Source organism: Uloborus diversus, unplaced genomic scaffold (genome assembly GCF_026930045.1).
Source record: "Uloborus diversus isolate 005 unplaced genomic scaffold, Udiv.v.3.1 scaffold_237, whole genome shotgun sequence".
Classification (NCBI taxonomy): Eukaryota; Metazoa; Arthropoda; class Arachnida; order Araneae; family Uloboridae; genus Uloborus; species Uloborus diversus.
In genome coordinates, this window is record NW_026558392.1 from 76,478 (window position 1) to 148,566 (window position 72,089).

At 40.1% G+C, this 72,089-nt stretch overlaps 1 protein-coding gene across 1 annotated transcript; it reads right to left on the bottom strand.

The window, feature by feature from the left end:
* Positions 1 to 22,873: 22,873 nt before the first annotated feature.
* LOC129233186 (translation initiation factor IF-2-like) lies at positions 22,874 to 36,669 on the bottom strand. Its single transcript, XM_054867250.1, has 2 exons — positions 36,546 to 36,669; positions 22,874 to 23,622 (listed from the first exon to the last, which is right to left on the bottom strand). Exons 1-2 carry the CDS (start codon positions 36,667 to 36,669, stop codon positions 22,874 to 22,876), a joined length of 873 nt encoding a protein of 290 aa, XP_054723225.1.
* Between the last annotated feature and the right edge of the window lie 35,420 nt (positions 36,670 to 72,089).

Genomic DNA, 72,089 nt, shown 5'->3' on the forward strand with positions numbered 1-72,089 from the left:
TAACTACTATATAACGTAACTGACAATCTACCGAACTACTTATTTCTTTTGAATACAATGTAAGTACTTCATAATCCTTACTTTAAAATCAGCAGGTTTTTGAACATCGTCTGCCCTCTTTCAATTCCAAATGAATTCCGCTTCATTTCTACTGTTACTATATCACCTTTCATAGCAACAGAAAATCTGAAATTATGAACTGTTGTAATAATAGAAAGTGCAGAAAGTAACCATTTTTAAAAGTACATCATGAGTGTGAAAGTTTTTTTCACATCTTACCTCTCTTCATTTATCAGTTCTGTAAAACACTAAATACTAAATCAGCAAGTTTCCGTAGGGAGTTTTACCATGCTTGGGAACACGAAGAGCTATTTTTCAATGTGCGAAAACCTAAAAATGTATGCAGTGTTCAGAGATCAATTTAAAATTAACTGAACAAATGAAAACAAACATGTTACAAAACAGTAAACAAACAAAATACATTTATTGAACATGAAATGTATACACTTGGCTGTCTGTAAGGAAAAGGATTGCATCACAAAATAAATATGTAACAGCAACTTCTCTTGCAATCCCTCAATTCTAAGGGTTTGAAAACTAGGTAGGGAACAGATTTTTTTATTTAAAAAAATTAGTTCAACAACTTAACTGTAGTCCTAAAGAACTGTCTTCAGTTTGCAAGAAAAGTATGCAGAATTTTGCCCATTAAATGTTCAATTATGTAGAAAAAACTTTACAATCTACATATGCTTTTCTTAAACTGCTGGTCATTTTGGGATGCTGAAAAAAAATATCTTTTCTATGCTCAGCACATCCAACTAAGAATTTGTTTCCTTGTGAGCGAGAATCGCTAATCTAGATTTTGCTTTGCAATATATTTTCAAATTCGATCAAAAGTGGGATATCTCACGGTTTCCAAACTTGCTCTGAGGCTAAGATATGGAAAAATATCTGCATAGTTTAAATACATTATTCAAAGTTACCTTGCTTTAACAGCAGAAGCATATGATTCCTGTGCTTTGAATCATTTAAGCCCTTAAAAAAAGCGAATTTTCTGTTCAAAGCTCATTTTAAGAAATATTATTGGTACATGTCAACAAGTCCATGTCAGTCATTCCAAACTTATCGCTCGTAATCAAATTCTTTAGTTTTTAATAAAAATTAAGATTTAGTATGAATGTAAATATTGTCTCCTGATGCAAGACCCCTTAACAGATCATCTACAGTGGTAATTGCAATTTTGGACCTATTATTCTTGCTACGAGGTTTGATTGCATCAAAAAGCATTTATTCACAATCTGAAGATTACCTATAAAAAACTTTGAAAGGTAAAGCTTTAATTAATGATGCAAATATGCAAGCATCCTGACACTTTTTACAGGGATTTTTTTATTTTAGCATGTCCAGAATCACATCCTAAAATTATAGAATAGAACTAGAAAGTGTTGCTCCATGCTCGAAAGGGAGGGATGAGCAGTCAGTCTTATTAAATGGTGGTCAAAAGAGATGAGTTCCTTGACTCTAAAATACCCTTTCTAGAAAGTAGTATAGTTTAAACTGTCGCTTAAAAAGTGAACAAACCCTAACTGGAAAGAATCTTAGAATGAAATAGAAAAGCGTGAATGATGAGTATGCTTTGCTTTTATGAATTTAAATTAGTCTGCTCAAAACATTTTTGCGTTATTTGCATGTAATTCATAGCATGAAATCATTCCATGTCAAGTGACCTAGAGATACCCGCATAACCATCACCGAATTGTATAACATTTCATATAGGTATAGAGATGCTTTTGAAACTAACCTATGCAAATTTTCTGCCTTCGAGATCCGCATCCTAATGATCTAACAAGGCACATCTCAAAACACATCTCTCAAAAAAGTGATTCAAAATGGCGGTCTAGCTATTTTGTGCAGAAGATTGCGGAAAAATTTATCGCAAAGACTTCTAATATTTCGGAAGTTTGAAGTACGTTTGGTTATCAACACATTCAAGTATTTTTGCGAGCTTGAGCTCACTAGATTTTATGTTGCACTCAGGGAAACTCGTATAAAATCACGGTGGGGAAATTTCTTTGATTTTAAGTTGTCATAAAATCTAAACAAAAATAATTCAAAAGCTTTTACTTCGTGATACTATTGTCAAAGTATTTTAATGGGTTGCAATTGCAGAACTTAGTTCTATTTACTAAAAAATTTTTCATCCAATGTGACTATCAAAATATTTCAAGTAAAAATATATATATCCTAATATTTTCCTAACCAAATGATCAAAAAGTTCAGTATAACAACATTTGACCCCGGCTCAGATCCATCTGAGTTGACGCGTCTCTGGCAATATAACGAAGGATTATCAAACAAAATAGTACATTCTTAAAGGAAAAGATTGAATTCCTAGAAGAATCGTGCTTTATTTCCACCCAGATAAATCACAGCAGAGTAGTTCTGTACACAAAAGATGAGTAGTGGAAGATTTTGATCTTTGGCGGAAAAAACTTATCATGCACTATATGAAGAAAATTCAAGTGCACCAGAAAAGATAGGGAAACAAATACTTAGAGAGTGTAGGGTTATTATTTAACAGATTTCAATCAAAAAGTTGGCTCACTAAACGATCGGAGTTCACTTCGCTCGCTAACCGACTGGATTACAGTATCGTGGTCACTTGACGATTAAGAATAGAGTTGCGAGATTTACATTTTAAAAATAGTGTTACTTTAATCTCTTTATCAATCGGCGAATTATTTAAAATTGCAAAATTTGTTTTTTAGGTTTATTTAAGAGTGTTTACGCATTTTAGTTGAAGATTATGCTTATTTTACATCAGGGGAGAGTGTATGAGGGATTTTCGTTTATATAGTTTTTTTTTTTTTTTTTTTACTTTTATTCTTGTTTTACAAACGATAACTTTTCGACACTTAAATTTTTTCATACGGGGGAGCTGGATTTTCCATTTGTTCTGGATGTACTAGTTAGTTTTTACACTAAATATCAGAGGATGATTTTTATCCTTTGAGTGTGGCTTAAGGAAAAACCATGCAATATATGAAGGTCTTTTAAGTATGTGAGGTCATATAGTTGATGAAACTGCTCAGTGGGCATTAATTGAGCTACACGCATTAAATAAATCAAGCTGTAATAAATGGACGTGTTGTGACACTAAGTATCTTAAGGGCATTTCCTATTTACATATTTTCCTCCAAAAACTTTATAGTTTATTACATTTAATAATTTCAGTTTTCAAATTTTGAACAGAAGAACTTATGTCGGGTTCGCCAGTAGCTATAAAAAAAACTTATTGAGGATGGTCGAGCGGGGATGATTTAAAAAAAAAAATAGTTCAGTTGACGTGGAATGACTATATTTGTTACTTATTAAGTGAGCAATTTTATTACTAAAGTTGCTTAACTATATATTTTGAACTATTTCTTTTGAGACATAGCTCCGACTGTGACAACACTCTTTGGACAGTTCCTAGGGTGTCGTGATAATGAGTTTCGCAATGAGAAACTTTTCAACTGTAACTTCAAAGAGTTAAAGAGAAAAAAATGTTTTGAAAAAGATTTAAAGATGCTAAAGTGTGAACTCACAGCACGGACGGGTGCAGGTAAGCAAGGGTACTTGAATCTGATGTTTTAACAATGATGACCTTCCATCTTCATCAAAAGGTTGCCCATCACTTCGAACCTCAGTTTCTGCATTTATACAAAATATGAAACAAATTTTATAACTCACAGAATTTTTTTGCATTCAAAAACTTTTTAGACAATTTCAAAGATTTAAAGAGAAAAAAATGTTTTGAAAAAGATTTAAAGATGCTAAAATGTGAACTCACAGCAAGGACGGGTGCACATAAGCAAGGATACTTGAATCTGATGCTTCAACAATGATGACCTTCCATCTTCAAAAGGTTGCCCATCATTTCAAACCCAAGTTTTTGCAACTATACAAAATATGAAAGGAAGCATTTTACACTCTAGCAATTACCTTGCAGAAAAGAATATCCTTAAGATGAAAAGATGCTCCTTTTATGTATATTTGACAGGAAGAAATTAATATGTAATTATCTTTTGTTTACTAAATAAAATGTAATTAGTTAAATTTATAAAATCCCAATAAAATTAAACAGTTATCTTCGTAAAAGTAGGTATGTTCATGAAATTGTACAATAACAAATATACTAGCATGTGAAACTAATCACATTTTTCTGCAAAAGATGAAAAAGTTCAGAAAAATATCTGGTATTAATTGCCTCAGGTAGAGGGTGTTAGTTGCTAGCCAACTGAGCAATGAAAATAAATGCTGATGGTAAAGGAGAAAGCCTGGAGGTATTATATCAAAAAAAGTTGGCCAACAAATTGATAATCCTACAAAAAAAATTACTGCTTGAGGGACCACAAAAAATCCCTAATGTCATTCTGGGAGAACATTTTTGGTCAAAATATATGCTTAGTTATCTGTGATTCTCCTTCAGCGAACCACAGCGAACCTTCGGCTTTTTACAATGAAATGGCCGTTTTCTTTTTTTAGCTGAATTGGCTACTTGAAGAAATTAATACCAAAAAAAAAATGTTCTGCATGCAGAAACTGAAACGTATTGCACCTATTAGTATTATTAAATTAAAAATGGTAAAGATCTATCTCAGACACCTTGTATAGTTATACCTGATTGTATTTTGGGATCTAAAACAAAGTCTTCAAGTAACTCCTAAGATTAAATAAATATTTTCCCAATTACATTATTTTTCCCCATCCCATACATTTCGCCCAGTTTGTAATATATAAGACAATGATTAACATTTTTAAGTTTATAAATGAAAATTAAAAAAACATACAATAAAAGTGTAAATGCGTCCCGCAAGAAATGATCGATCAGTTACGTACAAAAGAGTTATGTACAACCAAGCAGAATATAAACTAGAAGGGGAAAGCAGTCTTCTGCGTCGAGTGTGCAGTCAGCCCAAAAGAAAAAGTCGGGAACGAGCGAACTTCTAAGCTATAAATTACCATCTGTCCATGCGATTTACCCAGCTCATACTGCTAAAAGACCGTCACTTGGCTTCCTCTTGGACATTAGAAAGCAAGAATTATCAGCAGATCGGTATCTTTTAAGGGCTCCGGGATACAAGAATCTTCAAATTTTCAGCTTTTTTTTACCATTTATAAATCTTGTCCGTTTTTTTTCCACTTCAAAGGATGTTTGAATCTTGTTTATATCTTAATTAGAACGAAAAATATTTTTTTGTTGCGTGCATATAACTACATTACTAATATTACATTTAACTTGAAAACTTTAAACTTTTTTCTCCATGATGTAATTTTTCCCGATTTTTTGCATTTAAACTCATAAGGCAAGAACTGATAAAGATCAAGTAATGAAACTTGGAGCCTATCTTTTTCAAAGAATTTAATTTTCAATTGGCAATTTTCTGAAAAAAAAAAGTTTGCAGCAAAAAATGATTTAAAAAAAAACATCTTCTAATTTTTTTTCTTCAAATAATCAATTTTTCATTGAATTAATGTTTTTTAAATCTCAGAATAAGAGCTTAGATATTTTTGCATAATTTTTTGAAAAAATATTGAAAAATTACCGAGAATATTTAGAGTTCTAGCAATTTAAAGCGTTAACAATGAATAATTTACGTTTAAATTTACATCAGGGCCAGTAACACTTTACACTGACAACATAGGACTGAAAATAGAAATTAAGAATTTAACATTAGATGGGGAAAATATTTTGTTCAATTTTAAACCGACATTTTTCATTCTATTAAGCAAAGCAATATCATTTAAATTATAAAAAAATTTCTGTAATGATTGAAAATCTTGTGTTTACAAAATACAAAAACTAAATCCTAGGTTCTGGACACATTTTTCACTTTCCCGCATTTGAATTGAAGAGAGACCCGTTAAACATGTCCGAGATTTTTAGAGATCTGCTATATGCCTGCCCTTCCCTTCGTCTTTCCCTCGAGACAACTCTGGAAGTACCCCCCCCCCCTCAAAAACAATTGTCTAGCAGAGGGGAGAGACGGTGGGATACACTATCTCTCTTTAATATAATTCAATGATAAAGGCATAGGCATATCTTCCCTTAAAATTTTCAAATGTTCAAACTCAAAAAATATGAGTAAAAAACACACAGAAAAGCTCTAAAATCTTTTCCTTAGTTAATTTAACAGAATTTTTTTGTTAACATCTAACACATAATCAAAAAGTCTTGAATAGAAGATATTTATAAGAACTTACCGATGCCAGATCTGAAGTCAGTTTCTTGAGAAAACAGCAGATGGGGAAAATTTCTGGTCCAGTTGGATCGGCAGTGAACATTTGTCTTTCATTTGCACTTTGGGATCTTTGAATGCTCAAAGGCAGATACTTCCTTTGTATTTGAGTTGGTGCACTTTTCTTGACCGTCTTGAAGATGCTACATCCTTCTTTGAAATCATAGTTTGAGAAACTGAAATTACCGCATAACTCACTAATCTTAGTCTCTTTACGTAGCAAAGATTCTTCAGATATTTGATCAGAATGACTTGTTTATTGATACAGACAAATCATCACTTTAACTTGTCTACTGAATCTGCCATTGTCCTGCTTTTTCCAACTGCCTTCTAGTGTGCCAATTTCAGGTTTCTCAATTTCCGTCTTATTTACAGTACATATTTTTTCCAACAGTCACGTTTGCAGTTTTATCCTTGTTTGCTCAGTAGTTGCAGAAAAGGACTCGCAGATAAAACTTTTAAAGGAGAAACAGACATTGCAGTTGTAACAGGAGAATCGTCCAGAACATCAATTTTCTCATCAACTAATCTAATTTTTAACAGGCGAGATAATCACCCTTTCATTACATATCCAATATGTTCTAAAAGGAAAATGTTAGTCCAATCTTCACCCTCCATTTGAAGGTCAACAGGAAACAGGGGAGGTCCATGCAAACCAGCCACAGCTCGCAGCAAGCCCGTTTAAACGCTCAAATTTTTGAAATATTCTATATACCAGATCAGGAAAATCTTTCAGTTTCAAATAATTCGTATTTAGAAACGAAATCGGGATTTTTAGCCATGGCAAGCATTTATTTTTTCCACATTTCTTCCGCCAGTGCTTTACCTCCTCGAATGTGTAATCCGCTATCTATGTGACAAGATGCCTAACAAGAAGTAAGACACAGAACAATTTTTCTTCGCTTATCCAGCGCTTTGTTGCTTTTACGATGAAACTGCCAAGAGAAAAAACACTAACACTACAAAAAAAAAATGAACACTTTCTTTCATAATGCCAGTCATATTTCTCCAAACTTCTTCATTCAACAATAGGAGGTCAACATAAACGATAGACCATTCAAACGAGCCACAGCCGGCAACAGGCCCGTTACATCGCTTTAAGCTTTGAAGTCTTCTTAATACCAGAACAAGATATGTAATTTAATAAAAGTGACCGCCACCTTCAGCCTGATGGGAAGCAATAATATTTCTAGCAGATAAATAAATGAAACTTGCACTAGATACTTCACAGAAAAAAATTACCTCCTTTTCGTTCCCGAGCCACATTTATCGAGCACTGCCTGTTCTCCCTTTAATTGTGGATATGTATTCAAGATTATAAACAGTAAATTTTAAAAGACAATATATTTACAACATATTTCCAGTGAGAGCAGGGTTTCACAGTCCTATCTGCTATTAGCTGCCCTCAACTGGAGTAGAATTTCCGAGAACTGAAGTTCTTAAGCACACTGCTGGCACTTCTGATCCATTCCAGTAACAATGAGAAAAGGAGCCACAGATAACCCACCTGAAACAAAAAATGCGGTATGAACTACAAAATAACACAAAAAAAAACGAGAAAAAACCCAGAAATAATGTCCATAAATACGGTGTTTTTTTCGGCATTTTGACTCTTCCCCCGTCAGATTTCACCACGCCCCACTTTTCACATGTAACATTATGTTTCAGATGCATATTCTTATAAAAAGGCGTGCTACCCCCTCCCTTCCCCTAGTCACAAATGGTCATTATTGCAAAAATTACATTCATTCCTCAAAGCGCGACTTATTTTGTGAACAGCCCGTGTTAATAAATTAACATTGTGTTAATTTTACATTTTCAAACGGAGTTTTGATTTTACCCTCTGCTCTTTTTTACTTTGAAATGATTACTAATATATTCTAAACTACTGGGCTTTTAAATTTTTCTTTAGTTTTTTTTTTTTTTTTGGTGTTTACGCAGTGTGTTTTTTTTATTTAATTGAAACATTTCTATTCGTATATTCATTTTCTTTTAAAAAGCATTTATAGTATTTTTGATTAATGAATTTTAAAAATTTGAGATAATGAGAAGCGTAATACAAAGTTTCTAACCGAGATTTGACATCCGAGGCGCTAGCGGTCCCAATTAGTTTGGATAATCGTGATTCTACGTAGATGAAAATTAGAACAGAACCAGTTTTCATTAGTATTCAGTTGGTATGAAAGAAAACTTGGGGTAAGTGGAAACAAACTATTACCATATTCGGGGTTGTTTTTAGAAGTAAAATGATAGAGAGTGAAGTTCAGGTAACACAGAAGATTTCCGCGCGTTTCCTAACAATTGCGCATGAGTCGTCATAACGACTTGAAACAACGTTTGAAAATGACAACGTGAGAAAAGTCGCTTTTTAAATTTGATGATCTCATTTTCCAGCAGGTCTACAAATGAGAAATAACTCGTTTCGACCAGATTTGCTTGTCACGGGGATTGTTGTTAAATATATATCTTTATAAATTTCACCTTTTCAGAAATTATGCGCAGTTGAGAGATACCAGTTACCTCATAAATGCTGTAATCCGAGGTATATGGACACTTCTTAGTATTTATACTCCTATTGTTTTTAAACTTTAAACCTCGATGTCAGTTACACATGCTTGTATTTTGCGTAGGTTCAAGGCATGATGAATTTGCTTTAAAGACTTTTCTTCTTAAATGAATTTAGAGTGTACATAGAGGGTTCAGGGGATAACAAGTGACCTAAGAGTCAAAGATGGAATGTTGTTGGTGTCAGGTCCCTAACTAGAATTTTTGGGATGGCGAACGTTCTCAATTTATCGAATTGAATTCGAAATTTTCTTGAACAAAACACGTAACTTCACCGAATAGAACTTCAAATTTTACTGAATGATGATAATTTTTCCGATTCTTCGGACAAAACTTGACGAATAAAGAAATGCTTGAAGGACACAGTGATTAACCGAAACCTTTCATTGGGGACCCCCCTCGTAAAAGTAAATGATTGATATTTAGATCAGAGGTGGTATAAATCGCATGTTTTCTTAGAAAGCGTAAAACTACAAACAAAATATGTTTTTAAGTTCTAAAAAATGCAATGCTAAAAAAAAAAGCAGCTGTTTCACACTTATACAACCACTTACATTCCCTTCAACTCTAAGATTGCTTATTTTCAGATAAATAACTGGTATATTTCTTATTGTGCTTTATTTGTACCTTATTAATTTTTCTTACATATCATTTGTCTATTTTTTAGCAAAAGTCAATAAGTTCAAAGAAAAGAGATTTGATAAAACACTGCAACTTGTTAGACTTAAACAATTAGTTACTTCAAGAAGTAAACCAATTATACAGATACAATTTAATATTAAAGTGAACGAAATCTTTTAAATCCGCTTTTTTTTTTGTTCATTTTTTTACGGCGATGTCGAGTATAAATTAATAATGCTTCATAACTGGAGTTTTGGAATTAGTGATTTTACATTCACTTCAATAAATTCATGTTTAAAATGTTCCTTTCGTACCTAATATTACCCAGTAATTAAAGAAAAAGTGAAAACACTACATTCATCTCCTTTGGGAATATTTGTGTTCATCCAAACTGCGTTTTCTTTCAATTACGCAAAGTTCTATTTCATGCAGTCAGAAGCAAAGAAATGCAAGTGCCAAAATTTTAAAAATGGAAACATCCGGTACAAAAGAGTAGTTAAACATGTGTTTTGAGACAAGAGAGTACTAGTAGTCCTTGGTAGGTACTGGTACGCAGCAAGATTTTTAAAAAAGATTTTCAATGCAAACCTCGTTAGGAACGCAACTTTAAACTAATTGTACTCAAAACTTAAAAAATGTACAGTTAGATCCCTTTGCTTCTACCTGCCTCATTTGCGCATTAATTAGAATCCGAGTAAAAATACATTTACTACATTTATAAAAATGAGAATAACAATCATTGTTACCTACTTAATCGGATGAAGTGAAAAAGCCACGATCGTCAAGGATTTCAGGGCCTGGCGATCTGTTCGGCGCCTACACGTCACTAGAATCCACTGTAATGAGAACAAGACACATTAAGTGCTTGAAAGTAAAATGTATCTAACATGAAAGTAATTATTTCCCTGTATGAATGCTCGGAACTAAATGAGAAGGAGTTTTTTGCAGATAAAGAAGCCCATGCTTATAACCCTACAGTGGACAAATTGTGCATCTCATTATATACCGCCAAAATTGAAAGATTGACCTCATGGCGCTATTGTAGTGTTGGACTTAATACAAAAAGAGTTAAGTGATTAATTTCAACCCAAATAGCTATTAATTTTAATTGCATTTCATTTCCAAGCCCAGCACGTTAGCTCTTCAATAAGGGGCGGAGTAGCCCCACGGTCAATAGGTACTCAGGTTCGAGCGCTGTTACGCATTGACACACGTGCCCGTACGAATTCTTGCACTCTTTGCAATTCAGAAAAGATTAGCTAAAGTAGTTTTTATATTAAATCATTCAGGCAAATTAAGTAAAAATTGATGAACATTGTATTCACCATGAAATGATTTAAACATTTTGTATAAATATATCTTTAAGTTACACCGTTGAGCTTTGATAGTAAAATAAACCATTTCTGACCAATTATTTCTTTATACGGGAGGTGAGGAATAATGAGCTCAATCTTTTCTAAAATAACGACTATCTTAAGACAAATATGTAACTTCAAATCCAAATTAACTTTCATAAATATTTCAAACGATGACTGTATTTTAAAACTGAGACCATATTCATCTGCATTAAAATAACATTCTTCCTAATAACATCCAGAATTTTTTTAATCGCCGAAATAGAGGCTCCTCGCAAATCATTTCAAAGACTTGCTCTGTAAAAACGAAGTCTACGCGACCTGTAGCACAAGGAAATTTATTAATCGATTACTGACCTAGCAGAAATGTGTTTGATCGCATAGAGCAAGAGACAACTGCTTAGTAAGCAATCAATTTAAGCACCAACTCGTTTCCATAAGAATCACTCAGGGCTATTCATTAGAGAGGAGACGAGCTGTTGAACTTAACATCGGATTTAGGGTAGGAATCTTAGTAAAATATTCAATTCGTAATCTGCATGCAAATACTTATGCATTTAAAATATAAGAAATGAAATTCTTTTTCCATGATACAGAACCAAAATTAATCTATTTCTGTGAAAATTTAACTTCAAAACCACGAACTAGTTGAATATCATTAAACAAAAGTAACGGAGAGATTTCAAAATAATATTGTCATTACTAGATGGCGAGATGGATTTCATTTTTTTGTGCTTTTGTAGACCAAGTTTTTGTTACTTCTATTTCCCTGCTCGCACACTGCAGAATGAGATTTTTCAAATTGTTACAGGTTTAACTTTTGTGCTTTTTGACTCATTTTTATTTTTGCATCAAACTTTCAATATCTTAAATCGGCATCTGAATTTGAAAATTTTCGCAATTGAAAATATGCATCTAGGACTAACGGTCGCGAAAATCCAGGTCTTGCAGGTTAAACCAGAACACCCTCTAGTGCCTTGAAAATTTGCATGGAAGCAAAGCATGCTGAATTGAAACATATTTTTAGATATGTTCATTATTATAATTGCAAAGGTATTTGAAAAGAAATCGAAAACTAATACGTAAACTTTCAAGATCAAATTTAGTCAAGATTATCGTAAATGTGAAACCAAAGGGCTAATAAAGAGCAAACAAATCCCTCATGATCAAGAGAAAATGATGTTAACATTGGAAACGTATCGTCTCTCGAAGAGACATTACAACTAGCTATAAATTGAAAAAATAAATAAAATAATAATATTGCACGCAAAACACAAGAAACACTCAAAAGGATTTATCCAAAATAACACGAAAGAAACCAAATTATTTAAAGGACTTCCAGACAATTGGAGGTGTATCGCACATCGTTAACTGTCCCGACTTACGTGAATTGAGAAAGAGTATTTTCAACTGTAGGAAAGTTAAGAAAAAAAATGAGTTCCAGGCTTGGAACAATTCAATAGATGCATTATGCTTTTAACTATTAGGTTTTTTTTTTTTTTTTAACTATGGCATGTGTTCTTTCATTTCATATTTGTTCGCAATGCGTTTTCATAAATAATACAATATTTGTTAAAAATTATAAAATATGACAGCAAAACAGTATGTTTTCAAGCTTTTTTTGAGAAATTTAAAATACCGGTATTAATACCGGTATCAAGTTTAAATAATACCGGTATTTAATTTTTGGTCCGGTATTGCAATCCCTACAAGTAATATATAAGTCAGCAACTCATCCGTCTTTATAGTGCATTCTACTGTTACTTTTATTTAATTCTGGCACAAAGTGCTGAATGACAACACTTCATTGTTAAAAAGACGCACGAGATCGTGTGCGATAAATTTTTAGCAGGCCGTGGTAGCCTGATCGGTAAGGCATTGGACTCGGGGCCGGAGGGACTCGGGTTCGATCCTCGCTGGTCGAAGACCCACCGTCGTCATTAAAGGGGACTGGGCGACGTTAAATATGCTCGTGGTCTCAATGTCCTCCAAGTGAAACGATACCTCTGGGGGTGCTAGTACCAGGTAGCTATTAGCTCTTGGACTAGTTCCAAATTCTCATTAACTGTTCGATCCGGTGATGGTGCTGCCATCTATCGGTATATAAAATAATGGAGGCAAGGCACTTAGTATGCAGTCCTCGACATAAATACAGTTGAAGTCAGTTGTGACTCTAGAATAGAATAGAATAGAATAAATTTTTAGCTCAATTGAGCAACTACGTTGAGATGTAATATTGATGTGTGATAAAATTTAAATTGTGACTGATAATATGCCATGGAGTCAATTGTATGTATGAAGTTAGGAAATTCCTTGATATATTCGTTACTTCCTCATAGGCGACTACTTTTGAACATAAATTGCAAAAGGTAAAGGAAAAACGTATTCATGATTTCCGAAATTTGCGTATTTATCGCCGTATGTCTAAATAATGCAGATAACATCATGATATGCCCTTCAAGTCATTCGCTAAAAGGAAAATGCTCTGGCCTTAATATTTTTGAGAAAAGTAAATTTCTAACTATTTTTCATTTGTGTTTCAATTGCTTTTATTGATACAGTTTGTAAATTTTTAATTAAATTTAAACATGTCGACAGATGAAAATTTAACAAATATTGCATTAATACTGTACAATTTAAGTTAGTTTTAATGGTAGCAGTTAGATTACCTTCTTTACAGGAAAACAATAGTACAGTTTTGTTTGTTCAAGTGAAGGCTCATTTTAATATGCTGAAACTAAATATAATTATGTATTGTTGCCGTAGAGGCAGACTTTTGGTCTCTGCAACTGCCTATTACGAATTAGTAATTTGTGAATAAGAAATGAAACATAACATTCTCTTATGAGTTATTGAATTTGGAAATAATATTTTGCAAAAATGATATTTCTTTATTGCATCACTCTGATTTGGGTGAAATAATTTGGATCGAATCCCCAGACACTGCTAGAAGCCAGTTCTTTTTACATTTGAGATCTTAAGTGTGCAAAAAAAGTGCCTGATTTAGCAGCACTTAGCATGAATAAAATAATCACATTTCAAATCCACTAAAATGACAAGATAAATAAATGGTTGTTTTGAAAACTCATAAGTCTTAATGAAATAATATTCTTCAAAACAAAACTGAAGTCCTGTTTGTATGTTTCATGCAACGAACTTGACAACTTATCTGAAATAATGTTAGAATTAGAGAATTACTATTCAATTTTCAATACCTAAGGCTCCTTTGGAATTCTGAAGGATTTCATCTTTTCCTTTAACATAACTTTGCCTGGCATGAAGACCATTAACAATAGAGTGCAGAAGGTTCCACAAAAGAACTGCTACAATATGACGATGTAAAGTTCAAGAAAAGGCTTGTACCATGTGCACTTCCAAGGCACTCTTTGTTTACACAATTTTGATGAACTGGAATCTTGATGTGCAGTGCTGTTAATTCAATTAGTTATTCCTCTGTTTCAAAATAACAGTGAAAAAAGGCACAGATGACCCACCTGAAAAAAAAAGGATATAAGCTACAATATAACAGGAAAACTTTAGAGCAAAAACTTAAATTATAGAATTGTCCATAAATACTATAACTTTTCAGCATTTTGACCCCCCCCCCCTTTTGCACACAAAATTGAAAAATATCACGTTATGCTTTAGAAACACATCCCTACAAAAAAATTCTGTCCCCCTCGTCACAGACTGCCACCATTTCACAAACCTACCTCCCTCGTCAAAGCGTCACATCATTCGTGAAAGCCCGTACGTTAATATATCAACATAATGTTAATTTTACTTGCTCAAAAGGAACATGATTTTAGTTGTATCACTCATGTTTTGTTTATAATTTGAGGTGTTTTTTCAAACATCAAAATGTGAAATTCAGTGGACAATTAAAAATATTTCATAGCGTTTATAGTTAAGTTAACGGGGTTGGTTAAAATCTTTTGAAATAAAATTTGAAGATATTTCTCATTTTATTGTAAAAACACAACTTGCAATATTTTAAACTAAAAAGAAAATTAAAAGTCGATATGAATAAACACCTTTGTGTAACAACTTAACACTCGTTATCATATTTTTGCTAAAGCTTGACTACCGGTGATGGCGGGTGGACTGGAAGCGAAAACTGACCACTTCATTTTATAATAGGTAGAATCGGCGAGAACGCGCAAGCAGTCAAGTCTCGTGCTCTCGTAAATGTTTTCAATCCAGAAATCTCGATCCTGAATCTCGTTGGAGTCCGCGTGATTGTTAGTGTGATTAATTCCACGGGATTGAGAGCAAAATCCCGCAAGATTTCTGTAAAGGTTTTCCGTGGAAATACAATAAATCATTAGTAAATTTTCAGTTTTACTTCAGTTTCTACCTTTGAACATTAAACTATTTGCGTACTGGTGGGACTTTTAATTACAATTCTTCATATTCCTTTCTTTTTAAAAATTATCTTTCTTATTCCTGTTTAAGATATATTTCTGCTGCCCATAGATTTTTCTCTACTTTGCTGTGATTTTCGACAAGATATTTTCATCAAAAGATGAGAAATGTTAGGCCTCTACCTAACTATCATATTTATTTATCCGTTCATTTTTCTTAAATGTTATTTGCCATCGGTTTTTACCAACGTACTGAATACTTTTTTACTCCTTGAAAAATGTTTGAAACTTATATTTTGGTCATTCTTAAGAAGGTGCATCCATCAGCCGTTTGAAACAAAAATAATCGACCAGTTTACCCATCGGCCAACAATCGGCATCGACCCATCGGCCAAAGCCACCATCAATAGCCCTAGTTAAAAGGCATTGGATGTGTGTTATTTTTAGTTTTATCGTTCATTTATTTATGCGCAATCGGAATTTTTCCCCTAATGGATTTTAAAATTTCCTGCTCTTGCAAAACGTTAAGGTTTTTTCCCCTTCTTTTTTTCATTACATAAATTTACACCTTTTCTCTGTAGGTTCCACGCTCCAAAAAACACGCAACTGTTTGTGACCCAGTCTTCGCGATTGATGGGGCTCCACTGTCAAAAGTTAACAGAAGAAAAATATTAAAAAATTCTTATTTTTATTCTCTTAATATTCCCTGTTGAAGTCTTCAAACTCCATTTCCTCATCGGACTGAAATGAAAAATGGGAAAAATTAAATCATTTATAATTATTTCGGAAAGTAGATGAAAATTTGAAGAGAAGCAGTTTTTTTAACAGTAGTCGGTGCGACAGGTAGCACGAGGAAGAGGAAACTCTTTCCACACTCCGGATAAATTTTGAAGCCAAAATGTTGGTGAGGGAAGTTAAGGTAACCGATATGAGACGATCGAAGAGTCCCGCATGTTTGTCACCAATTATGTACGAGTCGGCAATGTTTGAAAATCATACTGAAAAAAGTTTCTTTAAGATTAGTGATCTCATTTTCCAGCGGGTCTACAAATGCAAATTAACTGGTTTCGATCAGTTTCGCTCCGTCGTGTAGCTGGTTGGTAAATACAATTCTTTATGAATTTCCCCTTCCTACATATTTTTAAGTGCTGTTGAGAAGATACCACGAACCTCATAAATACTGTACTCTGAAGTAAATGGAAACTGTTAAGTCTTTCGTTCTTCCTTTTTTCTCGTTTCATTGTTTAAACTTTAAATCTTGACGATAGTTACAATTTTTCGTAGTATTTTACACAAATTAAGCGCACAATGAATTTGATTTTAATGCCTTTTCTTAAATGAATTTGGAGTAAATTTAGAGTATTCAGAGGATCGTATGCAACTTAAAGGTCACAGATTAAATGTTGTTGGTGTCAGGGACGAACCTTAAACTGCTGAGAGGGCTCAAATTCTCAAATGGAATTCGAAATTTTCGCGAATCGTCCGACAAAGTTTGTCAAATAAGGAAACGTTTGGAATGTCACAGTAATCGGCCGTCACCTTCCATCGGGGCCCCCTCGTCAAAGGTCCGCATTTTGCGGAGTTACTCCTCAAAGTTTGTGAAACTCAGCGGCTCCGTGAAGAAGTTCTTTTGCTCCGCATTTCTCGGTCGGAAGTTTCAGCTTAAATTTTGCTATTTAATCATAACAAACATGTAAATATATGAAATTAAAGAAGCTTACACTCAAAGATCGAAATAGTGTTGAAAGCTGTTTTATTAGTTTAAAAAATTATTTTCATACTCTTGTTTTAATTGATCTATCAAAGCTATAAAACAATTTTAGATGAAAGGATGATTAAGTTGATTTTATTGATTTTTCATACAAAATACCGAATCGTTCCGCAAAATTTTAAATTGCTCCTCAAAATCACCACATATGCTCCTCAAATTGTTTCTCCAAGGTTGGCAAACCTGCCTTTAACCATAAGATGGATTAATTACTATGTTTTATTTATATTTTTATTCTTTAGTTTTTATTTCTTACATATCATTTGTCGGTATTCTATCAAAAGCCAATAAGTCCATAGAAAAGAGATTTCATAAATCACTAATTTATTAGACGCAACAGTTACTTCAGGAAGAAAACCAACTATACCTATACAATTTTAAATTAACATGAACAAAGACGTTAAAATCAGTTTTACTATTTTTAATGACGCTTTAAAGTAAAAACGCTTTAAAGTGAAAAAGTCAGGATCATCAAGAATTTCAGGGCCGGGTAATCTATTGGGGAGCAGCATACGGGAGTCTTCTGTAAAGAGAACAAGAAGGCACATTAATTGGACGTAAAATTATGTTCGAAATTAAAGCAATTATTTCCGTAAACAAATGCTCTAAAATAAATGAAAATGCCTCTTTCGCAGAGAAAATACTTTATGCGTATAACCCTACGGTGCCCGTATTTGAAATCAAAAACGGCTAAAAGGGGTTTATTGCAACATATTATACAGTTATTAATTTTAACTGCAATTCATTTCCATGCGCAACACGTTAGCACTTTAATCAATGGCGTACAAGCCCCACGTTCTGTCGCCCTTCGGGTCCGTGTGCCGTTACGGCTTCACACTCGCGCCAATTATTGCGCCTTTTGACAAGATTTTGGACAAAAGTATGTTTATTTTAGAGGAGGGCAATGCCTTTTAAAAACAACATTTTTTATAAAAAATTTTTTTTTACACAAACAAAATATTTTAAATAATAATGCGTAGTTAAATTTCAGCTAGAATTTTATTTTAAGAAGTATTATATGGACACGGAGGTCTATACAACTATTCCAATGAGATCGGAATTCATCGCCTGTGTGTCGATAGTTCTTGTTAAAACATAATTGATACTCGCTCGAGTAGTGAAAGGCCGAGTACTCGGCACTCGAAAACTCGGCCAAAGTGCTACTCCTCGGCCACGCCTCTAGTAAAAATTATGTTGGATAAATTATCTGAGCAATATGCAATGTTCGGCATGATTAACAAAGAGATGACTGAAACTTGGATGAATCGTCTGGCAGTGCATACAGTAAACTGTTTTAAGTTTTTGAATGTCTCTTTAAAATGAGAGGTAAAATTAGCGAAGTTATCAAAAAACTTTTACGGGAGGCTTCGACTACATGAAATAAGAAATTGAAAAGTGGTGTTTGGAGGCAGGTCTTACGGTCAATCCGAATAAGACTTATTTGGTTCCCTTCACTCGTAAACGTCTCAAAGCCTTGAAGATAATTAAGTTCTTTGGTTCGCCTCTTGCCTACTCTAGTGAGGTCAAGTACCTGGGTATGATCTTTGACAAAACTTTGACATGGAATTCTCACCTTAAGCAAATTACAGATAAGGCCAAGAGAATCTTTTGGTCTTGTAGACGTGCAATTGGTAATAATTGGGGTTTTTCTCCAAAAATTGCTCCTTGGGTTTATACTGGAGTAATTATACCTACGGTTATGTATGGGGCAATTGCCTGGTGGGGTAAAACCTGTACCGTAACAGCTGAGGGTTGCCTCACCAAAGTACAAAGGAGGGCTACTATTTCTATCACTAGTGCCATGAGAACTACTCCTTCCCATAGCCTTTTGAGCTCCTTCTTAGCCTTCTTCGTTGCACAAGCAAGTGGAAATGGAGGCGATTCTGTGTGCATACCGCCTCAAGCTCATGCGTCTCTGAAAGTACCCTCGTTACCTGTCTCTGTACGATAAACTGTGTGCAAAGACTAGTAAGCATCCTTACTTTATGATGCCTTCTGACTGGATGTTAAAGCAATTCAGCTTTAATGCCAATTATAACACGGTTTCCTTCCAGAGAGCAATGGAAGGATGTACAGGATATCATTAGCAATGCACATGAAATCTTGTTTACAGATGGTTCCAAGACTGCGTCTGGAACTGTTTCTGGTGCATATTGCAGCAGCAATAACACTAATCTGTACTTCTCTTTAGGGAAGCTTGCTACTGTCTACTAGGCAGAAACTTTAGCCATATTGGCTTGTGTAAACAACTGCCTAGAACGAGGCATAAGCGGGAAGATTATCAGAATATTCTCTGATAGCCAAGCTGTGTTGAAAGCTCTCAATTGTAACTGTTTTACTACTAAAACCGTTTGTGAGTGCCATAATGCACTGGTAAGACTAGCTGGCAGTAATAGGGTTTCCCTTAACTGGGTTCCTGGTCACCGTGACATTGTAGGTAACGAATTGGCAGATCAGTTAGCTAAGCAGGGCTCCAATGTACCGTTTATGGGACCCGAGCGTGTCCTCTGACTGCCATGCAGTGCATTAAGGACTACTTCAAAGAACCTTCTTATGGATGAATCGTATGGCCTGTGGCTTCAGTTCGACTATCAAAGACAGGCCAAAACTCGGAACCAGCAGCCTCCCTAGCTCAGGTCCAAGGTACTGCTTAACTTGAGTAGGAATGCGATCAAGAAGTCTGTTGGGCTACTAACTGGACACTGCCCTCTTAATAGGCACCCTAATCTGATGGGTGTTACCGACAACCCTTCGTGTAGAGGATGTCATATGGCTGATGAAAGCTCAATTCATGTGCTATGTGAATGTGACTTCTATGCACAAAGATTTGAGCACTTGGGATATCACTATGTAGATCCCTGGGAACTGCCTAAAATTTTGGTTAGCTACTGCTGAGATTTATTTGTTACTGGGCTCCTTTAGTAGCCTAAGCGGGGATAGTACAATAGACCTGTGGTCTCGGTGCTTGCGCTGGTTTCAAGAGCCCCTTTTTTCACTTCATACTTCATTCATACTTCAAATTGTCTGATTCGAACATTTTTCTTTTGTTTCAAAGAGCTCAACAAGGACACCTCATTCCCATATTTCACTTCTTGATTTGAACAATTTTTCGTTCAATTTTGAACAGTTCAAATCCTTTAACATTAGCGCCTACAGAAAAAATGGAAGACAATATAGATTCTGAACTTACTGGTGGATTTACTTCAAACAAATTTTGTTGGAAAGAGCGCTCGATGAACAACTCTCGACTCTGACTCCGAGAGTTTTGGGGCCCCTGACTCTGACTCCTCTGCCCGAAAATTAGTTGGACTACGACTCCACGACTTTGACACTGACTTTGTATCTTTGGCAAAAATTTACACACGGAGGAAGAATGATTGACTCTGACTCTTGGAAATTCGACTCCAATACCGATTCCATTACCCAAAAATATGTCTGACTGCGACTCCTCAAACATTGGCGGAGTTGTGGACTTAAAATTAAAATGACAGATTCGAACACGAGTCTTTGAATTAAAAACTTTCGTCCTCCCGAATAAACTCTTTTGTCTGAAAATGAGATTGACTGTGACTCCGCAGCAATAGTTTTTACGTTGAATTAATTATTTTTGATATTTGTTTATATTCTCACGCTAAAGTTTTAATTATGTATTCAGTGTTGGCAGAGAAATTCGGGGTCCTTTATGTTTTTATACAGGGTGTCCCGATTTAACCTGGAAGACCTCCTATTTTCACAACCATTATTCCTAGAAGCATACTTACGATTGGAAAAATGTTCAAAATCAGATGCAGAGTTAAGATATTGAAAGTTTGAAAAAAAAAATCGAAAAATAAAACAATTAACTTTATGGGACTCTAGGTCCCCTAACATATTTAGGTAACAATCTCCATTGAAAAATAAGTCCAACACAAACAGTTTGACATTATATAAAATGCAGCGTTTTTTTGCTTACACTACTTTACACTTACCGTCAATAACACCTCTTGGGGGAAAATATGGCAGTTAACCAGGGTTTAAATTTATATGTGTGCATTAAGTGTGGAGTCAAATTGTTGGAGGTTTTGTTGTGTACTTTTGCATATCACGGCACAACATTTGCAAAAATTTTTGAATAGCAATGAAACATAAATAATTTGCTTTTTCACTTCAACAACTGTCCTTCTTTCAAAAAGGCGATAAGTTCCAATCCCATCTTTTGTATGGTACTTAAACTTTGATATCAACTTGAGTTTTGGTAGCACAAATATCAAGATTTTTCTGCTAGTAATAATTTTCAATTGAGATTATTTCTCTAAATTTAAGTTAAAAGCCCCAGGGACTGTATAAAAAGTTAAATTTTGTATTTTTTAACTCATTTTAACTTTTGCTTCAAACTTTCAGTACCTGAACTCTGCACCTGATTTTGAACATTTTTGCAGCTGCATGTATGAGTTTAGGACTAATGGTTGCGAAAATAAAGGTCTAGCAGGTTAAAACGGGACACCGTGTATAAAGATATGCGCAGGTGATTTTATTTATTTACTTTTTGTAATGATGAAAATTATTTCTTCAAGTTGACATTTTATCGTTTTTTATTTATTTTGAAACTACATTGTTTTTTGACAACAGAGGGAAAGCAAACGAAAATGTGCGATTTTTGCTATTTTTTGAGAATTTTGACTGATTAATAGCTCTGGACGGAACTTCTTGTTTATATTGCTTTAATGTAAGAATGACTATTTGTGCAGTTCAGGGCAATGGTAACTGCCGGAACACAAAAAAACCAGACACATTGGTAAGCTTTAATGTTGTTCAATGCAGACAAAATGTGGCATCTTTACCCTACACCATAAGCACATCCATTGGGCACCGAAGGAACAAATGCCTTCCATTAGACAGTACGATTGCTCCACTCGGCATCCCCAGTGTATTGCTTCGTCATCCCCGTCTTAACTCCAAGGAACGAGGTTGCTGTTCCAGAACGTTTCCCAGCCCCCTGTTCAACGAGATTCAACCAATGACAGCCTCTCGTTCCAACATCTTCTCCAGCTACCGAACCTGAACTCTCGGATTGTCCAGTCGGTCTACCACCATCAGCCGATGGCTGCTACTCAAGTTAGTACCAAGAAATCTTCTGAGATGTTCAATGTGAAAATAAAATAATTGAATGTAATGTCGTCGTGGAACATGTTTGCGTGGTGTACTTTTGTGCTGTGCAAAGAAAAAATTGACACTATCCCTGTGTTCCCATGCCCTGTGTATAACCGATTAGAAAATCAAACAAGTTCAATATTTTAGAAAAATCAAAATCTATTGATTTGCATTGTAAATTAAAAGTAAAACTAAAGTAAAACAAAACAAATTTATTATTGCTGAAAAAAAATATGTTGACTGCATTAGCAGATAAATATTAATTTGCATCTTAACATAAAACGCCCTTGTATGATAACCTATTAGAAAATCAAACAAATTCAATAGTTTTGAAAAATTGAAATCCGTTGATTTGCATTGTAAGTTAAAAGTAAAACTAAAATAAAACAAAACAAATTTATTATTGCTGAAAAAAAAAAAAAAGTTGACTTCATTATCAGGTAAATAATACTAATTTGCATCCTAAATTAAAAGTTAAACGAAAGGAAATGTAATATTTCAGTTACATAAAATCAGTTGTTCAACTGATTAAGCAATTAATTATAAGATAAGTAATAATGTAAGAGAGTGTCCCGATTTGTCGATTACATACTGCGACATTACATCCTGTGTTCCTACGCATATGTGTAGCGAATGTACATTTTCCCTGCATATTAAAAACTTCACCTCCTCAACTTCCTTGGTATCAATAACAAACATTTTTTAACTCAAAAATTGTTGATGAACAGAAAGGAAAAATTACCTCAATGTGTGCAGAAGCTTTCTGCTGACCTCTGAAGACTCCCTGGCTTAGTTCCTCCTGGCCCGCTTACGCAGGGAGTCTGCAGGGGCCTGGTAGCGCTCCGGCGCTCGCCTCTGCCGCTTGCCAACGACGATCAGCGCAGGGTCAGCAACAAGCGCCCACTGGCGCCGCCTGGCTGGTCGAGGCTGCGGCAGCTGAGCACCACCAGGGGCTGCCTGCAGGGCTGCTGGGGCAGGAGGAGGTGCGGTGGAGGCAGGTGCGGCCACGGGAGAGGCAGGTGCGGCCACTGGAGAGGCAGGTGCGGCCATTGGAGAGGCAGGTGCGGCCATTGGAGAGGCAGGTGCGGCCACTGGAGAGGCAGGTGCGGCCACTGGAGAGGCAGGTGCGGCCACTGGAGAGGCAGGTGCGGCCACTGGAGAGGCAGGTGCGGCCACTGGAGAGGCAGGTGCGGCCACTGGAGAGGCAGGTGCGGCCACTGGAGAGGCAGGTGCGGCCATTGGAGAGGCAGGTGCGGCCATTGGAGAGGCAGGTGCGGCCACGGGAGAGGCCGAGGGAGAGGCTGACGGCGGAATTACGTTTACTTGAACGGGTGATTTTGGCGAGACAGGGGGGCTGGCGGGATCGTCGGCAGGATCGGTGTCCTCCGTGGAGTCTTTGGTGTCGTCCGCAACCACGTCGAAGATCTGTGATTGGCGGCGGGAGGTGGGTGAGGTGGGTGGTGTGGAGGTGGGCCGGCTGCTCCCCGGCACTTGGAGGAGGTTGGCCGGCGAAACCCGGGCCTGTGTCCAATCAGCATCTGTTGGTGAGAGGGAAAGACGTTGCTCAGGAAAACATTCGAAGTGTTTTGGAGAACAAACGTTCAACCGACTCAAAATTTTTAGGCACTGTTTTGAATACGCAGGCCAGACACTGTGTGACCGAACGTGATCTAGTTGCTGGCATGGCGCCGCATTTTTCTGCATATAGTCCGTGTGTTACGTGTTAAAAAAGTGTAAAATGAATGAGGTGCAGATCACAGGCTGCCACGGATCATGTGTGGGTTTTTTTCTCGACACCGAGGCATTGAACCTCGACATTTTAGGCAGGATTCGCAGTGAGAGATAGTTACCAGTCTTTTTTACTAATAATAAAAACTGAAAGTCTCTCCGTCCGGATCTCTGTCTGTCGGATCTCTGATACGCGGATAGCGTTCGGCCGATTCTCATGATATATGGCACAGAGTTAGTTTGTAGCATGGGGATGTGCACCTCGAAGCGATGTTTTGAAAATTCGATGTGGTTCTTTCTCTATTCCAATTTTAAGAACAGTTTCCCGAGGAAAATGATCATAAGATGGGCTAGTAAATTACGAAATTATCGTAACGTGGAACCGTAACATGGGCACAAGCCAATTTTGGCGAGAAGACTCACCATACATTATTTGTAAATATACAGGCGAACCAAAATACTTTTAATTTTCTATTACGAGCAAAGCCGTGCGGGTGGCTCTAGTGCATAATATAGATAAACGCCCAAAGGCCATTCGCAGAAAATTTTTGGTTCTGCAGATATTTTTTTCAAACTGCTAATGTTAATTAAAATATATATATATATATATATATATATATATATATATATATATATATATATATATATATATATATATATATATTTTTTTTTTTAAGGATTTTTTTTTTAAATACCAGATTATATTTCTGTTGAAGATTTCTTCAAAAGCTTTTTAAAGCACATGTGTGAAAAAAATAATGGTTTTGACAGTTTTCTTCAGTTGGTGAAAAATAAGCACAAACTATGTGTTATTGTAAAAAAAAAAAAAAAGATTTAAAACATTTTTTTTTTTTTTTGGTCTCTTTCATCTTTGAACATAAATTTAATTCTTTATTCAAGGGTGAGTTAGACAAAATAATTATCTGAAGAAAATTTTCCAGTTAGGATTTATGTTTGCAGAAAGCTTTTCATTTTATCTAAGTCTGGTAGTTACCCTGCCTGTATGTTGTTTATTTTTTGCACAACTTAAATGCTCTTCTTAGACACCGTAAACCCTGACCATATCTTGTTAGTATTACATATCTTGAATGTTCTTCTGACACAATTCAGACTATGTAAGAGATCAATAAAGGAAGAAGCCTTCATATGCACATGATTAGGCCGTTGGCTTTTTCCTTGCCTCTTTGTCTTCGAGAAATTAGCGTACAATTATGACAATTTCTAGAAAATATTTCATTTCTTTTAGATTAATTTGTTTTTAATGTTGAATATAGCTCAAAAGTTATAACTTCTTCACGCTTTTAATTTAGTTGCATAAACTGTATGTTACATCAAAACTTCATTTTTTTGCACCGTATTATTCGCGGATTGTACAAAATTTTTTTTTCAGGCCAATTTTAAGACCTGCGGATTATACGCCGCCGTGGATAATATACAGGGGTATACAGTACTTCGTAACTTGTCGTTCAGAATATAACCTTAGTAGGAATTAAAATAATGGTACGCCAAGGAATGCAGGAATGAGTCTTTTTTTTCAGTTCTTTAGTACTACGTCCTAGTGCTACATCGTATATTAAAACATTTGTCTTTATACTTAATGATATATTACTTACTAGCGGCACCTGCACGGATTTGCCCGTAATAGAAAAATTAAATGGTCTTTTGGTTCGCATGTATATTTACAAATAATGTATTGTGAATTTTCTCGCCAATTGGCGTGTACCCATGTAACAGTTCCACGTTATGATAAGTTCGTATCTCGCCAATTGGCATGTGCCCATGTTACGGTTCCACGTTACAATATTTTCGTAATTTATGATAGTTTTTTTCTTAAAATTAGAATACAAAAAGAACCACATCGACTTTTCGAGAAATCGCTTCGAGGTGCTCACCTTCATGCTACAAAAACTTTGTGCCAAATTTCATGAAAATCGGCCGAACGGTCTATTTGCGATGCACTTCACAGACATCCTCCGAACTGAGAGACTTTCAGCTTTATTATTAGTAAAGAAAATACTCACTAATGTACCTGCCTCGCTTTACTTTGTTTTAAAAATTATTTACAAGTACATTGAAGGTAAATGAAACTTCATGCCCTAAACACACATTTGCCATCTTATGGCTAACCTACTGTATTAGAAAAGTGTTGCAGAAAATTATGCATATAAATTGTGATTGAGTACTACTATGAACTAGGAGACAGTAGATTGCATATTTCTGTAACAACGAAATGGAAAGGTTTATTCCTCAGCATACGTTCAGTTTACGCTTGATGACACTCAAGCAACAATTCGTAAAATTCAAAAGAATCAAGCGCTAAGGTCAAATATGACAGGTATAGCTCCAATACAATCATCATTGGTATCGTGCGTTGAGAGGAAGTTATCGCACCGATGACTCAATTAGTTCCCTTTTGAGTTGGAGAAAATAATTGTCCTTCGCAAAAAAACCATACCTGTGGCTGAAATTATTTCTTTTCATTTCCTCCATGGTGATATAATACAATCATATCCTTGGCGAACCGTTTACATATGAAATAGGAAAATAAATTCTCTCGAAGCATCGATAATTTAGTAAACATTCAAAACCATTAATGATAAATTGGTAATACAGTAGAAAACCTTTATAACGCCGACCTATATGACGCGATTCTCTCTAAACCGCACAACTTTTCAGAAGTAAACAATAGGTTTTAAAGTGTAAAAAATCCCCATCAATCATAGAAACTAATAGGAAAATTAAATTTTGAAAGTTTTTCCATCTTCCCATCTTAATTCAAAGCTTTTAAATGAAAATTTATACTCAGTCAATAGAAAATACCAGATGGCTCTTGAAAATGCAGCTGTCGTGAAGCTAGCTGAAGTGCAGGATAATTCACTTGTGAAACATATTTATTTGTAAATAATTATTTGTATAATTAGTGTTTTAATACTCATTTCAGAGAAAACTCAATTTGGAGTGCTATATTCTGAATATTAGATTCAAAATTTGAAATGCTCTATCTAATGAAAAAACCTGTATAACGCAAAAGCTCTGGTCCCAAGGTGTGCGTTATGACGGTCTTTTACCGTATGGCCAATGGAGAGTCATTTATCTAATCGAGGTTCCATTCATTTAAACGTTTGGTCTGCTGATAAAATTTACGATTTTAAACTGCTTCATCGAGAGCATGGCTGCCGAGAAACTAAAAACATGGCGCCTCAACAACTGAGCTACCGAAACGACATATATAGCCAGCCAGAGCCATTTGCATGAATTTAGAGACATTCATTTGCAATGCGTATTTCCCGATGTTAGAACGGCGGCCAATCAAATAAAAAAGGAGCTTCGTCATTTCGTATCTAAGACCCGGAAATACGTCACAATCATTGAAATTAGCATTTGTGACTTTGCAGGCAAAAAGAAAATAGGGATTTAATTGAAGCTAAACATATCAAAATAAACGTAAAGAATTGATAATATCATTTGGAGTTCCCAACAATATATAGTAATTCAGGATTTTATGCCAATGTATACAATCATTTAATTTGTGGGTAATTCCGGTGAACATGGTACATTACAGTTTTCAAAACCTTTTTCCCAAAGTCATCTAATCCAGCAAAAATTAATGTCAAATAATGGCGAAAGGGTTTAATTTGTCTGAGCTACAAAAATTAATTAGCTCAACTTGGTATTAATATCCAATTTTCTCAGTTCTTTCGTCGGAAATGATTTGAAAGAAATATTTTGTCCTCTCTGTTACACATTTAAAAACAACAAATTCAAAACTTTCAATTATTTTTTGAATTTTTTTTGTTTAATATAAACAAATGGAACATATCTTTCATACAAATGCTTAAAATGTCATTGTAAAAGGAACATTAAAGTTTTATTGCTAATAATCTTACTCAAAAATACAAAATTTTGAAAAATCATTTGCAAAAGTTAGATTATTATATGAAACAAACTTGGAAATAGTTTGAAGTTGGATTATTCAAGTTGGTAATAGTGTAGTTCTATGCAAATTAACCTTTAAATTAAATATTTGAAAAAAATTACAATCAAATCAGTTCAAGTACACATGTAACAGAGTGAACACTATTATTCATGATAGAAGTAATCTCTATGTTTAAGCAGAGAACATAGACAATGTTTCACTTTGTAAAATTTTGTATTTAATTCATTTTTTCTGTAAATTTGTTAAGCTACGCTTTTTGAAAAACGTCAATAGCATATGGTACTTGTTTACTATTTCCATAAATATTGTCCATTCCGTTACACAAGAAGTGTGACAGAGTGGACATGTAACAGTGTGGACAAATAATTAGTTTAAAAAAAATTTCTAAACCTAAACATAAAGCAACTGTTAAAATAGTAATACAATAGCAAAGAGTAACTGTAAAATTACTACTTTATATGTAATTTAGATTTTATTTTTAAATTTTAATCAGCAAAATTAATGCAACATAGTGGACATTTTGTTACTCAAATTTACTATCGGAAACAAAGAATGAGTCTTTCCTTGCTTGTTGATTGTTGAATCCATTAGGTTTAGCTAAACATGGAGTTTTTAACATCTGGTCATCTCAAAATTATTGCTAGTTTTTTTGTAAAAACATTTTTTTATTTTTTAATGACTGTAACAGAGTGGACATTTCAAAATTTGTAAACTGTAGGGACAATTGTAAAAACTCCCTGTATTTTCATTGAAAAAATATTTTTCTCAAAAAAATTTGTTTAAATTGTTACAATAAAGGTGTTGCAATATAATTGATTTTTTTTTTTTTTTTGTTATTGCATCTAAGCAATTACTTAAATCACTTTTTAACTGTCACTGTTTAGAAGCTGGGACATCAAGATTTTGCCTTTTTGACTAACATTTTTAAAAACTTCTTAAATAAAAATATTAAAAAAAAAAAATAATAATAATACCTCATGATACAAAATTACATGAAGAATAAAGAAAAGAATGTGATTAATTCATATTAACCATCAAATTTTCTCTAAAAAATCCAAAAGTGCCGAACATCAAATGGACCATTTTCGTCGGAATGACCCGTATTCATAATTCAAATATTTTGATTCAGCGCACCACTGAGAAAGATGTATTAGTGTCACTTTAAGATTAAAAAAACATTTTACTCTTTTGTGACGCAAAATGAGTCAAAGTGGAATTGGAAGATACAACAGCAGAAAGAAATATCGTACTTTTAGCAAGCTGTCCTCTTTATTTGAAAAAAAAATACCACTCTAACCCTTAAACAAGGTTTATGAATCTTATTCCGACGTGATGTTTAAAAAAAAAATTACCAAACGTTGCATCGCTTAGATGGTAGTGGATTTTGTCCAAAACTATATTCATAGAGAAAATGCATTTTGTGACAAAATAAAATGCAAATTAATGTTTATATTGAACATTTATTCAATGTGAACATTAAACTCATTTATGCAGTTGACTTTAATCTAGTTACATATTAGTGTTATTCAGTGTTACTGCTGTAATACCAGAAAGTCCAATTTGCTAATATGCGCGGCGGCAAACCTAACCCGGCAGCTTAGTAATGCCGTGATTAGGATCTGAATGGTCCTCACAATGCTGCTAGGTTAGGGGTTTGCCCCAACACCACTTCTAAAATCGATGGTGTTTGCACATTAAAGCTTCATAAAATGGAGCACAAACTTTGACTTATTTGTGATGCTTCATGCATACTGTTCTATTTGGGAATATTGGTTTGTTTTTGTTTTTTTCAATGAAAAAAAGAACTTACCTTTGTTAAATACTTTTTGAAATACGGAATTAATGTTCTTCTTGCCATTAATTTTAAATCTTTTCAGATCTTCAATTTCTGTCAAGAGAAAACAAAATTATCAGATGACAAGGAATCCGTCTTACATGCTTTTTTAGCATCTTGAAATTAATATAATAAGTTATTTTCCTAAAAAAAAATCAAAGGTGTACAACCATTTGTGTGATTAGCTCAAAACACTTGTCACAATACTTCATAATTTGCATAATTTGTTAATGGTCAGCAAGATCTCACTCGGACCTCAAAGGCGCAAACTATTTCCGTCTTGAAAGAGCCGGCCAGTCACGTGACTTTTTTTTTCGTACATCTTGAAAAATTGTCACACAAAACTTTATTTTTGCTTCAAAATTCGTCGGAAATTCAGCCCTATACTTTTACTTTAAAAAATTATAACTCTGACAGGAAATTCAAAGACTTTGAAAATAACTTTGCAGCAAGAAAATATGCTATGCCTGTAGTGGTTTGGATCGGGTAAATACCCAGTGGGTAGTTGAATATTTACCCGGGTATTTACCCAATTCCTGGGTAAATACCCAAAAACTGGGTATTTTACAAACAAATGCAAAAAGTGAGTCAGAATTTTTTTTTTAAATCTAAATATGAAATAATTGGTAAAACTGATACAAACATATGTATTATACAGCTTATAATATTTTATATTGTTTTGTGTATGGTTGGTTATATATATACATAGTGGAATACAGACAGAAAAGTATTTCAGCTGAATATAAATTTTTGAAATAAATACCAGGGTAAATACACATTTTGGGTATTTACCCCTAAAAATAAATACCCAGGTATTTTACATCACTATATGCCTGTAATGTCTATGAAGTGAAAAGGTAAACTTTTGTCTTGAACGTCCTCCTTTCACGACAAAACCACCCAATTCTGTGTACTAACTCAAAAACTTGACAACATTTCAATCTATCGAGACATTCCAGCGTTTAAAGAAAATATCTCAGCTTGCTTTACAGTTACATAAGGAATTTGAATTGTTCGATTATGCCATTTTTTCTTGTATCAATTGCAGTGTACATCTTGAGTGAAAAAATTAAATTCTTAATTTATTGTTTGCGAAAGAAAGTTTGTTGCTACATACTTTTAGTGTAAAGAATGACTTAAGCTTCGATATTAATAATAGACATGGTCAAAGGCTCTTTGAAAATTTATATTGTCATTAAACTGTAATGTTGCAGACCTAGCTTATAAAAAAAATTATCAAATTTTTAAAATCTGAATGTTTATACAGTACCTGCACATGTTTTAACATATTATTTTTGATGCATTATCATTTTCATTTTTTAAGACATTTTTTATGTTTTTTTTTTGCAGTGCCTTGCATCTGTGGTGCCTAATTTTTAATGCAGTGGTCAGATAGTGCTGGCGCAACAATTTTGTTTCGAAAATTTTCCCAATGTTTTGAGATAGTTAGGGTCAAAAGTCACGGCAAATGGCCTTGAAATTTAAATCTGTTGTAAGGAAATCCTATCCATAGAAAGTTCTATTTTTAACGCGCTTTTATTAGCTTAACTTGTATGTTTGTGGGCCCAACTTTCCCATCGGACAAATAGCCAGTGGCTTTTTAGAATTACTTACAATGTAGAAATCAGAGCAGCAGAGTGTAAAAATGTTTATACATGAATTTACCAGAAAGTATTCAAAATGTCCGATGCAAATAATGCAATAGAATACTAAAATGCATTCCATTATAAAAATCGAACACACGCACAAAGATATCATTTAAGAGTTACAAGTGTTAGCAATGTTTAGTATCTAAATCTTATTTGAAATTAAAAAAAAAAGGAATAAAAACAGTAATAAGGACTTTATACTTTTCAGAAATAACAAAATAATAGTTTAAAAAAAACTAAAAAAACATGCTTTAGTAGCAAAATGAACTAAAAAGTTCAAAATAATCTTTCGATGTCAAATATATAAAGTAATTGACCAAGCACTTAATTTTACTGTAATAGAAAAAAAGCGTGGGGGAGGGGGGCTTCTGATCAGTTGTCTTAAATTCTTCCACTTGTTATCCATACAAAAATATAAAAAGGCAGCACCCGCGCTTTTTTTTTACTACAGTAAAATTAAGTGCTTGGTCAATTACTTTATATACTTGTCATCCAAAGGTCATTGTTACCTTTTTAGTTTATTTTGCTACTAAAGCGTGTTTTTTTTAGTTCTTTAAACTGTTATTTTTTAGCTTTAAAACTGGTTTTTGAATTTTCATTCTATTGCAACTGGGATATGAGTTGGTCATTCGTAAGAACACACTTCATTTTTTCTCACGTTGAAATGTTTTACACAGCTTTGCATTGAATGATTTTCAAAACTGAAATCTAAAAACTGGGAGGATTACTTATCTTGGCACATATGTCCTACGTGGCATATATTACTACAATCGGAAATGGTGAGGTCAAAAAGTTAATTACTCTGACAAGAAATTGCTTGTAACCAGCTCCGAGGTGGGGCAAGATTGCAAAGATTAGTTTACAGCTATATTCCTAACCAATGTAGAGAAAAAAAAATTACACAGCATGTTTTGCAAGTTCGGGAATGTTGAGAATCTGGCATAGTGCAAATTTTGGAAAATCATTTTGATGACATCATCAAAACCGTAAAATTTAGTATACGGTCTCAGGTGTGCAAAACTTGGCGACAATCGAAAAAAAGGCCAATTATGTTTGTAATCGAAATCTTGTCGCCAAGTTCAGGGTTAACTGAGTAATACGCAAGGCGTATTACTCAGAAGAAAGAGAAGTAAAAGGCGTTTGTATGTAAAATGGCTGCGACTAAACTCCAAATAATACTGCAGCCATTTGCAACAGATTCATGACTTTGATTCTAAAATAGTATTCATGCATTTTTTTCAGCAAAACATATTTCTCAAAATGACTACTTGTCTTGGAAAAACAGGGTCGGCAAGTTTCTGCCGAGGCGGTTAAAATCACTGGTAGAAACCGGTTAAAACTGACATGGCAAAAACCTCTTTCTGCCACATTTGTGGCAGAAAGAGGTTTTTCTGCCACATTTGTGGCAGAAACTGGCAAAATGAACTTAAAGCAATTACTGATAAACAGCAGAAAATTTGCATGGAAAAATTTAATTTTAACCAAAGCACAATTTAATCACAAAAAGATTCAAAATTAAATAATACATTGTATGTACTCGGCAGTTGTCTCTTAGAAAAGGTGGATTGAAAATTCAAATGGTTTTTTAATTTAATATGCACAAATGAAATATTTTAAAATAGTCTCGCAACAGAACTAGCAGGAATCAGGGTTGGCAAGGGTTTGGACACAACGATAAAAACCACGGGAAAAACCCTGGTTTTTACCGTCCTGTCCAAAACCTTAGTGTCCAAAACTGTTGTATTTTTACCTAAAGTTTGCAAAAAAAGTACCTTTAGCTAGTTAATTCATAAAAACATCATTCAGTACAGAGAAAAGAAAATTAAAGTAAAAGAATATTTTATTTTTTATTTACAACCAGAATAATAAGAGCCTATCCCCTTACTCAGGCCCAGGGTTGCAAAGAAACATTATTTTTACTTAAAGCATAATTTAAGTGCTTAAAACTGTATTTTTTTGTTCTTACATATGAAACAGTTTTAACTTTAGCTAGCAAAAAAAAAAAAATCATTTGGATTTAAAAAACAGGAAAAAAATAAAGGAATAAATGCCAAATAATAATTGATAATTAACTTACATAGATATTTTATACAAATATTAATTATAACTATAAAGTACATTGAAATAAGTACCATGTTTGGCAACACCTAACAGGTTTCTAGTTTTGTTTTCTAAAAAGCTGTATAGTAAAATAAAAAGTTCACTTGGCAATAATTAGTTAAAATACAAATATCTTTAGGTCCAGGCTATTTTTTTATTGTTAAATTTATTTTTTGCAAACTAAAACAAGAAGCAGATAAGTAATCTACACTTGCTTACTGCTGCTTGGGCCACAATGAGACGTCTCATCGTGGCCCAAACAACAAAATAAAGATTTTTGCTTCATATCATAAGATAAACCATGAGTTAAAAATAATATAGCTGAATAATAATAGATGGTTAAAGAGTGTCAGTAACAATATAAACTATAACACTTAATTTAATTGTTGAATTTTTTCGAGATCAGGATCCGTGATGTTCCCATCCATTTTTCTGAGGGTATGGGTCATTCCGACAAAAATAGTACATTTCATGTGTCCGTCACTTTTGGATTTTTTACAGAAAATTTGATAGTTAATATAAATTAGTCATATTTTTTTCGTTATTTTTCATGCAATTTTGTATCATGAGGTATTTTTTGTTTTTAATATTTTGATTCAGGAATTGTTTTTAAAAGAAAATTATGTTAGCAAAAAAGGCAAAATCTTGATGTCCTGGCTTCAAAACAGTAACAGTTAAAAAATGATTTAAGTAATTGCTTAGATGCAATAACGAAAAAAAATTCCAATTTTATTGCAACACCTTTATTGGTAACAATTTAAACAATATTTTTTTTCAGAAAAATATTTTTTTTAATGAAAATTCAGGGAATTAACAATTGTCCCTACAGTTTACAAATTTTGAAATGTCCACTCTGTTACAGTTATTAAAGAATAAAAAAATATTTAAAAAAAAACTAGCAATACTTTTGAGATGACCAGATGGTAAAAACTCCATGTTTAGCTAACTCTAGTGGATTCAACAGTCAACAAGCAAGGTAATATTCATTCTTTGTCTCTGATAGTAAATTTGAGTAACAAAATGTCCACTATGTTAAATTAATTTTACAAATTAAAATTTAAAAAAGAAAATTAAATTGCATATAATGTAGTGATTTTAGAGCTACTCTTTGCTTTTGCATTAATATTTTAACTGTTACTTTATGTTTAGGTTTAGAAAAAAAAAATTAATTACTTATTTGTCCACTCTGTTATATGTCCACTCTGTTACACTTCTTGTGTAACGGAATGGACAATATTTATGGAAATAGTAAACTAGTCCCATATGCAATTGATGTTTTTCAAAAAGCTTAGTTTAACAAATTTATAGAAAAATTTAATTAAATACAAAATTAAAAAAATGAAACATTGTCTATCTATTTTCTCTGCTTAAACATATAGAAATTACTTCTATCTTCAATTAATAGTGTCACTCTGTTACAGGAATATATTAACTGATTTGATTGTAATTTTTTTTTAATATTTAATTTAAAGGTTAATTTGCATAGAACTACACAATTACTAACTAGAATAATCCAACTTCTTTTTTCAAGTTTGTTTCATGTAATAATCTAACATTTGCAAATGATTTTTTAAATTTTTGTATTTTTGAGTAAGATAATTAGCAATAAAACTAAAATGTGCCTTTCACAATGACACTTTAAGCATTTGTATGAAGGATATGTTCCACTTGTTTATATTAAACAAAAAAAATTCAAAAAATAATTGAAAATTTTGAATTTGTTGTTTTTATATGTGTAACAGTGGACAAAATCTTTCATTTCTGATAAAAAACTGAGAAAAATGGATATTAATACCAAGTTGAGCTAATAGATTTTTACAGTTCAGATAGATTAAACCCTTTTGCCATTATTTGACATGAGTCATGTTGGATTAGATGACTTTGAAAAAAAAAAAAAGTAGTGGAAACCATTTTCACCGGAATGACCTGTATACTCCCAGTAACCCATCACGCACACTATGTGTATGCGATCATATACATAATGTTAAAATCTGAAAATTTTTTGAAGCTTGAGGGAATACGCTATCTGACACAAAAATGTTTGAGAGTATACGGCTTTCAGTGTGTCCAAACATTATTACAAAACAAAAGCATAGAACAGCATGGAACTAGGAATTCTGAGAAGCATTTTGGTTTAGCTCTAAATATATTTTTTGAACCAATAGTTTATTTTTGGTTTCTAACTCAACACATCGCATTTATTTTATTTCAATCAGCTCTGATACCTTTCACCCCCCCCCCTCGACCACAGAACTGCAATTTCAGAGAAGCAGGGAATTTCTGCAACATTAGCTGCACAGCTGTTTTTATTTTCTTTGCTATTTTATTTTTATATATTTCTTGCATAAGAAAAATGACTTCAACAGACACAAAGTAAGGATAAAAACTACAGCTTTATACTGAGCACATGTTTTGGTTAATTTCACCCCCCCCCCTTCCATCACCAGAACAAAAAAGCTGCAACTGCATAGGTTTTTCACTCTTTAGAGAAAATTTCTTAGGGTCTAGCAAGTTTATTTTATTCTAAAATATTGGCATATCATAACGAAAAGTTTAATTTCTAAGTTGAATTTTATTTTGCAGCGCATGCAGGGAATAAAATAATGAATTCAAAATTTTCGGACAAAATTTGAAATTTCAAGAATTTTAGGAGAAAATTTGAAATTTTAAGACAGCTCCTACCCCTGTATTAAACTTCCACATAAATAACTATGATTTAGCGTCATTAAATGCGTGTGATTTTATTCTTTACAAAGACACAAATAAATAGAAGAAATGGAATGATCTTTCTAAGCTTTCAACGAGCCAGGGACAAGACATTGCGCCCTACCAGACAACGACCCATACACTTATATATGTAATAAGCGATTAACGTAAAATACGCCCACTTAGACTGGAAAAAACACTCGCCGGGGGCAAGTGCTCCCATTAACGTTTTTTCTACGAATCAAAAGGATGGAAAGGTAAACTGACATTTGTGTAAAAATATAACTTCTGGCACAAGAAATGATCACCCCTTGTTTGCAAAAAGGTTGCATTTGACAGAAGAGTTTATTTCATTTAGTTGACATTTTTCCCTTTCGCATACACTTAGTGGCGTTACTTTTTTCTGTCTGCGTAAGAATCTGTAATTAGCTAAAACAGGGTAGAACACTTTTCAACAAACTGAGCCAAGAATAACTTTATCGTGGAATAAAACTTTTTTTTTTGTACCTTTATCTTTTGTCTCCAACTGCTTCTTCATGTCTTTCATTTCTTTCTCTAATTCTTGTCGTTTGGTTTTTTCCTCTTTCAAATTGGTCTCAAGTCGGTCCATTTTCTTTTTCATCTCCGTCATTCCTAATAATAATGTGTTTATTTTCGCATCCATAGGTTGAGGGTCTGTAGCAGAAGTTGAAGTTGTTGCAGAATCATCAAAATTCTGGAATGAGTCCGTGTCCGACACGGCTAGCAGGAAGAAAGACCAAGAGAATAAAATATAAGTTACTAATATAGCTAGGGAAGAGATAAATGATACATCTTGTTTTTTTTCTCAATATATATTTCAATACTGAATTGAACCTATAAACCAATCAATGGGGTAATAACAAACTTAGAGATGTAGAGTAAAGCTGTTCCAACACGGAAGCTGCTGAAAAAAACAAATACCTTAAAATCAGCCATCATCAGGGGCAGACTGACTGACTTTGACCCAGTCAGGTTGACTAGTACAGGGTTGCCACAGAAGTTCACGAAAGAAATTCCCTGACATTTCCAGGTTTTCCAGTTGGTTTTAGGAAAAATTCCAGGATAATGTATGTCAACTTACGTTATTTAATATCAATACAATATAATTTTTACTGTAATTAAACCTAATTTATTAACCAAAAAATGCTTTAAAAGAAAACATTATCGATAATTGTTATCAATATCTGGGTAAAGTTAAGACAAACTTGAAATTTAACTACAAATGCTTTGAAAGACCAGATATTTCCAATTAATACTTTCATTTCTAAATCTCTGCAGATATGTTCTGCAAAAGTTTGTTTCAATTTCAATGAAATTTTTATCACTCAAAACTTTTTCTTACCACTTTTTTTAACTATTTTTCTTACTTTGCAACTTTTTCCTATTGCATAATGATATGTACTAGGAACCATTCTAACATAACTGAGCATATTATAAGAAATCTCATTTGATTTAAGTCTCCCTCCCTCATTACTGCATGAATAATAGCATTCCGTCAGTCCATAATGGTACAAGACTTTCAAATTTTTGACCAACATGCCCTTGTTGATACACTCTCAACAAGTGGTGCGACAAATTTTTAAAAAATATTGATGTTTAAAAAAAAAGTAATTAAAACATCAATGTTTTTTAAAAACCAAAAACAACGATGGACGTTTCCAAAACATCGACACTGCCACTACTCTTGACTGTAACATAAACATGGGAAAAAATTATCCGCATCGTGATCTTTTTTGGCAAGCAAGGATCTATAAAAATCATAGTTCAATCTACTTCAAAAATAACAAAGTATGCTATAAATATCCTTTGCAATGATGATCCAACTTAAAATTCATATTCTTAATACAAATGAATACAGAAAATTATTACACTATTCTTTTAAAATGGACTTTCATTTTTGTTTTCAAAAGATTTTTTTACAAATCCTTAGCTTTTAAAGCTAAGGATTTGTAAAAAATCTAAAAAAGCAAATGAACTAAAAAAAATAAATGCTCATTTTTTACAATTCAGAATTTTTACAAAAAAAAATATGTAATTGCTAATTAATTCAATAATGCATGAAATACACTGCCAGCTCAGTCAATTCCAGCCGAGGACTGCAGTTTTGTGCTTATGAGCACTCATCAGCCCAGCATAGGAATGACTGAGCTGGAAGTGGAAAACATCTTAAGGAAGCCAAGAGTGCCAAACTCAATCTCTTATATAATTAAAAACTGAGTTTATCTATGTATGTCCAAGCTTCTTCTCCCGAACGACAGTGAACTGACCATCGAACCAGGTGTCGATGGATTCGTCATCTTCCCGTCTTCGTGTCTGGCTATTTAACATTATCCTCCGATAATAATTAGCGGAGATATCAATTAAAAACTATTAATTATGACTCGTAGATTTCAAACTCAAATCACAATTTTTCGAAGGCTTTCCACCATTCAAATTTCATCATCAACATCATTCAGTGCTTCATCTCCACTTTCCGCAACAATGCTTTTATTAAAATGTATAGCGTGAAGAAAATCATTGAGATAAAAGATCTGTTGCCATTTTTTTCCTCGAATATTAACAGGCAAATTCTTGATTTTGTTTTGAGGCATTTCCTGTGATTACAGGGGATTTAAAATGTTTACTTTTGGGGTTTTTCCGCAATCTGCCGCAAAATTTCACTGACTTTTTTTTTTTTCGTTCAAGCTTGAATGTTGAATTCGCGTCACTTGACATAACTTTTATTTTCGAGGTAGACCGTGGAAAGCCGGGCGACGCAGCTAGTAAGAGTTAAAGTTTGCAAAAATAAATATATAAAGTCCTTCTAATCCGGAGTTAATTAAAATAACTTCCAACCATTGGAATGATGGAAAAACTTGGAGGAAGCAAATGGACTGAAAACTTAAAGACACTAAGCAATTTTCGGCAAAGTCACTTTCAAAAAATGTTGGCATGTTTCCAAAAAAAACAAGTTTTAACCTATAAAAGCTAAAATTTTAAGGCTTCAAATTTTTATGATCATTCATTTTATGAAAAAGAAAGAAAAAAAGTAGAAAAGTACGCTATTAAAATGTTAGCACGACCACATGTACTTCGCGAAAAATACTAGTAATGCAAGGCTTGATTTATTTTCCAAAAGAAGCAAAATAAAATGTAATGATACAAATCAAAGCTTCATAATTTACGTATATATTTTTTAAAAAAATATTTATTTACTTATTACATTTAATACTTAAAAATGAGCTTGAATTTTCTTACTCTGAACTATCAATAAAATTCGCTTATCTGGAATGCGACATTTGCCACACTTCCACATTTTTACGCAACAGTTTCACCCAAAAATATAGAGAGATTCCCTGTCATTTCTAGAAATTTCAATAATTTGTAACTTTTCCTGACCATTTTAGGAGTTTCATTTTCCCTGACAATTCCAGGTTTTCCATATTTTCCAGGTGCGTGGCAACCCTGTCGTAGCGATAATGTACTGTACAGCAAGGAAATCTCTTGCCTACTTAACAGCATTTAGTTGAGTGTCACAATCAGCTGCATGCATGGCGAATGTTACTGTTGTCTTTTTCTAATTGGGCCAACACAATACAGGATATCTTCCTACCAATTCTACATAGGCAGTCAAAAATTTTCGAAGTAACTAGGAGCAAATTTTCAATTTCTCTCAAATGTTGCTCCCTTGTCCCAAGTGCTTCTATTTTTGTCTTCTTGGCTAGCCTTTAACAGCTTTAAACTTATTTCACCATAGAATAGGGGCATAAAGATAAAATAAATACGAAGGGAAGGATTTTTATCACTATTACGTAAAACACAAGTTAATTTATTTTAACACCATGTATTGAATTTATTAAGAAAACTTAAAAACGGGGTGTCTGTAATTATACTTCTTAATTTACGAATAATATTCAAGGTTGAGAAACAGTTACAAATGTAAATATGAAATTGTGCTTCCATTACCACTAGTTACTTCAGACACATGGTTTTCCATCGTAAGTACCAAGTTATTCCTGTGTCGAAAAATATTGGCTTCCAGTTTCGTATAACCTTGGATCCCCATGTTGCCACACGTTTTGCAATAGATTTAAGTTCGGACTAACCGAGGGTGGCTCAATGACAGTGATATTATTCATGTTGAACAGAAAATTTGCTGAGTTGGGATGTATCAGTAGGCGCTTTTTAAAATTAAAAAAGCAAGAAAAAAATCACTTAAAAAAGTAGGAAGAAATAGGAAGAGATAGGACTACACACACGTCAAGAGGAAACAAATTTCGTGTACATTTTATTTTTAATGTAAAATAAACTAAGTATTTTTGATTTAAAACTGTCCCAAAAATAAACCAACAGTTTTTTTTAAAGTATTGAAGGGATTTAATGAAAGACTGAGTCGCAGAAACAAAACGAAAGAAACAAGTTGACAATCATCAGTATGAAAAATAAACTGGTGAAAACAAAGACATTAATTACAAAAATATGAAAATAAAATCCAAAGAAGCACTTTTCAACAATACAGTAATAAAAATTTTAAGTGTGAAAGAATAAAATGCAATATAGTGATCGCAAAAAGAAAAAAAAACAAAACTATAATAGTAAAACTCATATTTTGGTGCAATAAAACCATTTTTGTTAAAGATTTATTTTGTCAAAAACGAAGACATTCCTTCCAGAATATCGATTTATCAGTTGGCAAAGCAAATATTACATGAGTTTTAGCAAAAAATAATCAGCAGCTGACACGCATTCTTGCACAAACAGGGGCAGATGTTTGAATTAGGCAAAACAAGGAAAAATACTGAAATTGCAGAATAAAAATTAATTTATTCTTAAATACGGAACATAAAATGTATAATAAAATAATTAAACTAAATAAATAATGAAATAAGTAAACTAAAGGGTTTGTATAATGTCATGTATTTTCGGCATTCAACATAAATTTTTGTTTCAGGCACGTCCTTTATGGGGGTCAGTGGGGTCAATTTCTCCCTTCCTTGGCTTTGGAAAATTAATGCTTAACTATACAAGTTTGTGCGGATTTTGTTGTTTTTAGATAAAATTTGCATTCAGTATCCATGCTTCGCTAGCCATACCCGGGGGAAAAATCAAAATGACGGGCCAGTTTTAATTTTAATCAAGCAATAAAAACTAATATTATTTTATTGGTTAGATGATTTTTTACCTCCTTTTTGTTCCAAAATTTTTGTCACCGAAAGAAAATAAAAATCCATGCACATGGCAAACACAACATTTTTATCAAAGCCAATAAAAAATTATTAAATAAAAACAAAAAACCCAACTGCGTGGAAACCAAAAAAAACTAAAGAGGAAACTGCCCAGTAGAATTTATGAATTTTCTTATCTGTGTACCGTTATAAAACAATTTCAACTGAGTAGTTATTCAGTAGTACTTAATACATTCTAAACTACTGGGCTTATACATTTTCCTTTTTAGTTTCTACGCAGTCGGGATTTTTGTTTTTATTAAATAATTTTTTATTTTATACCTTTTAGTTAACTTTCAACTTCTTTAGTTAACTTTTTAGTTGACTTAGTTACTATGATAAGACGGTATACTTCGCAACCTTGTCATTTCATTGGGAGACTTTGTTTATATCGTGAGGTTTATTAAGTAACTTGCGGTGGCCTTAACTACTGATAATTAGTCCCTCTAGGGACCTAACTCGGTTTAAAGCTACATGTGCTTGACCTTCCGCAAAAATTTGCGAACTTAAGTCAACCACAGCACAGCTATATAAACGGCCAGTATGACTCATGATGATGCGAATTCGGAAACGTCAGTCAAATCTTTCTCCCAAAACTAAAAAAGTCCGTGAAGAAAGTACACGTCACGAAACTCAGTCCCTTGAATCAAGGCAAAAACAAATGCGACATGTAAGAGATGAAAATTGAATTAGTAGATTTTGTTTCTTTTGGTGCTTATTGCACGAGTTTATTTTGATGAGAACTGCAATCTGAGTGTCTTGCCTTTGTTACGCATGATAGGGTCAAACGGGGGAATTATGGGTCACTCTCCTCTATCCGGGGTAAATAATGGTCACCAACTTTTTACTGTTAAAATATATTTTTGCAAAAAAACTAAATTATACTAAGTCATTTTTATACATTCCATCGTCGTATACCAAGGTCAAAAACAATGCAACAGTGAAGTAAATAAGAGAGAAAAAATAGTTTTTCACATTTATATAAAAACATCTTCAAAAAAGATTGCTTCGGAAAATCATGATTTTTTTTCAAGATTCGTGTTGGTGAAAAACTCTTGAAGGAATAATTTGTTGCTGCTGCTTTTTAATATTAAATGGTCTAAGCTTTTCATACCTACATAATTTTTTCTTCTTTTTAAAAAAAAGTTAGCATAAAAGTATGCTGATTTATACCCCAGTTCAGCGGGGTAATTCTGGGTCACCGGGATAATTCTGGGTCAGTATATTTTCCGATATTTTTGATGTTTTTCTTATTTATTTCTGCGTGAATAATATAAGTATTCACTTCAACTTATCCTCTTCTATGCCAAACTCTCTTAAAAAGAAATTGTAATGCTCCAAGTGCAACATTAGATATTTTATCATCTTCATTGCTGCTTAAGTATCATGCCCTTTTGGCTAGCAAATCAATTTCAGTTTTGAAGATAATTTATGTCAGCATGCAATTATGGCACACATCAAGAAGCAAAATAAGCAACAAATTAATGAAAATCACTTTAGTACCAAATAAGGAGACAAATTCGAAAGTAATAATGAATAAAACTCGCAACTTGTCTATCTTATAACTTCAAGAGAAATCGAAGTCACAAATGTAGTCAATGAGAAATCTCGCTTGCAAATAAAAAAAGTATCTTAACAAGCTGATATAGACATCGTTTAAATGCAAAATGAGCTTATTTTAAATTGTTTATGACAACGACAAAAAGAGGGAAGAATTTGCAAGAACACAATCGCAAAAAAAAAAAAAACCTGCTTTAAAAATGTTTTAAGATGCTGCTATAACCGAATTCATTCTGTACTAAAAATCAGATATACTTTGTTGTGTATGATGATAAACAACATATTCGACAATGGGGAAGTAACTTAAATTTTGGACAAAGAAAAAGCAGTACTGAATTTTTTGGAACAAGTTGTCCGAAATTTTAGTTTGTTCAAGCGAGACATTTCTAGAAGTAATTTGAAATAAGTGCATTATTTTCAGTCTAGTGAATTGAAATTGAAAAGAAAAATCCTTGCAGTTGATAGAAACATGAATGATGAAGGTAGCATGTAACTATTAAATAAATTTCTTTATCGAATTGTGGGCTTAGAGCAAAGAGCAATAGCCAATTATAGTCGACTAGTAAGAGTAACATCAAATTATTTCAATTATAATGTGTTATTTCTTAAACATAAAACTTATCGTCATTAAAATGTCTCTTAGTGGGCTAAGAAATGATAATTTAGAATAGTAAGTTACTTTTGACATGGATTACTTAAAGAAAGGGGGGTGACCCATATTTGCCCCATGTGTGACCCATAATTGCTACAATCTGGGGTAATTCCTGGTCACTCATTTAATTTAAATAAAATAAATAGTAATGTAAATTTAGGTAAAGGGATTATTTGAAAAATTTCTAAATTCTGTAAGCTTACCCCATGCCAAATTAAATCATTTTATCTTTTATACTTCAGAAAATATTAATATGTTATGGTATTTTGATCCATAATTGCCCCGTCTGACCCTATATTTTAATTACAGTAAAGAATACATATAAAGAAAACATGAAAGAATTTAGATCAGAAAGAAGGAAAAGTACATCCGGAGCGAGGGTATATTGACCCACCGCCTCAAGAGGGAGAAGCAATCGCTTAGACCACTCGGCCATTGAGGAAATTTACTCAAAAGTAATACTACTAGTCATTTAAAAATCATTTAAAAAGAATATTAAATGCTTACATGAAACGAAATATTACCTGGAGAGACGACAATTTTAATTAAAAGATACCTAAATGAAAAAAAAAAAAAAATACGTACACGTAGGCACACCAGGAATCGACATCTTGGGTTAAATTAAGGCGAAATGGCAATTGCAACATTCAACTCGAGCTTTGAGCTTCGAATGAAACTTCACGGGCTAAACAAACACGGTGTCACTTCAGTTCCTTAACTGCATAAATCATCACCACAACCTCACCAGACAAATATATTAAAATTACAGCCGGAAAAAAACTCTTGAATGCTTAAATTGAGTTTATAATTACGCTTCGAGCTTATAATGCCTTTTTTTTTGGTTAGGTTGGTTTCAACAATCAATGGTTGCGTTCGACGAACCTCACCGATCTACCGGTAAGTAACCAGTTACTAACCACGGCGTTCCGTGATCAACCGGTACCTCACCGGTTACCATTCTAAGGAGCTGATTAATTGATTGGAGCACGTGATCATTAGCTGTCACGTGATTAACTAACCGATCGCTACCACTCGTGCTCGTCGAACGCACTCATTGCATGTTTTGCGTGCCCTAGTGTTTCATAGTTTAGCCTTGTAAATACATTTTATTTTATTTATATTGTTTTAGTTTTGCTCTGGCAACAGACAGATGGAAATAGAAAATGATTTGTGAAAAGTTTTGGTTTCAGAATATCCCCGCGGTGTTTCCGTAGTTGTAAGCAGAATTTTGTAAACAGGGTTGGTTGGCTAGCTGTCTAGTTAGTTGGTTGGTTGGTTGGTTAATTGGTTGGTTGATAGGTTGTCTGGCGGTCTGGCTGGCTTGGTGGGTGAGCGGGTGGTAGGGTTTGGTTTGTTGGCTGCCTGGCAGGGTTGGTTGGCTGGCTGTCTAGTTAGTTGGTTGGTTGGTTGACTGATAGTTTGACTGGCTGGCTGGCTGGCTGGCTTGGTGGGTGAGCGGGTGGTAGGGTTTGGCTTGTTGGCTGCCTGGCAGGGTTGGTTGGCTGGCGGTCTAGTTAGTTGGTTGGTTGGATGGTTAATTGGGTGGTTGATAGGTTTGCTGGCTGGCTGGTTGGCTTGGTGGGTGAGCGGGTGGTAGGGTTTGGTTTGTTGGCTGCCTGGCGCGGTTGGTTGGCTGGCTGTCTAGTTAGTTGGTTGGTTGGTTAGTTATTTGGTTGGTTGATAGGTTGGCTGGCTGTCTGGCTGGCTTGGTGGATGACGGGTGGTAGGGTTTACTTTGTTGGCTGCCTGGCAGGTTTAGTTGACTGGCTGTCTAGTTAGTTGGTTGGTTGGTTGGTTAATTGGTTGGTTGATAGGTTGTCTGGCTGGCTGACTGGTTTGGTGGGTGAGCGGGTGGTAGATTTTGGTTTGTTGGCTGCCTGGCAGCGTTGGTTGGCTGGCTGTCTAGTTAGTTGGTTGATAGTTTGGCTGGCTGGCTGGCTGGCTTGGTGGGTGAGCGGGTGGTAGGGTTTGGTTTGTTGGCTGCCTGGCAGGGTTGGTTGGCTGGCTGTCTAGTTAGTTGGCTGGTTGGTTGGTTAATTGGTTGGTTGATAGGTTGGCTGGCTGGCTTGGTGGGTGAGCGGGTGGTAGGGTTTGGTTTGTTAGCTGCCTGGCAGGGTTGGTTGGCTGGGTGTCTATTCAGTTGTTTAATTGGTTGGTGTATAGGTTGGCTGGCTGGCTGGCTTGGTGGGTGAGCGGGTAGTAGGGTTTGGTTTGTTGGCTGCCTGGCAGAGTTGGTTGGCTGGCTGTCTAGTTAGGTGGTTGGTTAATTGGTTGGCTGATAGGCTGGCTGACTGGCTAGCTGGCTTGGTGGGTGAGTGTGTGGTAGGGTTTGGTTTTTTGGCTGCCTGGCAGGGTTGGTTGGCTGGCTGTCTAGTTAGTTGGTAGGTTAATTGTTTTGGGATAGTTTGGCTGGCTGGCTTGGTGAGTGAGCGGGTGGTAGGGTTTGGTTTGCTGGCTGCCTGGCAGGGTTGGTTGGCTGGCTATCCATTTAGTCAGTTGGTTAGTTGGTTGGTTGATAGAGTGGCTGGCTGGCTGGCTGGCTTGGTGGGTGAGCGGATGGTAGGGTTTGTTTTGTTGACTGCCTGGCAGGGTTGGTTGGCTGGGTGTCTATTTAGTTGGTTGGTTGATAGGTTGGCTGGCTAGGTGGGTGAGCGGGTGGTAGTGTTTGGTTTGTTGACTGCCTGGCAGGGTTGGTTGGCTGGCTGTCTAGTTAGTTGGTTGGTTGGATGGTTAATTGGGTGGTTGATAGGTTGGCTGGCTGGCTGGGGTTGAGCGGGTGGTAGGGTTTTGTTTGTTGGCTGCCTGGCGGGGTTGGTTGGCTGGCTGTCTAGTTAGTTGGTTGGTTGGTTAGTTAATTGGTTGGTTGATAGGTTGGCTGGCTGTCTGGCTGGCTTGGTGATGAGCGGGTGGTAGGGTTTGGTTTGTTGGCTGCCTGGCGGGTTTAATTGGCTGGCTGTCTAGTTAGTTGGTTGGTTGGTTGGTTAATTGGTTGGTTGATAGGTTGTCGGGCTGGCAGACTGGTTTGGTGGGTGAGCGGGTAGTAGAGTTTGGTTTGTTGGCGGCCTGGCAGCGTTGGTTGGCTGTCTAGATAGTTGGTTGGTTGGTTGGTTGATAGTTTGGCTGGCTGGCTTGCTGGGTGAGCGAGTGGTAGGGTTTGGCTTGTTGGCTGCCTAGCAGTGTTGGTTGGCTGGCTGTCTATTTAGTTGGTTGGTTGGTTGGTTAATTGGTTGGTTGATAGGTTGTCTGGCTGGCTGGCTGGCTTGGTGCGTGAGCGGGTGGTAGGGTTTGGTTTGTTGGCTGCCTGGCAGGGTTGGTTGGCTGGCTGTCTAGTTATTTGGCTGGTTGGTTGGTTAATTGGTTGGGTGATTGGTTTTCTGGCTGGCTTGGTGGGTGAGCGGGTGGTAGGGTTTGGTTTGTTAGCTGCCTGGCAGGGTTGGTTGGCTGGGTGTCTATTCAGTTGTTTAATTGGTTGGTGTATAGGTTGGCTGGCTGGCTGGCTTGGTGGGTGAGCGGGTAGTAGGGTTTGGTTTGTTGGCTGCCTGGCAGAGTTGGTTGGTTGGCTGTCTAGTTAGGTGGTTGGTTAATTGGTTGGTTGATAGGCTGGCTGACTGGCTGGATGGCTTGGTGGGTGAGTGTGTGGTAGGGTTTGGTTTTTTGGCTGCCTGGCAGGGTTGGTTGGCTGGCTGTCTAGTTAGTTGGTAGGTTAATTGTTTTGGGATAGTTTGGCTGGCTGGCTTGGTGAGTGAGCGGGTGGTAGGGTTTGGTTTGTTGGCTGCCTGGCAGGGTTGGTTGGCTGGCTGTCCATTTAGTCAGTTGGTTAGTTGGTTGGTTGATAGAGTGGCTGGCTGGCTGGCTGGCTTGGTTGGTGAGCGGATGGTAGGGTTTGTTTTGTTGACTGCCTGGCAGGGTTGGTTGGCTGGGTGTCTATTTAGTTGGTTGGTTGATAGGTTGGCTGGCTAGGTGGGTGAGCGGGTGGTAGGGTTTGGTTTGTTGACTGCCTGGCAGGGTTGGTTGGCTGGCTGTCTAGTTAGTTGGTTGGTTGGTTGGTCGATAGGTTGGCTGGCTGGTTGTTTCTGGCTTGGTGGCCGAGCGGGTGGTAGGGTTTGGTTTGTTGGCTGCCTGGCAGGGTTGGTTGGCTGGCTGTCTAGTTAGTAGGTTGGTTGGTTGGTTAATTGGTTGGTCGATAGGTTAGCTGGCTGGCTGTTTCTGGCTTGGTGGGCGAACGGGAGGTAGGTTTTGGTTTGTTGGCTGCCTGGCAGGGTTGGTTGGCTGGCTGTCTAGTTAGTTGGTTGGTTGGTTGGTTAATTGGTTGGTCGATAGGTTGGCTGGCTGGCTGTTTCTGGCTTGGTGGGCGAGCGGGTGGTAGGTTTTGGTTTGTTGGCTGCCTCTCAGGGTTGATTGGCTGGCTGTCTAGTTAGTTGGTTGGTTGGTTGGTTAATTGGTTGGTCTATAGGTTGGCTGGCTGGCTGTTTCGGGCTTGGTGGGTGAGCGGGTGGTAGGGTTTGGTTTGTTGGTTGCCTGGTAGGGGGGGTTGGCTGGCTGTGTTTTAGTTGGTTGGTTGGTTGGTTAATTGGTTGGTCGATAAGTTGGCTGGCTGGCTGTTTCTGGCTTGGTGGGTGAGCGAGTGGTAGGGTTTGGTTTGTTGGCTGCCTGGCAGGGTCGGTTGGCTGGCTGTCTAGTTAGTTGGTTGGTTGGTTGCTTAATTGGTTGGTCGATAGGTTGGCTGGCTGTCTGTTTCTGGCTTGCTGGGTGAGCGGGTGGTAGGATTTGGTTTGTTGGCTGCCAGGCAGGTTTGGTTGGCTGGCTATCCATTTAGTCAGTTGGTTAGTTGGTTGGTTGATAGAGTGGCTGGCTGGCTGGCTGGCTAGGTGGGTGAGCGGGTGGTAGTGTTTGGTTTGTTGACTGCCTGGCAGGGTTGGTTGGCTGGCTGTCTAGTTAGTTGGTTGGTTGGATGGTTAATTGGGTGGTTGATAGGTTGGCTGGCTGGCTGGGGGTGAGCGGGTGGTAGGGTTTTGTTTGTTGGCTGCCTGGCGGGGTTGGTTGGCTGGCTGTCTAGTTAGTTGGTTGGTTGGTTAGTTAATTGGTTGGTTGATAGGTTGGCTGGCTGTCTGGCTGGCTTGGTGATGAGCGGGTGGTAGGGTTTGGTTTGTTGGCTGCCTGGCGGGTTTAATTGGCTGGCTGTCTAGTTAGTTGGTTGGTTGGTTGGTTAATTGGTTGGTTGATAGGTTGTCTGGCTGGCAGACTGGTTTGGTGGGTGAGCGGGTAGTAGAGTTTGGTTTGTTGGCGGCCTGGCAGCTTTGGTTGGCTGTCTAGTTAGTTGGTTGGTTGGTTGGTTGATAGTTTGGCTGGCTGGCTTGCTGGGTGAGCGAGTGGTAGGGTTTGGCTTGTTGGCTGCCTAGCAGTGTTGGTTGGCTGGCTGTCTATTTAGTTGGTTGGTTGGTTGGTTAATTGGTTGGTTGATAGGTTGTCTGGCTGGCTGGCTGGCTTGGTGCGTGAGCGGGTGGTAGGGTTTGGTTTGTTGGCTGCCTGGCAGGGTTGGTTGGCTGGCTGTCTAGTTAGTTGGTTGGTTGGTTGACTGATAGTTTGACTGGCTGGCTGGCTGGCTTGGTGGGTGAGCGGGTGGTAGGGTTTGGCTTGTTGGCTGCCTGGCAGGGTTGGTTGGCTGGCGGTCTAGTTAGTTGGTTGGTTGGATGGTTAATTGGGTGGTTGATGGGTTTGCTGGCAGGCTGGTTGGCTTGGTGGGTGAGCGGGTGGTAGGGTTTGGTTTGTTGGCTGCCTGGCGCGGTTGGTTGGCTGGCTGTCTAGTTAGTTGGTTGGTTGGTTAGTTATTTGGTTGGTTGATAGGTTGGCTGGCTGTCTGGCTGGCTTGGTGGATGACGGGTGGTAGGGTTTACTTTGTTGGCTGCCTGGCAGGTTTAGTTGACTGGCTGTCTAGTTAGTTGGTTGGTTGGTTGGTTAATTGGTTGGTTGATAGGTTGTCTGGCTGGCTGACTGGTTTGGTGGGTGAGCGGGTGGTAGATTTTTGGTTTGTTGGCTGCCTGGCAGCGTTGGTTGGCTGGCTGTCTAGTTAGTTGGTTGATAGTTTGGCTGGCTGGCTTGGTGGGTGTGCGGGTGGTAGGGTTTGGTTTGTTGGCTGCCTGGCAGGGTTGGTTGGCTGGCTGTCTAGTTATTTGGCTGGTTGGTTGGTTAATTGGTTGGGTGATTGGTTTTCTGGCTGGCTTGGTGGGTGAGCGGGTGGTAGGGTTTGGTTTGTTAGCTGCCTGGCAGGGTTGGTTGGCTGGGTGTCTATTCAGTTGTTTAATTGGTTGGTGTATAGGTTGGCTGGCTGGCTGGCTTGGTGGGTGAGCGGGTAGTAGGGTTTGGTTTGTTGGCTGCCTGGCAGAGTTGGTTGGTTGGCTGTCTAGTTAGGTGGTTGGTTAATTGGTTGGTTGATAGGCTGGCTGACTGGCTGGATGGCTTGGTGGGTGAGTGTGTGGTAGGGTTTGGTTTTTTGGCTGCCTGGCAGGGTTGGTTGGCTGGCTGTCTAGTTAGTTGGTAGGTTAATTGTTTTGGGATAGTTTGGCTGGCTGGCTTGGTGAGTGAGCGGGTGGTAGGGTTTGGTTTGTTGGCTGCCTGGCAGGGTTGGTTGGCTGGCTGTCCATTTAGTCAGTTGGTTAGTTGGTTGGTTGATAGAGTGGCTGGCTGGCTGGCTGGCTTGGTTGGTGAGCGGATGGTAGGGTTTGTTTTGTTGACTGCCTGGCAGGGTTGGTTGGCTGGGTGTCTATTTAGTTGGTTGGTTGATAGGTTGGCTGGCTAGGTGGGTGAGCGGGTGGTAGGGTTTGGTTTGTTGACTGCCTGGCAGGGTTGGTTGGCTGGCTGTCTAGTTAGTTGGTTGGTTGGTTGGTCGATAGGTTGGCTGGCTGGTTGTTTCTGGCTTGGTGGCCGAGCGGGTGGTAGGGTTTGGTTTGTTGGCTGCCTGGCAGGGTTGGTTGGCTGGCTGTCTAGTTAGTAGGTTGGTTGGTTGGTTAATTGGTTGGTCGATAGGTTAGCTGGCTGGCTGTTTCTGGCTTGGTGGGCGAACGGGTGGTAGGTTTTGGTTTGTTGGCTGCCTGGCAGGGTTGGTTGGCTGGCTGTCTAGTTAGTTGGTTGGTTGGTTGGTTAATTGGTTGGTCGATAGGTTGGCTGGCTGGCTGTTTCTGGCTTGGTGGGCGAGCGGGTGGTAGGTTTTGGTTTGTTGGCTGCCTCTCAGGGTTGATTGGCTGGCTGTCTAGTTAGTTGGTTGGTTGGTTGGTTAATTGGTTGGTCTATAGGTTGGCTGGCTGGCTGTTTCGGGCTTGGTGGGTGAGCGGGTGGTAGGGTTTGGTTTGTTGGTTGCCTGGTAGGGGGGGTTGGCTGGCTGTGTTTTAGTTGGTTGGTTGGTTGGTTAATTGGTTGGTCGATAAGTTGGCTGGCTGGCTGTTTCTGGCTTGGTGGGTGAGCGAGTGGTAGGGTTTGGTTTGTTGGCTGCCTGGCAGGGTCGGTTGGCTGGCTGTCTAGTTAGTTGGTTGGTTGGTTGCTTAATTGGTTGGTCGATAGGTTGGCTGGCTGTCTGTTTCTGGCTTGCTGGGTGAGCGGGTGGTAGGATTTGGTTTGTTGGCTGCCAGGCAGGTTTGGTTGGCTGGCTATCCATTTAGTCAGTTGGTTAGTTGGTTGGTTGATAGAGTGGCTGGCTGGCTGGCTGGCTAGGTGGGTGAGCGGGTGGTAGTGTTTGGTTTGTTGACTGCCTGGCAGGGTTGGTTGGCTGGCTGTCTAGTTAGTTGGTTGGTTGGATGGTTAATTGGGTGGTTGATAGGTTGGCTGGCTGGCTGGGGGTGAGCGGGTGGTAGGGTTTTGTTTGTTGGCTGCCTGGCGGGGTTGGTTGGCTGGCTGTCTAGTTAGTTGGTTGGTTGGTTAGTTAATTGGTTGGTTGATAGGTTGGCTGGCTGTCTGGCTGGCTTGGTGATGAGCGGGTGGTAGGGTTTGGTTTGTTGGCTGCCTGGCGGGTTTAATTGGCTGGCTGTCTAGTTAGTTGGTTGGTTGGTTGGTTAATTGGTTGGTTGATAGGTTGTCTGGCTGGCAGACTGGTTTGGTGGGTGAGCGGGTAGTAGAGTTTGGTTTGTTGGCGGCCTGGCAGCTTTGGTTGGCTGTCTAGTTAGTTGGTTGGTTGGTTGGTTGATAGTTTGGCTGGCTGGCTTGCTGGGTGAGCGAGTGGTAGGGTTTGGCTTGTTGGCTGCCTAGCAGTGTTGGTTGGCTGGCTGTCTATTTAGTTGGTTGGTTGGTTGGTTAATTGGTTGGTTGATAGGTTGTCTGGCTGGCTGGCTGGCTTGGTGCGTGAGCGGGTGGTAGGGTTTGGTTTGTTGGCTGCCTGGCAGGGTTGGTTGGCTGGCTGTCTAGTTAGTTGGTTGGTTGGTTGACTGATAGTTTGACTGGCTGGCTGGCTGGCTTGGTGGGTGAGCGGGTGGTAGGGTTTGGCTTGTTGGCTGCCTGGCAGGGTTGGTTGGCTGGCGGTCTAGTTAGTTGGTTGGTTGGATGGTTAATTGGGTGGTTGATGGGTTTGCTGGCAGGCTGGTTGGCTTGGTGGGTGAGCGGGTGGTAGGGTTTGGTTTGTTGGCTGCCTGGCGCGGTTGGTTGGCTGGCTGTCTAGTTAGTTGGTTGGTTGGTTAGTTATTTGGTTGGTTGATAGGTTGGCTGGCTGTCTGGCTGGCTTGGTGGATGACGGGTGGTAGGGTTTACTTTGTTGGCTGCCTGGCAGGTTTAGTTGACTGGCTGTCTAGTTAGTTGGTTGGTTGGTTGGTTGATAGGTTGTCTGGCTGGCTGACTGGTTTGGTGGGTGAGCGGGTGGTAGATTTTGGTTTGTTGGCTGCCTGGCAGCGTTGGTTGGCTGGCTGTCTAGTTAGTTGGTTGATAGTTTGGCTGGCTGGCTGGCTGGCTTGGTGGGTGAGCGGGTGGTAGGGTTTGGTTTGTTGGCTGCCTGGCAGGGTTGGTTGGCTGGCTGTCTAGTTATTTGGCTGGTTGGTTGGTTAATTGGTTGGGTGATTGGTTGGCTGGCTGGCTTGGTGGGTGAGCGGGTGGTAGGGTTTGGTTTGTTAGCTGCCTGGCAGGGTTGGTTGGCTGGGTGTCTATTCAGTTGTTTAATTGGTTGGTGTATAGGTTGGCTGGCTGGCTGGCTTGGTGGGTGAGCGGGTAGTAGGGTTTGGTTTGTTGGCTGCCTGGCAGAGTTGGTTGGTTGGCTGTCTAGTTAGGTGGTTGGTTAATTGTTTTGGGATAGTTTGGCTGGCTGGCTTGGTGAGTGAGCGGGTGGTAGGGTTTGGTTTGTTGGCTGCCTGGCAGGGTTGGTTGGCTGGCTGTCCATTTAGTCAGTTGGTTAGTTGGTTGGTTGATAGAGTGGCTGGCTGGCTGGCTGGCTTGGTGGGTGAGCGGATGGTAGGGTTTGTTTTGTTGACTGCCTGGCAGGGTTGGTTGGCTGGGTGTCTATTTAGTTGGTTGGTTGATAGGTTGGCTGGCTAGGTGGGTGAGCGGGTGGTAGTGTTTGGTTTGTTGACTGCCTGGCAGGGTTGGTTGGCTGGCTGTCTAGTTAGTTGGTTGGTTTGTTGGTTAATTGGTTGGTCGATAGGTTGGCTGGCTGGCTGATTCTGGCTTGGTGGGTGAGCGGGTGGAAGGGTTTGGTTTGTTGGCTGCCTGGCAGGGTTGGTTGGCTGGCTGTCTAGTTAGTAGGTTGGTTGGTTGGTTAATTGGTTGGTCGATAGGTTGGCTGGCTGGCTGTTTCTGGCTTGGTGGGCGAACGGGTGGTAGGTTTTGGTTTGTTGGCTGCCTGGCAGGGTTGGTTGGCTGGCTGTCTAGTTAGTTGGTTGGTTAATTGGTTGGTCGATAGGTTGGCTGGCTGGCTGTTTCTGGCTTGGTGGGCGAGCGGGTGGTAGGTTTTGGTTTGTTGGCTGCCTCTCAGGGTTGATTGGCTGGCTGTCTAGTTAGTTGGTTGGTTGGTTGGTTAATTGGTTGGTCTATAGGTTGGCTGGCTGGCTGTTTCGGGCTTGGTGGGTGAGCGGGTGGTAGGGTTTGGTTTGTTGGTTGCCTGGTAGGGGGGGTTGGCTGGCTGTGTAGTTAGTTGGTTGGTTGGTTGGTTAATTGGTTGGTCGATAAGTTGGCTGGCTGGCTGTTTCTGGCTTGGTGGGTGAGCGAGTGGTAGGGTTTGGTTTGTTGGCTGCCTGGCAGGGTCGGTTGGCTGGCTGTCTAGTTAGTTGGTTGGTTGGTTGGTTAATTGGTTGGTCGATAGGTTGGCTGGCTGGCTGTTTCTGAATTGTTGAGTGAGCAGGTGGTAGGGTTTGGTTTGTTGGCTGCCTGGCAGGGTTGTTTGGCTGGCTGTCTAGTTAGTTGGTTGGTTGGTTGGTTAATTGGTTGGTCGATAGGTTGGCTGGCTGGCTGTTTCTGGCTTGGTTGGGTAAGCGGGTGGTAGGGTTTGGTTTGTTGGCTGCCTGGCAGGGTTGGTTTGCTGGCTGTCTAGTTAGTAGGTTGGTTGTTTTGTTAATTGGTTGGTCGATAGGTTGGCTGGCTGGCTGTTTCTGGCTTGGCGGGTGAGCGGGTGGTAGGGTTTGGTTTGTTGGCTGCCTGGCAGGGTTGGTTGGCTGGCTGTCTAGTTATTTGGTTGGTTGGTTGGTTAATTGGTTGGTCAATAGGTTGGCTGGCTGGCTGTTTCTGGCTTGGTGGGTGTGCGGGTGGTAGGGTTTGGTTTGTTGGCTGCCTGGCAGGGTTGGTTGGCTGGCTGTCTAGTTAGTAAGTTGGTTGGTTGGTTAATTGGTTGGTCGATAGGTTGGCTGGCTGGCTGTTTCTGGCTTGGCGGGTGAGCGGGTGGTAGGGTTTGGTTTGTTGGCTGCCTGGCAGGGTTGGTTGGCTGGCTGTCTAGTTAGTTGGTTGGTTCGTTGGTTAATTGTTTGGTCGATAGGCTGGCTGGCTGGCTGTTTCTGGCTTGTTGGGTGAGCGGGTGGTAGGTTTTGGTTTGTTGGCTACCTGGCAGGGTTGATTGGCTGGCTGTCTAGTTAGTTGGTTGGTTGGTTGGTTAATTGGTTGGTCTATAGGTTGACTGGCTGGCTGTTTCTGGCTTGGTGGGTGAGCGGGTGGTAGGGTTTGGTTTGTTCGCTGCCTGGTAGGGTTGGTTGGCTGGCTGTGTAGTTAGTTGGTTGGTTGGTTGGTTAATTGGTTGGTCGATAAGTTGGCTGGCTGGCTGTTTCTGGCTTGGTGGGTGAGCGGGTGGTAGGGTTTGGTTTGTTGGCTGCCTGGCAGGGTCGGTTGGCTGGCTGTCTAGTTAGTTGTTTGGTTGGTTGGTTAATTGGTTGGTCGATAGGTTGGCTGGCTGGCTGTTTCTGGCTTGGTGGGTGAGCGGGTGGTAGGATTTGGTTTGTTGACTGCCTGGCAGGGTTGGTTGGCTGGCTGTCTAGTTAGTTGGTTGGTTGGTTGGTTAATTGGTTTGTCGATAGGTTGGCTGGCTGGCTGTTTCTGGCTTGGTGGGCGAGCGGGTGGTAGGGTATGGTTTGTTGGCTGCCTGGCAGGTTTGGTTGGCTGACTGTCTAGTTAGTTGGCTGGTTGGTTGGTTGGTTAATTGGTTGGTCGATAGGTTGGCTGGCTGGCTGTTTCTGGCTTGGTGGGTGAGCGGGTGGTAGGGTTTGGTTTGTTCGCTGCCTGGCAGGGTTGGTTAGCTGGCTGTCTAGTTAGTTGGTTGGTTGGTTGGTTAATTGATTTGTCGATAGGTTGGCTGGCTGGATGTTTCTGGCTTGGTGGGCGAGCGGGTGGTAGGGTTTGGTTTGTTGGCTGCATGGCAGGGTTGGTTGGCTGGCTGTCTAGTTAGTTGGTTGGTTGGTTGGTTAATTGGTTGGTCGATAGGTTGGCTGGCTGGCTGTTTCTGGCTTGGTGTGCGAGCGGGTGGTAGGGTTTGGTTTGTTGGCTGCCTGGCAGGGTTGGTTGGCTGGCTGTCTAGTTAGTTGGTTGGTTAGTTGGTTAATTGGTTGGTCGATAGGTTGGCTGGCAGGCTGTTTCTGGCTTGGTGGGTGAGCGGGTGGTAGGGTTTGGTTTGTTGGCTGCCTGGCAGGTTTGGTTGGCTGGCTGTCTAGTTAGTAGGTTGGTTGGTTGGTTAATCGGTTGGTCGATAGGTTGGCTGGCTGGCTGTTTCTGGATTGGTGGGTGAGCGGGTGGTAGGGTTTGGTTTGTTGGCTGCCTGGCAGGGTTGGTTGGCTGGCTGTCTAGTTAGTTGGTTGGTTGGTTAATTGGTTGGTCGATAGGTTGGCTGGCTGGCTGTTTCTGGCTTGGTGGGCGAGCGGGTGGTAGGGTTTGGTTTGTTGGCTGCCTGGCAGGGTTGGTTGGCCGGCTGTCTAGTTGGTTGGTTGGTTGGTTAATTGGTTGGTCGATAGGTTGGCTGGCTGGCTGTTTCTGGCTTGGTGGGCGAGCGGGTGGTAGGGTTTCGTTTGTTGGCTGCCTGGCAGGGTTAGTTGGCTGACTGTCTAGTTAGTTGGTTGGTTGGTTGGTTCGCTTATTGGTTGGTCGATAGGTTGGCTGGCTGGCTGTTTCTGGCTTGGTGGGTGAGCGGGTGGTAGGGTTTGGTTTGTTGGCTGCCTCTCAGGTTTGGTTGGCTGACTGTCTAGTTAGTTGGTTGGTTGGTTGGTTAATTTGTTGGTCGATAGGTTGGCTGGCTGGCTGTTTCTGGCTTGTCGGCCGAGCGGGTGGTAGGGTTTGGTTTGTTGGCTGACTGTCTAGTTAGTTGGTTGGTTGGTTGGTTGGTTAATTGATTGTTCGATAGGTTGGCTGGCTGGCTGTTTCTGGCTTGTTGGGTGAGCGGGTGGTAGGGTTTGGTTTGTTGGCTGCCTGGCAGGGTTGGTTGACTGGCTGTCTAGTTAGTTGGTTGGTTGGTTGGTTAATTGGTTGGTCGATAGGTTGGCTGGCTGGCTGTTTCTGGCTTGGTGGGTGAGCGGGTGGTAGGGTTTGGTTTGTTGGCTGCCTGGCAGGGTTGGTTGACTGGCTGTCTAGTTAGTTGGTTGGTTGGTTGGTTAATTGGTTGGTCGATAGGTTGGCTGGCTGGTTGATTCTGGCTTGGTGGGTGAGCGGGTGGAAGGGTTTGGTTTGTTGGCTGCCTGGCAGGGTTGGTTGGTTGGCTGTCTAGTTAGTAGGTTGGTTGGTTGGTTAATTGGTTGGTCGATAGGTTGGCTGGCTGGCTGTTTCTGGCTTGGTTGGGTAAGCGGGTGGTAGGGTTTGGTTTGTTGGCTGCCTGGCAGGGTTGGTTTGCTGGCTGTCTAGTTAGTAGGTTGGTTGTTTTGTTAATTGGTTGGTCGATAGGTTGGCTGGCTGGCTGTTTCTGGCTTGGCGGGTGAGCGGGTGGTAGGGTTTGGTTTGTTGGCTGCCTGGCAGGGTTGGTTGGCTGGCTGTCTAGTTATTTGGTTGGTTGGTTGGTTAATTGGTTGGTCAATAGGTTGGCTGGCTGGCTGTTTCTGGCTTGGTGGGTGAGCGGGTGGTAGGGTTTGGTTTGTTGGCTGCCTGGCAGGGTTGGTTGGCTGGCTGTCTAGTTAGTAAGTTGGTTGGTTGGTTAATTGGTTGGTCGATAGGTTGGCTGGCTGGCTGTTTCTGGCTTGGCGGGTGAGCGGGTGGTAGGGTTTGGTTTGTTGGCTGCCTGGCAGGGTTGGTTGGCTGGCTGTCTAGTTAGTTGGTTGGTTCGTTGGTTAATTGTTTGGTCGATAGGTTGGCTGGCTGGCTGTTTCTGGCTTGTTGGGTGAGCGGGTGGTAGGGTTTCGTTTGTAGGCTGCCTGGCAGGGTTGGTTGGCTGGCTGTCTAGTTAGGTGGTTGGTTGGTTGATTAATTGGTTGGTCGATAGGTTGGCTGGCTGGCAGTTTCTGAATTGTTGAGTGAGCGGGTGGTAGGGTTTGGTTTGTTGGCTGCCTGGCAGGGTTGTTTGGCTGGCTGTCTAGTTAGTTGGTTGGTTGGTTGGTTGGTTAATTGGTTGGTCGATAGGTTGGCTGGCTGGCTGTTTCTGGCTTGGTTGGGTAAGCGGGTGGTAGGGTTTGGTTTGTTGGCTGCCTGGCAGGGTTGGTTTGCTGGCTGTCTAGTTAGTAGGTTGGTTGTTTTGTTAATTGGTTGGTCGATAGGTTGGCTGGCTGGCTGTTTCTGGCTTGGCGGGTGAGCGGGTGGTAGGGTTTGGTTTGTTGGCTGCCTGGCAGGGTTGGTTGGCTGGCTGTCTAGTTATTTGGTTGGTTGGTTGGTTAATTGGTTGGTCAATAGGTTGGCTGGCTGGCTGTTTCTGGCTTGGTGGGTGAGCGGGTGGTAGGGTTTGGTTTGTTGGCTGCCTGGCAGGGTTGGTTGGCTGGCTGTCTAGTTAGTTGGTTGGTTCGTTGGTTAATTGTTTGGTCGATAGGCTGGCTGGCTGGCTGTTTCTGGCTTGTTGGGTGAGCGGGTGGTAGGTTTTGGTTTGTTGGCTACCTGGCAGGGTTGATTGGCTGGCTGTCTAGTTAGTTGGTTGGTTGGTTGGTTAATTGGTTGGTCTATAGGTTGACTGGCTGGCTGTTTCTGGCTTGGTGGGTGAGCGGGTGGTAGGGTTTGGTTTGTTCGCTGCCTGGTAGGGTTGGTTGGCTGGCTGTGTAGTTAGTTGGTTGGTTGGTTGGTTAATTGTTTGGTCGATAGGCTGGCTGGCTGGCTGTTTCTGGCTTGTTGGGTGAGCGGGTGGTAGGTTTTGGTTTGTTGGCTACCTGGCAGGGTTGATTGGCTGGCTGTCTAGTTAGTTGGTTGGTTGGTTGGTTAATTGGTTGGTCTATAGGTTGACTGGCTGGCTGTTTCTGGCTTGGTGGGTGAGCGGGTGGTAGGGTTTGGTTTGTTCGCTGCCTGGTAGGGTTGGTTGGCTGGCTGTGTAGTTAGTTGGTTGGTTGGTTGGTTAATTGGTTGGTCGATAAGTTGGCTGGCTGGCTGTTTCTGGCTTGGTGGGTGAGCGGGTGGTAGGGTTTGGTTTGTTGGCTGCCTGGCAGGGTCGGTTGGCTGGCTGTCTAGTTAGTTGTTTGGTTGGTTGGTTAATTGGTTGGTCGATAGGTTGGCTGGCTGGCTGTTTCTGGCTTGGTGGGTGAGCGGGTGGTAGGATTTGGTTTGTTGACTGCCTGGCAGGGTTGGTTGGCTGGCTGTCTAGTTAGTTGGTTGGTTGGTTGGTTAATTGGTTTGTCGATAGGTTGGCTGGCTGGCTGTTTCTGGCTTGGTGGGCGAGCGGGTGGTAGGGTATGGTTTGTTGGCTGCCTGGCAGGTTTGGTTGGCTGACTGTCTAGTTAGTTGGCTGGTTGGTTGGTTGGTTAATTGGTTGGTCGATAGGTTGGCTGGCTGGCTGTTTCTGGCTTGGTATGTGAGCGGGTGGTAGGGTTTGGTTTGTTCGCTGCCTGGCAGGGTTGGTTAGCTGGCTGTCTAGTTAGTTGGTTGGTTGGTTGGTTAATTGATTTGTCGATAGGTTGGCTGGCTGGATGTTTCTGGCTTGGTGGGCGAGCGGGTGGTAGGGTTTGGTTTGTTGGCTGCATGGCAGGGTTGGTTGGCTGGCTGTCTAGTTAGTTGGTTGGTTGGTTGGTTAATTGGTTGGTCGATAGGTTGGCTGGCTGGCTGTTTCTGGCTTGGTGTGCGAGCGGGTGGTAGGGTTTGGTTTGTTGGCTGCCTGGCAGGGTTGGTTGGCTGGCTGTCTAGTTAGTTGGTTGGTTAGTTGGTTAATTGGTTGGTCGATAGGTTGGCTGGCAGGCTGTTTCTGGCTTGGTGGGTGAGCGGGTGGTAGGGTTTGGTTTGTTGGCTGCCTGGCAGGTTTGGTTGGCTGGCTGTCTAGTTAGTAGGTTGGTTGGTTGGTTAATCGGTTGGTCGATAGGTTGGCTGGCTGGCTGTTTCTGGATTGGTGGGTGAGCGGGTGGTAGGGTTTGGTTTGTTGGCTGCCTGGCAGGGTTGGTTGGCTGGCTGTCTAGTTAGTTGGTTGGTTGGTTAATTGGTTGGTCGATAGGTTGGCTGGCTGGCTGTTTCTGGCTTGGTGGGCGAGCGGGTGGTAGGGTTTGGTTTGTTGGCTGCCTGGCAGGGTTGGTTGGCCGGCTGTCTAGTTGGTTGGTTGGTTGGTTAATTGGTTGGTCAATAGGTTGGCTGGCTGGCTGTTTCTGGCTTGGTGGGCGAGCGGGTGGTAGGGTTTCGTTTGTTGGCTGCCTGGCAGGGTTAGTTGGCTGACTGTCTAGTTAGTTGGTTGGTTGGTTGGTTCGCTTATTGGTTGGTCGATAGGTTGGCTGGCTGGCTGTTTCTGGCTTGGTGGGTGAGCGGGTGGTAGGGTTTGGTTTGTTGGCTGCCTCTCAGGTTTGGTTGGCTGACTGTCTAGTTAGTTGGTTGGTTGGTTGGTTAATTTGTTGGTCGATAGGTTGGCTGGCTGGCTGTTTCTGGCTTGTCGGCCGAGCGGGTGGTAGGGTTTGGTTTGTTGGCTGACTGTCTAGTTAGTTGGTTGGTTGGTTGGTTGGTTAATTGGTTGTTCGATAGGTTGGCTGGCTGGCTGTTTCTGGCTTGTTGGGTGAGCGGGTGGTAGGGTTTGGTTTGTTGGCTGCCTGGCAGGGTTGGTTGGCTGGCTGTCTAGTTAGTTGGTTGGTTGGTTGGTCGATAGGTTGGCTGGCTGGCTGTTTCTGGCTTGGTGGCCGAGCGGGTGGTAGGGTTTGGTTTGTTGGCTGCCTGGCAGGGTTGGTTGGCTGACTGTCTAGTTAGTTGGTTGGTTGGTTGGTAGGTTAATTGGTTGGTCGATAGGTTGGCTGGCTGGCTGTTTCTGGCTTGGTGGGTGAGCGGGTGGTAGGGTTTGGTTTGTTGGCTGCCTGGCAGGGTTGGTTGACTGGCTGTCTAGTTAGTTGGTTGGTTGGTTGGTTAATTGGTTGGTCGATAGGTTGGCTGGCTGGTTGATTCTGGCTTGGTGGGTGAGCGGGTGGAAGGGTTTGGTTTGTTGGCTGCCTGGCAGGGTTGGTTGGTTGGCTGTCTAGTTAGTAGGTTGGTTGGTTGGTTAATTGGTTGGTCGATAGGTTGGCTGGCTGGCTGTTTCTGGCTTGGTGGGCGAGCGGGTGGTAGGTTTTGGTTTGTTGGCTGCCTGGCAGGGTTGGTTGGCTGGCTGTCTAGTTAGTTGGTTGGTTGGTTGGTTAATTGGTTGGTCGATAGGTTGGCTGGCTGGCTGTTTCTGGCTTGGTGGGCGAGCGGGTGGTAGGTTTTGGTTTGTTGGCTGCCTCTCAGGGTTGGTTGGCTGACTGTCTAGTTAGTTGTTTGGTTGGTTGGTTAATTGGTTGGTCGATAGGTTGGCTGGCTGGCTGTTTCTGGCTTGGTGGGTGAGCGGGTGGTAGTGTTTCGTTTGTAGGCTGCCTGGCAGGGTTGGTTGGCTGGCTGTCTAGTTAGGTGGTTGGTTGGTTGATTAATTGTTTGGTCGATAGGTTGGCTGGATGGCTGTTTCTGGCTTGTTGGGTGAGCGGGTGGTAGGGTTTGGTATGTTGGCTGCCTGGCAGGGTTGGTTGGCTGGCTGTCTAGTTAGTTGGTTGGTTGGTTGGTTAATTGGTTGGTCGATAGGTTGGCTGGCTGGCTGTTTCTGGCTTGGTGTGCGAGCGGGTGGTAGGGTTTGGTTTGTTGGCTGCCTGGCAGGGTTGGTTGGCTGGCTGTCTAGTTAGTTGGTTGGTTAGTTGGTTAATTGGTTGGTCGATAGGTTGGCTGGCAGGCTGTTTCTGGCTTGGTGGGTGAGCGGGTGGTAGGGTTTGGTTTGTTGGCTGCCTGTCAGGGTTGGTTGGCTGGCTGTCTAGTTAGTAGGTTGGTTGGTTGGTTAATCGGTTGGTCGATATGTTGGCTGGCTGGCTGTTTCTGGATTGGTGGGTGAGCGGGTGGTAGGGTTTGGTTTGTTGGCTGCCTGGCAGGGTTGGTTGGCTGGCTGTCTAGTTAGTTGGTTGGTTGGTTAATTGGTTGGTCGATAGGTTGGCTGGCTGGCTCTTTCTGGCTTGGTGGGCGAGCGGGTGGTAGGGTTTGGTTTGTTGGCTGCCTGGCAGGGTTGGTTGGCCGGCTGTCTAGTTGGTTGGTTGGTTGGTTGGTTAATTGGTTGGTCGATAGGTTGGCTGGCTGGCTGTTTCTGGCTTGGTGGGCGAGCGGGTGGTAGGGTTTCGTTTGTTGGCTGCCTGGCAGGGTTAGTTGGCTGACTGTCTAGTTAGTTGGTTGGTTGGTTGGTTAATTGGTTGGTCGATAGGTTGGCTGGCTGGCTGTTTCTGGCTTGGTGGCCGAGCGGGTGGTAGGGTTTGGTTTGTTGGCTGCTTGGCAGGGTTGGTTGGCTGACTGTCTAGTTAGTTGGTTGGTTGGTTGGTTGGTTGGTTAATTGGTTGTTCGATAGGTTGGCTGGCTGGCTGTTTCTGGCTTGTTGGGTGAGCGGGTGGTAGGGTTTGGTTTGTTGGCTGCCTGGCAGGGTTGGTTGGCTGGCTGTCTAGTTAGTTGGTTGGTTGGTTGGTTAATTGGTTGGTCGATAGGTTGGCTGGCTGGCTGTTTCTGGCTTGGTGTGCGAGCGGGTGGTAGGGTTTGGTTTGTTGGCTGCCTGGCAGGGTTGGTTGGCTGGCTGTCTAGTTAGTTGGTTGGTTAGTTGGTTAATTGGTTGGTCGATAGGTTGGCTGGCAGGCTGTTTCTGGCTTGGTGGGTGAGCGGGTGGTAGGGTTTGGTTTGTTGGCTGCCTGTCAGGGTTGGTTGGCTGGCTGTCTAGTTAGTAGGTTGGTTGGTTGGTTAATCGGTTGATCGATATGTTGGCTGGCTGGCTGTTTCTGGATTGGTGGGTGAGCGGGTGGTAGGGTTTGGTTTGTTGGCTGCCTGGCAGGGTTGGTTGGCTGGCTGTCTAGTTAGTTGGTTGGTTGGTTGGTCGATAGGTTGGCTGGCTGGCTGTTTCTGGCTTGGTGGCCGAGCGGGTGGTAGGGTTTGGATTTTTGGCTGCCTGGCAGGGTTGGTTGGCTGGCTGTCTAGTTAGTAGGTTGGTTGGTTGGTTAATCGGTTGGTCGATAGGTTGGCTGGCTGGCTGTTTCTGGATTGGTGGGTGAGCGGGTGGTAGGGTTTGGTTTGTTGGCTGCCTGGCAGGGTTGGTTGGCTGGCTGTCTAGTTAGTTGGTTGGTTGGTTAATTGGTTGGTCGATAGGTTGGCTGGCTGGCTGTTTCTGGCTTGGTGGGCGAGCGGGTGGTAGGGTTTGGTTTGTTGGCTGCCTGGCAGGGTTGGTTTACCGGCTGTCTAGTTGGTCGGTTGGTTGGTTAATTGGTTGGTCGATAGGTTGGCTGGCTGGCTGTTTCTGGCTTGGTGGGCGAGCGGGTGGTAGGGTTTCGTTTGTTGGCTGCCTGGCAGGGTTAGTTGGCTGACTGTCTAGTTAGTTGGTTGGTTGGTTGGTTCGTTTATTGGTTGGTCGATAGGTTGGCTGGCTGGCTGTTTCTGGCTTGGTGGGCGAGCGGGTGGTAGGGTTTGGTTTGTTGGCTGCCTGGCAGGGTTGGTTGGCCGGCTGTCTAGTTGGTTGGTTGGTTGGTTGGTTAATTGGTTGGTCGATAGGTTGGCTGGCTGGCTGTTTCTGGCTTGGTGGGCGAGCGGGTGGTAGGGTTTCGTTTGTTGGCTGCCTGGCAGGGTTAGTTGGCTGACTGTCTAGTTAGTTGGTTGGTTGGTTGGTTAATTGGTTGGTCGATAGGTTGGCTGGCTGGCTGTTTCTGGCTTGGTGGCCGAGCGGGTGGTAGGGTTTGGTTTGTTGGCTGCTTGGCAGGGTTGGTTGGCTGACTGTCTAGTTAGTTGGTTGGTTGGTTGGTTGGTTGGTTAATTGGTTGTTCGATAGGTTGGCTGGCTGGCTGTTTCTGGCTTGTTGGGTGAGCGGGTGGTAGGGTTTGGTTTGTTGGCTGCCTGGCAGGGTTGGTTGGCTGGCTGTCTAGTTAGTTGGTTGGTTGGTTGGTCGATAGGTTGGCTGGCTGGCTGTTTCTGGCTTGGTGGCCGAGCGGGTGGTAGGGTTTGGATTTTTGGCTGCCTGGCAGGGTTGGTTGGCTGGCTGTCTAGTTAGTAGGTTGGTTGGTTGGTTAATCGGTTGGTCGATAGGTTGGCTGGCTGGCTGTTTCTGGATTGGTGGGTGAGCGGGTGGTAGGGTTTGGTTTGTTGGCTGCCTGGCAGGGTTGGTTGGCTGGCTGTCTAGTTAGTTGGTTGGTTGGTTAATTGGTTGGTCGATAGGTTGGCTGGCTGGCTGTTTCTGGCTTGGTGGGCGAGCGGGTGGTAGGGTTTGGTTTGTTGGCTGCCTGTTAGGGTTGGTTAACCGGCTGTCTAGTTGGTCGGTTGGTTGGTTAATTGGTTGGTCGATAGGTTGGCTGGCTGGCTGTTTCTGGCTTGGTGGGCGAGCGGGTGGTAGGGTTTCGTTTGTTGGCTGCCTGGCAGGGTTAGTTGGCTGACTGTCTAGTTAGTTGGTTGGTTGGTTGGTTCGTTTATTGGTTGGTCGATAGGTTGGCTGGCTGGCTGTTTCTGGCTTGGTGGGTGAGCGGGTGGTAGGGTTTGGTTTGTTGGCTGCCTCTCAGGTTTGGTTGGCTGACTGTCTAGTTAGTTGGTTGGTTGGTTGGTTATTTGGTTGGTCGATAGGTTGGTTGGCTGGCTGTTTCTGGCTTGTCGGCCGAGCGGGTGGTAGGGTTTGGTTTGTTGGCTGACTGTCTAGTTAGTTGGTTGGTTGGTTGGTTGGTTGGTTAATTGGTTGTTCGATAGGTTGGCTGGCTGGCTGTTTCTGGCTTGTTGGGTGAGCGGGTGGTAGGGTTTGGTTTGTTGGCTGCCTGGCAGGGTTGGTTGGCTGGCTGTCTAGTTAGTTGGTTGGTTGGTTGGTCGATAGGTTGGCTGGCTGGCTGTTTCTGGCTTGGTGGCCGAGCGGGTGGTAGGGTTTGGTTTGTTGGCTGCCTGGCAGGGTTGGTTGGCTGACTGTCTAGTTAGTTGGTTGGTTGGTTGGTAGGTTAATTGGTTGGTCGATAGGTTGGCTGGCTGGCTGTTTCTGGCTTGGTGGGTGAGCGGGTGGTAGGGTTTGGTTTGTTGGCTGCCTGGCAGGGTTGGTTGACTGGCTGTCTAGTTAGTTGGTTGGTTGGTTGGTTGGTTAATTGGTTGGTCGATAGGTTGGCTGGCTTGTTGATTCTGGCTTGGTGGGTGAGCGGGTGGAAGGGTTTGGTTTTTTGGCTGCCTGGCAGGGTTGGTTGGCTGGCTGTCTAGTTAGTAGGTTGGTTGGTTGGTTAATTGGTTGGTCGATAGGTTGGCTGGTTGGCTGTTTCTGGCTTGGTGGGAGAGCGGGTGGTAGATTTTGGTTTGTTGGCTGCCTGGCAGGGTTGGTTGGCTGGCTGTCTAGTTAGTTGGTTGGTTGGTTGGTTAATTGGTTGGTCGATAGTTTGGCTGGCTGGCTGTTTCTGGCTTGGTGGGCGAGCGGGTGGTAGGTTTTGGTTTGTTGGCTGCCTCTCAGGGTTGGTTGGCTGACTGTCTAGTTAGTTGGTTGGTTGGTTGGTTAATTGGTTGGTCGATAGGTTGGCTGGCTGGCTGTTTCTGGCTTGGTGGGTGAGCGGGTGGTAGGGTTTCGTTTGTAGGCTGCCTGGCAGGGTTGGTTGGCTGGCTGTCTAGTTAGGTGGTTGGTTGGTTGATTAATTGGTTGGTCGATAGGTTGGCTGGCTGGCTGTTTCTGGCGTGTTGGGTGAGCGGGTGGTAGGGTTTGGTTTGTTGGCTGGTTGGCAGGGTTGGTTGGCTGGCTGTCTAGTTAGTTGGTTGGTTGGTTGGTTAATTGGTTGGTCGATAGGTTGGCTGGCTGGCTGTTTCTGGCTTGGTGGGTAAGCGGGTGGTAGGGTTTGGTTTGTTGGCTGCCTGGCGGGGTTGGTTGACTGGCTGTCTAGTTAGTTGGTTGGTTGGTTAATTGGTTGGTCGATAGGACTGACTGGACTGGACTGACTGCCTGACAGACTGAATGCCTGACTGACTGACTGACTGACTGACTTACTGACTGACTGGACTGACTGGACTGGACTGACCGACGGACTGACTGACAGACTTCGCAAAAGAGAAAAATTAAAAAAAAAAAATGAATAATCAAATTAGAAAAAAAAATATGCATTGAAGTTTTTCGTTCCGGCTGGGACTCGAACCCAGGGCCACTCGTATAGAATCCCAAAGCTCTCGCCAATAGGCTGTCGGATCTCTGACGGTCGGTATCTTAATTATAATAAAAACAAAAAATGCACCTTGGTAATTATTAATTCAAACACTTTGAAATCTACAGGTCGAATAATTAAACTGACTCAGAATTTTCTTCCCGACATAAATAATCAATATTCGCAAAAGAGAAAAATTAAAAAAAAAAAAAAGAATTTTCAAATTAGAAACTAAAAATATGGATGGAAGATTTTCGTTCAGGCTGGAACTCAAACCCATGCCCACTCGCTTGGAAGCCCAACACTCTAGCCATTAGTCTATCAGAGCTCTGCCGATTGGAGTCATGAATATAATAAAAACAAAAAATGCACCTTGGTAATTATTGATTCAAACACTTTGAAATTTACCGGTCGAAAAATTAAACTGACTCAGAATATTCTTCCCTACATAAGTAATCAATATTCGCAAAAGAGAAAAAAAAAAAAAAAAAAAAAATTCAAATTTGAAAAGAAACATATACATTGAATACATTCGTTCCGGCTAGGATTCGAACCCAGGGCCGTCCGTATAGAAGCCCAAAGCTCTCGCCAATAGGCTGTCGGATCTCTGACGGTCGGTATCTTCATTATAATTAAAACAAAAAATGCACCTTGGTAATTATTAATTCAAACACTTTGAAATCTACAGGTCGAATAATTAAACTGACTCAGAATTTTCTTCCCTACATAAATAATAAATATTCGCAAAAGACAAAAATTAAAAAAAAAGAATTTTCAAATTAGAAACTAAAAATATGGATTGAAAATTTTCGTTCCCGCTGGGACTCGAACCCAGGGCCACACGCTTGGAAGCCCAACGGGCTAGCAATTAGGCTATCGGATCTCTGTCTGTCGGAGTCTTACTGCCTGACTGAGACTATCTGACTGACAGATTGACTGACTGACTGACTGTTACTGACTGAATGACTGATACTGACTGACTGACTGATACTGACAGACTGACCGACTCACTGACTGACCGAGACTGACTGACTGACTGTCTGACTGCCTAACTGACTGACTGAGTGACTGGCTGACTGACTGGACTGGACTGGATTGGACTGGAGTGGACTGACTAACTGACTTACTGACTGACTGAATGACAAACTGACTGACTGCTTGACTGACTGACTGACTGAATGAGACTGATTGATTGACTGACTAACTGACTGACTGCCTGACAGACTGAATGCCTGACTGACTGACTGACTGAGTGACTTACTGACTGACTGGACTGGACTGACTGACCGACTGACTGAATGACTGACTGACTGACTGAGACTGACTGACGGACTGCCTGACTGACTGACGGACTGGACTGGACTGACCGACGGACTGACTGACAGACTTCGCAAAAGAGAAAAATTAAAAAAAAGAATTTTCAAATTAGAAAAGAAATATATACACTGAATATATTCGTTCCGGCTGGGACTCGAACCCAGAGCCTCTCGTATAGAATCCCAAAGCTCTCGCCAATAGGCTGTCGGATCTCTGACGGTCGGTATCTTAATTATAATAAAAACAAAAAATGCACCTTGGTAATTATTAATTCAAACACTTTGAAATCTACAGGTCGAATAATTAAACTGACTCAGAATTTTCTTCCCTACATAAATAATCAATACTCGCAAAAGAGAAAAATTCAAAAAAAAAAAAGAATTTTCAAATTAGAAACTAAAAATATGGATTGAAAATTTTCGTTCCGGCTGGGACTCGAACCCAGGGCCACACGCTTGGAAGCCCAACGGGCTAGCAATTAGGCTATCGGAGCTCTGTCGGTCGGAGTCTTACTGCCTGACTGAGACTGCCTGACTGACAGATTGACTGACTGACTGACTGTTACTGACTGAATGACTGATACTGACTGACTGACTGATACTGACAGACTGACCGACTCACTGACTGACCGAGAGTGACTGACTGACTGTCTGACTGCCTAACTGACTGACTGAGTGACTGGCTGACTGACTGGACTGGACTGGATTGGACTGGATTGGACTGACTAACTGACTTAGTGACTGACTGAATGACAAACTGACTGACTGCTTGACTGACTGACTGACTGACTGCCTGACAGACTGAAAGCCTGACTGACTGACTGACTGAGTGCCTTACTGACTGACTGGACTGACTGGACTGGACTGACCGACGGACTGACTGACAGACTTCGCAAAAGAGAAAAATTAAAAAAAAAGAATTTTCAAATTAGAAAAGAAATATATACATTGAATATATTCATTCCGGCTGGGCTCGAACCCAGGGCCACTCGTATAGAAGCCCAAAGCTCTCGCCAATAGGCTGTCGGATCTCTGACGGTCGGTATCTTAATTATAATTAAAAAAAAAATGCAAGTTGGTAATTATTAATTCAAACACTTTGAAATCTACAGGTCGAATAATTAAACTGACTCAGAATTTTCTTCACTACATAAATAATCAATATTCGCTAAAGAGAAAAATTAAAAAAAAAAAGAGTTTTCAAATTAGAAACTAAAAATATGGATTGAAAATTTTCGTTCCCGCTGGGACTCAAACCCAGGGCCACACGCTTGGAAGCCCAACGGGCTAGCAATTAGGCTATCGGAGCTCTGTCTGTCGGAGTCTTACTGCCTGACTGACAGATTGACTGACTGACTGATACTGACTGAATGACTGATACTGACAGACTGACCGACTCACTGACTGACCGAGACTGACTGACTGACTGCCTGACTGCCTAACTGACAGACTGAGTGAATGGCTGACTGACTGGACTGGACTGGATTGGACTGGACTGGACTGACTAACTGACTTACTGACTGACTGAATGACAAACTGACTGACTGCTTGACTGACTGACTGACTGACTGAATGAGACTGATTGATTGACTGACTGAATGAGACTGATTGATTGACTGACTGACTGACTGACTGCCTGACAGACTGAATGCCTGACTGACTGACTGACTGAGTGACTTACTGACTAACTGGACTTACTGGACGTGACTGACTGACCGACTGACTGAATGACTGACTGACTGACTGAGACTGACTGACGGACTGCCTGACTGACTGACGGACTGGACTGGACTGACCGACGGACTGACTGACAGACTTCGCAAAAGAGAAAAATAAAAAAAAAAGAATTTTCAAATTAGAAACTAAAAATATGGATTGAAAATTTTCGTTCCCGCTGGGACTCGAACCCAGGGCCACACGCTTGGAAGCCCAACGGGCTAGCAATTAGGCTATCGGATCTCTGTCTGTCGGAGTCTTACTGACTGACTGTTACTGACTGAATGACTGATACTGACTGACTGACTGATACTGACAGACTGACCGACTCACTGACTGACCGAGACTGACTGACTGACTGTCTGACTGCCTAACTGACTGACTGAGTGACTGGCTGACTGACTGGACTGGACTGGATTGGACTGGATTGGACTGACTAACTGACTTAGTGACTGACTGAATGACAAACTGACTGACTGCTTGACTGACTGACTGACTGACTGCCTGACAGACTGAAAGCCTGACTGACTGACTGACTGACTGAGTGACTTACTGACTGACTGGTCTGACTGGACTGGACTGACTGACCGACTGACTGAATGACCGACTGACTGACTGAGACTGACTGACGGACTGCCTGACTGACTGACGGACTGCCTGACGGAATGGACTGGACTGACCGACGGACTGACTGACAGACTTCGCAAAAGAGAAAAATTTAAAAAAAAAAAAGAATAATCAAAGTAGAAAAAAAATTTGCATTGAAGATTTTCGTTCCGGCTGGGACTCGAACCCAGGGCCAATCGTATAGAAGCCCAAAGCTCTCGGCAATAGGCTATCGGATCTCTGTCAGTCGGTATCTTAATTATAATAAAAATAAAAAATGCACCTTGGTAATTATTAATTCAAACACTTTGAAATCTGCAGGTCGAATAATTAAACTGACTCAGAATTTTCTTCCCTACATAAATAATCAATATTCGCAAAACAGAAAAATTTAAAAAAAAAAAGAATTTTCAAATTAGAAAAGAAATATATACATTGAATATATTCGTTCCGGCTGGGCTCGAACCCAGGGCCACTCGTATAGAAGCCCAAAGCTCTCGCCAATAGGCTGTCGGATCTCTGACGGTCGGTATCTTAATTATAATTAAAACAAAAAATGCACCTTGGTAATTATTAATTCAAACACTTTGAAATCTACAGGTCGAATAATTAAACTGACTCAGAATTTTCTTCACTACATAAATAATAAATGTTCGCAAAAGAGAAAAATTAAAAAAAAAAGAATTTTCAAATTAGAAACTAAAAATATGGATTGAAAATTTTCGTTCCCGCAGGGACTCGAACCCAGGGCCACACGCTTGGAAGCCCAACGGGCTAGCAATTAGGCTATCGGATCTCTGTCTGTCGGAGTCTTACTGCCTGACTGAGACTATCTGACTGACAGATTGACTGACTGACTGACTGTTACTGACTGAATGACTGATACTGACTGACTGACTGATACTGACAGACTGACCGACTCACTGACTGACCGAGACTGACTGACTGACTGTCTGACTGCCTAACTGACTGACTGAGTGACTGGCTGACTGACTGGACTGGACTGGATTGGACTGGAGTGGACTGACTAACTGACTTACTGACTGACTGAATGACAAACTGACTGACTGCTTGACTGACTGACTGACTGACTGACTGACTGCCTGACAGACTAAATGCCTGACTGACTGACTGACTGAGTGACTTACTGACTGACTGGACTGACTGACCGACTGACTGAATGACTGACTGACTGACTGAGACTGACTGACGGACTGCCTGACTGACTGACGGACTGGACTGGACTGACCGACGGACTGACTGAAAGACTTCGCAAAAGAGAAAAATTAAAAAAAAAGAATTTTCAAATTAGAAAAGAAATATATACACCGAATATATTCGTTCCGGCTGGGACTCGAACCCAGAGCCTCTCGTATAGCAGCCCAATGCTCTCGCCAATAGGCTGTCGGATCTCTGACGGTCGGTATCTTAATTATAATAAAAACAAAAAATGCACCTTGGTAATTATTAATTCAAACACTTTGAAATCTACAGGTCGAATAATTAAACTGACTAAGAATTTTCTTCCCTACATAAATAATCAATACTCGCAAAAGAGAAAAATTCAAAATAAAAGAATTTTCAAATTAGAAACTAAAAATATGGATTGAAAATTTTCGTTCCGGCTGGGACTCGAACCCAGGGCCACACGCTTGGAAGCCCAACGGGCTGGCAATTAGGCTATCGGAGCTCTGTCGGTCGGAGTCTTACTGCCTGACTGACAGATTGACTGACTGACTGACTGTTACTGACTGAATGACTGATACTGACTGACTGACTGATACTGACAGACTGACCGACTCACTGACTGACCGAGACTGACTGACTGACTGTCTGACTGCCTAACTGACTGACTGAGTGACTGGCTGACTGACTGGACTGGACTGGATTGGACTGGATTGGACTGACTAACTGACTTAGTGACTGACTGAATGACAAACTGACTGACTGCTTGACTGACTGACTGACTGACTGCCTGACAGACTGAAAGCCTGACTGACTGACTGACTGAGTGCCTTACTGACTGACTGGACTGACTGGACTGGACTGACTGACCGACTGACTGAATGACCGACTGACTGACTGAGACTGACTGACGGACTGCCTGACTGACTGACGGACTGCCTGACGGAATGGACTGGACTGACCGACGGACTGACTGACAGACTTCGCAAAAGAGAAAAATTAAAAAAAAAAGAATAATCAAAGTAGAAAAAAAATTTGCATTGAAGTTTTTCGTTCCGGCTGGGACTCGAACCCAGGGCCACTCGTATAGAAGCTCAAAGCTCTCGGCAATAGGCTATCGGATCTCTGTCAGTCGGTATCTTAATTATAATAAAAATAAAAAATGCACCTTGGTAATTATTAATTCAAACACTTTGAAATCTGCAGGTCGAATAATTAAACTGACTCAGAATTTTCTTCCCTACATAAATAATCAATATTCGCAAAAGAGAAAAATTAAAAAAAAAAAAAAAAGAATTTTCAAATTAGAAAAGAAATATATACATTGAATATATTCGTTCCGGCTGGGCTCGAACCCAGGGCCACTCGTATAGAAGCCCAAAGCTCTCGCCAATAGGCTGTCGGATCTCTGACGGTCGGTATCTTAATTATAATTAAAACAAAAAATGCACCTTGGTAATTATTAATTCAAACACTTTGAAATCTACAGGTCGAATAATTAAACTGACTCAGAATTTTCTTCACTACATAAATAATCAATATTCGCTAAAGAGAAAAATTAAAAAAAAAGAATTTTCAAATTAGAAACTAAAAATATGGATTGAAAATTTTCGTTCCCGCTGGGACTCAAACCCAGGGCCACACGCTTGGAAGCCCAACGGGCTAGCAATTAGGCT

Coding starts and splice junctions, on each gene's coding strand:
- LOC129233186 (XM_054867250.1), bottom strand. CDS start 36,669: ATGACGGAGATGAAAAAGAAAATGGACCGACTTGAGACCAATTTGAAA. Junction 23,623..36,545: donor GTTGGAGACAAAAGATAAAG/GTACAAAAAAAA, acceptor TCTCACCAACAG/ATGCTGATTGGACACAGGCC.